This window comes from Nylanderia fulva, unplaced genomic scaffold, assembly GCF_048542155.1.
Source record: "Nylanderia fulva isolate GAGA-0341 unplaced genomic scaffold, ASM4854215v1 Scaffold82, whole genome shotgun sequence".
Classification (NCBI taxonomy): Eukaryota; Metazoa; Arthropoda; class Insecta; order Hymenoptera; family Formicidae; genus Nylanderia; species Nylanderia fulva.
The window spans coordinates 86168-147457 of NW_028190939.1; the positions used below are offsets into that span (position 1 = coordinate 86168).

Genomic DNA, 61290 nt, shown 5'->3' on the forward strand with positions numbered 1-61290 from the left:
AATTCGATAGATACTTGTCTATCTGGAAGAAAAGAATTTTCAAATTATTTACACAAAATTCAATTTCTATGAATTCTTCATATGAATCTGATTCCGTTCCTCAGATTAACTAAAACCGATGTGCAGAATTAATGTTTTGGATCACGTGAAACTAATACTGAGACATGTTTTTAAGCAAACATTAAATGAAACATATAACAGCCTAGCAGGTACTAGAATTACGCGTAAATGCTGAAAGAATTATACTGTTTTGCTCAACTGCTAGATTTTAGGTCTATACATAACAGCCGAATAGAAATTTCCGATCCGTTGATTTTTCGACAACAGGTGACCTAAATTATTAAGTCTGTTTGATTCATTATTTCGATAGATACTTGTCCATCAGGAAAAGATGTAATTTTAAAATTATTTATACAAAATTCAGTTTCCATGAATTCTTCATTCAACCCGATTTCGTTCCGCAGATTAATTAAAACCGATATGCAGGATTAACGTTTTGGATCACGTGAAACCAATATTGCGACATGTTTCGAAGCAAATATTAAATGAAACATATAACAGCTTTAGCAGATATTGGAATTACGCGTAAACGCTGAAACAATTATACTGTTTTGCTCAATTGCTAGATTTTAGGTCTATACATAACAGCCGAATGGAAATTTCCGATCCGTTGATTTTTCGACAACAGGTGACCTAAATTATTAAGTCTGTTTGATTCATTATTTCGATAGATACTTGTCCATCAGGAAAAGATGTAATTTTAAAATTATTTATACAAAATTCAGTTTCCATGAATTCTTCCTTCAACCCGATTTCGTTTCGCAGATTAACTAAAACCGATGTGCAGAATTAACGTTTTGGATCACGTGAAACTAATACTGAGACATGTTTCTAAACAAATATTAAATGAAACATATAACAGCTTTAGCAGGTATTGAAATTACGCGTAAACGCTGTAAGAATTATATTGTTTTGCTCAATTGGTAGATTTCAGGTCTATACATAACAGCCGAATAGCAGTTTCCGATCCGTCGATTTTTCGGCAATAGATGACCTAAATTTTTAAGTCTGTTTGATTCACTAGTTCGATAGATATTTGTCCATCACGAGAAAAATAATTTTTAAAATTATTAAACAAAATTCAGTTCCCATAAGTTCGTCGTTTGAATCCAATTTTGTTCCGCAGATTTATGTTTTGGATCATGTTAAACTAATACGGCGACATATTTCTAAGCAAACATTAAATTAAACATGTAATAACAATTTAACCACGTTTTGGAATACGTGTAAATGTTGAAAGTATTATATTATTCTTTTCAATTGGTAGTTTTCAAGTCTACATATGGCAATGGTAGTTTTCAGGTCTATATATGACAGTAGGTTTTTAGTCTATAATATGTGGCTGATATCAAATCATTAATTCTAGGCAAAAGATTTCGAAAATTATTAAATTTTGTTAAATAATACTCTGAGTCTTTTTAGATTGTTTATCTTCTGAGGAGAAACTATTTTATAATATTAATATTAATTTAGTAAATTTTTTATTTTCTTTTTCATAAAAATAAGTTTAATTATGATTTTTCCTAACTGTTTATTCTTGTTTTTAAACATTAGTCTGATGAATATAATGAAAATTATATTTGAAGTATTTTAGAATATATAAGACCTGAAATCTGCCTCAGCATTTAACTTAATTCTGACGAAATGGTGGATTTCAGTACCTACATCTTTTTACATGTAATTTCTATTCCCTCTTAATTAATAATACACTTTAATTATTTATAATATTTCTAATTGACATTATTTTTATGTGAGAGTAAAAAAAAATTTAATAGGATGAGTTAATCACTATTTTTTATTAAGAAAATAAAGAGTCTGAAAGTTGCCTTTTGCTTCAATAAAAATTTAATTAAATGGCAGTATTAAGAACTTATAAGAAAATTACATATATTTTATCAATTTGTTTTTCGTATAATGCAAAATTGATCAAAAACTATTAATAAATATCAAATCAATAACATGCATATGTTAAATAAAGGAAAATTTATCGTTTTAGTTAAAAATAAGATTGACCTGATAACCACCATTCCATACATATTTCAATATATTTTCAAAAATACTGATTTTTGTTGACTAAAAAGCATTCTAAACATTACTTACTACACTGTTATCTATAGAAATCATATGTCTAAGATGCGTCCTGAAAACTACCTTTTGACATACATATATATATATATATATATATATATATAACATAAATGACTTTAAATGACCTTGAAAATCGCTCTTTAGCAAACAATTTATTACCGTCATCTTCTTTTCCCCTTAAAATCCTATTTATCTTTCCTGATTTTCTTCTTTCTGATTTTCCTCTATTATCTATACTTTATTCTTTATTATCCTTGCAGGTAGTTCCTTTATACGTAGCTCTTTTTGTACGCAATACTTTTAAACATACCTAATAAAAATAAATAATCAATAAATAGAAATATTAAATATAGTATATATGTACATATATATGTATATGTTCAACACCTTTTTATACATTTTACAAGCTAACAGTGACATTCCAGATAACCAGTGAAAACACAAGTTGCTTTCATGTTGCTAATAAAAATGTTACCATCTTGCTACGCATCTATGTCGTCCATTGAGCTATTGTTTGCTAGCATTTGATGTCGGAAATGAAAGATTGCACGTTTTAAACATTATGCTGGCATTAGAATTAAATGGATGTTGACAATTAACGCTGACATAATGATAGTAGCATATTTATATCTGTTAGCAAACTGAAAACATATGCTAACATTTTGTTAATAGAATGCTTATTTGATATGTTTCTTTTTTAGCTGAGCATTTGATTACGACAAAATGTTAACGTCATGCTAGCTACTCAAATATTTAATTCATATTCCTAGCAAAGAACCAGCATTGATTGCTAGCATCTTATTTTTATACGTTGCTTGGGCATACTTGCTTATCTGGGATAACATCAATATATTATAATTTCCAATTTAACAATATAATCGCGTTACATATGAGTATGAGATATGTCACATTGCAGTTAGCTTATGTTTAATAGATTGTAATCTTTTTGTTGACAACAGTTTTGTTATTAATAGACATAATTACCTGAACAATCTATAACTGAATAATCTATAATAAATATATATTTCTTCTGCTTTTGTCCTTTCGCTTTCACTTCCTGATATATAATACTTCTAAGCGTACCTAATAAAAAATAAATCAATTAAATACAAACATTATATATAAAAATTCAATTTAATACATTCTATTAGTTCTCTCTCTCTCTCTCTCTCAACGTTTTTATTTCTTAAATAAAAAATATAGCACATAACGCATATTCTCTTAACCATTTAATATAACCTTGAAGAAACAATGTGTGTGTCTATAAATTTTTTCCTGCAATTTTATAATTTTTTTCTTTTTTTCTTCTTACACTACATTTCTTGGTATCAATTCTGTAACTTTTATTAAAGTGAAAACGTGAAAAGTGAAAAATTTTCTCCAATCACACATTAAAATAATGCTAAAAGTTTTTTTAACTAAAGTTTTTTAATTTTTTTAATTTTGTATTAATTTTTTAATTTTTGCATAAGTTTCTAATTTTCAATTTTTTTTATAAATATTTATTCATTTGGCGCAAATTTTAGATATTATTTTTTTTTAGAAATATTAATTTTACAACATAAAAGTTTTATATTTTTTATAAAACACTTTAACACATGACGCGTAAACTTGGCGCCCTTTTTTTTACTTTTTTTTAAAAAAAGGTATTTTTTTATGGTTTTGTTAACTTGACTAAACCTTTCAACTAAATTATTACAATATTTTGTTAATTAAACATATATTAATGTCTAAATCAAATAAAAACAATTTTGTTTTTAATATATGTTATATTTAATTTAAATTATTTTATATGTTCAATTAATAAAATATTATTAATTTAAAAGTTTAATTAATAAAGATAACAATATTTTTGTCAATGCACGCACATATACATACGCACGCACGCACACACACAGAGAATAGCCTATTTTAAATAATATATTATTAAACATACGTTTTTTGTTCGTCTCTTTCTTTTATCTTCTTCTCTCTCTTTTTCTCACTGTTTCTATCTTTCTCTCTTTTATATTTTTCTTCTTTTATGGTTTTTTTTCTCTAACAACTTGACAACTGGACAATTAATATAACATAATAGATTATTAATTATACATATATAATTATAACAATATAATAATACACTGAGAAAAAAATACACTGGATAGCCTAATTTAATTAATGCATTATTAAACATACTTTTAGTCTCTTCTTCCTATTTAAAAATTAAAAAATTAAAAAAAATGTATTTAAAAATTTTCTCATTGTATCAAAAAATAGTATTAGACATTTCTTCTTAAATTTTTATTTTCTACCGAATGTTGCTGAGCAAATGCGACACTTTTTTAACACCCTGTATATATATATATATATATACAGGGTGTTAAAAAAGTGTCGCATTTGCTCAGCAACATTCGGTATATATATATATATATATATATATATATATATATAATATATAATATATCAGGAGACGCGGTAGTGTCTCCGGCCATGTTCAAACCCTAAAAGACCTTAAAAAACACTACAAGTCTCCTGCACCATCAAAGTCCATTTTTTGGGGGTGTAGAACTACTAAAATATAAAAAATTTTGAATTGCACGTAATATAACCTGAAAGGCGGCATCGCCACGAGTAATTTGAGCCAAGAAAAAATAAAATCGGTCAAGCCGTTCTGGAGATACAAGCGGTCAAAAAGTGACGTTTTTCATGAAAAATGAAGTAATGTCGTCTTCTTCTTCTTCTTCTTCTTCTTCTCTGTCCGCGTCCGCTGACGTTATCAGGATTATATATATATATATATTGTTGCGTCCTCGGGACGCCTCTCGCTCAGTCACTCACACACAGTCACTCTCACTCGCGCGCGAAATAAAGACACTCGCATAATAGGGAAATGAACTTTAATATGAGGAACCAATACACGAAACCAATGAAATATAACAAATAGTGCATTCGTAATGCAAAGAAGCTCCGGTCTCGGAAAACGTCCGCACGATGCGACCGCTAGACCAAAACTGTCATGTCTCCCGAAAACAGAAGAAGACCCTTAGTTGTTTAACAACAACTCCCTTGACGACGATCTCCCGGAAGCGTAAAGAGTTGATCCCGCGAAAAGTATCACCCGATACAAAGATGTAGATCCAGGGGCGTAACACGGGGGCGCAACACTGCCCCCCTTCTTCAAAATTGTCGTCCCGACAATTCTCACGGAGATTGAAGACCTAGGACTCTGACGCTGCTATCAGGGCACCTACGATACTCCGCTCTCCCTTAGCTGCTGCTACAGGTTACCGAACGAAACGCCTGGTCCCTCTCCTTTCGCGTCTACACTGTCCGGACGAATCCTGCTCTCCCTTAGCTGCTGCTACAGGTTACCGAGCTTCGCCCTCCTCCTCTCCGTACTCGAACTGTTTTTTTGAAGAAAAATTGGCCAGATTTTTCCCATAACAGTCGAGTTGATAGAAGATATCCCTGCTGTCTTCGCGGTTTCACTATACTCGCCGTCTCCCGGAAGGATAACGAAATGGTCCATGAATCTTCAGACAAAGGGGGGGAATATCTTCCGTGGACCCAACGTTCCTCGTGAACACCCTAAGTCTCTGTCCCGGCATTTGCCCTCAGTCTCGTGGGAAAACCACGGATCAAAAACCACGAGAGGGACAGTCTTCAACGTGATGAACCAAATGACCAATCTTCTGAAGATGAGACGGTCTTCTCAATTGAAAGGAGCCAGTTGCCCTCGAGTAATGGTCGCAGGAACTTCCTCAGAGAATTCTCTCGTAACGAAAACTCAGGCAAGCCTCTTCTTAAAAATTTCCAACTAGAAAAGAAAACATTCCTTACGCAGAATAAATTCACCAATTAAAAAAAATGCACTTACAAATATACACACAAACACAACTCTCCAATTTCTAGCAATCTTTATTTGAGTTTTGTACTATTTCTAATTAACAATCAATATTTCTATCTAAAAATGGAGCTAATCTATCTGCATGCACTACTTTCTTCCGATGTCTGGGTGTCTTCTGAATGCAGTACACCACATCGTTGAATTTCTTTACAATAGAGAAAGGTCCTTCTAACACTACAATCAATGAGATCAACAAAATTGGACGTCGGGGCGTTTTCTGTAAGAATTGAATTTTCCCCGAAAAATTCAACTACCTCTAGTTTTCCTTCGCCTCAGAACATTGAAAACGCAAATGCCCAATCTTCCCGCAAGACCAACATTCTTTCTCTTTGGCCGAAAAGTTGTTCGCTTGCGCTTCCCCTTTCGAGTCAAACCGTTCGCTTTTCTTTTTTTCGGAATCGGTTCGCGCGTCGCTCCTCTCTCCTTTTTGATAATTTTGACTTATTTTGCCGTAATTTCCTTTATTACTAAAATTGTCTCTTTTTCTATCAAAACTATCCCCCTGAATTATTTTTATGGCCTTAGCTCTTTCTATAGCCAAATGTAAGGATGTAATTCCCTCCAGTTGAAGGGTTTTTTTGACAAACCCGTCTATTAATGCCGAGACAAATTGCGCGCATGCTATTTTATCGCGGACCGCATATGGACATTCGGGGTAAGCTAGACGCGACAGTCTCTCAAGTTCGGCTCCAAAGGAAGCGAAATCCTCTCCATATTTTTGTTTCCGTGTCGTAAAAAGATAGTAATAATTTTGCGTCAAGTTTCCGTCTTCAAAAAGCAACTCTAATTTTGATTTTAATTCCGCGAATGTTAATTCTTCAAAATTCTCAACATTTTCTAAAACGGACCGAGCTTTTCCCCTTAAATTTGCAGCGAGAGTAATCATTTTTGCTTTCTCATCCTAATTATTCGCGACGGCTATCAAAAGAAATTGGGAGAGGAACTCCCGCAGCGGAACCCTTCCATCGAATGTATCGGGCTTCAGTTTTAAGCCCGTTTTCGCACGAAAGTCACCGGTCGTCTCGCCCGCGTTTATCACGGCACTCGCGGCTATCGCGGCACTCGCGGTACTCGCGCAAGCTAAATTCAGTCGTGTATCCCCAGAAGCTCTTATATTAGAAGGACTTAGCTGGTTAGTTTGCTGCGAGGAGATCCTCAATTCGAGCTGGTGCAGCTGTTCGTCCTTCTCTCGGAGAAGAGCCTCAAAGCGAGCTTGTTGATGTTCTCGTTCGGCCCGCATTTCTCGTAGTTCTCGCAGTGCAGTCTGCAACGCATCAGTCTCGTCTATCTCCTTCATCGTTGTTCGGGAACGCGTCGCTTTCGGTGAATGTTGAGTTGTCATTTTGGCGTTCACTCAGGAAGATGCGATTCTTTGGTTTTATCCCGGCTGAGCCCCCAAAATGTTGCGTCCTCGGGACGCCTCTCGCTCAGTCACTCACACACAGTCACTCTCACTCGCGCGCGAAATAAAGACACTCGCATAATAGGGAAATGAACTTTAATATGAGGAACCAATACACGAAACCAATGAAATATAACAAATAGTGCATTCGTAATGCAAAGAAGCTCCGGTCTCGGAAAACGTCCGCACGATGCGACCGCTAGACCAAAACTGTCATGTCTCCCGAAAACAGAAGAAGACCCTTAGTTGTTTAACAACAACTCCCTTGACGACGATCTCCCGGAAGCGTAAAGAGTTGATCCCGCGAAAAGTATCACCCGATACAAAGATGTAGATCCAGGGGCGTAACACGGGGGCGTAACAATATATATATATAAATCTCTTCTCACCTTTCACTCACACCTCCCTCAACTTCCACCCACCCCTTTCCCTCCCACAAAAATCCCTCCCTTTTTAAATTGACGATTAATTTTAGAAAGATTAATTAGATTTCGTTACAATGACGATTGATATAAGCTAAATTAATCGAAGATCGTTTAATTAACAATTAATATGATCGAAGTCAATTAAAGATTATTTAATTGACAATTGATATAAACGAAATTAATCGGAGAACGATCGATTAAAAATTAATACAAGCTAATTTAATTAAAAGTTTTTTAATTAACGATTAATATGAGTTAATTTTAATTAGAAGTACTTTAATTGACGATCGAAAAAAACAGATTCAATCGAAGACAATTCAATTGACAATTGATTTGAGCAGAAACAATTAAAAAATATTTAATTGACGATTAAATATAGCAAATTTAATGCGAATCTCTTCCATTAATGATTGACTTAAGAAAATCGATATAATTTCTCTATTTCCATTAATTAACAATGTGTAACGATTAATACAATTTAAATTTTAATCGAAGATGTTTGATTGATGATATTAAAATGACTGAATTTAAATAATATATATCTTTTCCTTGGTTCTAGCAAAGTTATTGTACGTAATAGTTACAATATAAATAATAAATAATTTACGTTTTTTAAACCATATTTTTATTCAGAACATTTTCAATTCATTATACATTTTATTATATTTAATTTAATTATATTTAATGTTAATATATATTGCATATTTCTCAAATTTTTTTTCATTTGTTCTAAAATAATAAATGTATAATATGTTATAATAAAATGTGTTGTACATATATACAATATATATTATAATTCAAAATTATTAATCAAATGTAAATATTGCAGGAAGTTTGGTAATATAACAAAGTGTAACCATACACTTTCCTTCTGGAGAACATTTCTGCATTCAACTAAATAACCATTTCACAATGTTTTTACATATTACATTTAAATTGTGTTTATTTATTATGCAATGGGAGAGCAAGAGAGAGAGAGAGAGAGAGAGAGAGAGAGAGAGAGAGAGAGAGAGAGAGAGAGAGAGAGAGAGAGAGAGAGAGAGAGAGAGAGAGAGAGAGAGAGCTCGCTTCTCTCTTCTCTGCCTCTACTCTCTCTCTCTCTCCTCTCTCTCTTCTCCTCTTCTCTCCTCTCTCTCTCTCTCTCTCGCTCCTCTCTCTCTCTCTCTCCTTCCTCTGCTCTTCTCTTCTCTCTTTCGCTTTCTCTTTCGCTTCTCTCTTTCTCTTTCTCTTTCTTCTTCTTTCATCTCTTCTCTGCTTTCTCTTTCTCTCTCGTCTCTCCTTCGCTTTCTCTCTCTTCTTCTCTTTCCCTCCTCTCTTGCTCTCTTTCTCTCTCTCTCTCCTCTCTCTCTCTCCTCCGCTGTCTCTCCCTCTCCTCTCTCGCTCTCTCTCTCTTCTCTGCTCCTCTCCCCTCCTCGCTCTCTCTCCGTCTCCTCTATCTCTTCTCCCTCCTCTGCCTCGCTCTCTCTCTTTCTTCTCTTCCTCTACGCTCCGGTCGTTTTCTCTTGCCTCTGCATTCCCTCAAGCGCTAAAGAACAGTACAGTTTCCCAGGTTCACAGAGTAGATAGACAGTTAACATAAGATATATCAAATAAATCAGTAAAAAATATAAAACAAAGCAATAACAATTACCATACAGTAGCAACATATCCAATGCTTAAAAAATTAACAGACTCTAAGATAGTGTATAGCATAACATTAGTTTTGACAAAATGCAAAATCATTGAACAATGCTTACATATAATACCGGAGAGTATAATTAAACAAATAGGCCGGTATTAAAGAATACCGAAAAGGAGACCTAGCAAAGCATGTCAGAGAGGAACTAGAGGCATCGCCTCATGGGTACTTAAGATTGCAAGTTGGCCTGTCTAGCGAGTAAATGCGCAAAGAGCTTTTGTTTGTAATCAGCTATGGTGTTAGAATTTCGAATGATAAGAGGAAGATTGTTCCATAATGTAACTGAGGATACCGTAAACAATCTTCTATACATTTCAGTCCTGCAGTAAGGCACCACCAAAGCATCTCTCTCAGCTCTCATCGTCCGATCCACGTTTTGTGCTCTGTTTCTGTACCTTGAGTAGATTAGGCTCGGTTGTTTGGTCCTAAGTATATTATAGATCAAACATCCCACAAAATAAGACCTCCGAAAGTCAATCTTCAACCAGGAAAGCCTATCATAATAAGATGAGATGTAAACATCTACTTCGATACCGTAGATGAACCTTATACAGGCATTAAACGCTTTGTACAGTTTACGGCTTTGTTCCCCGGTCACATCCGTCAGTGCAGCACAACAGTAGTCTTTGTGAAGGAAGACCAGCGTTGCGACGAGTCTGACTCTGAGACACTCCGAGAATAAGTGTCTGCAGAGTTTCAATTGATAAAGAACTGACCGGATCTTTTTCGTCGTATCAATAACTTGTTTTTCCCAGGACAGATTATTAGAGATCGTGACTCCCAGATATTTGACGGATGTAAAAAACTCTACCTAAAACCCATCCACGTATATTTTCGGAAGAGCAGTAAAGTAGAGTGCGTTTATATATCTGGACGTCCCCATAATTATCGCCTATGTTTTGTCAGGATTCAGAACAAGTGGCGGCCCAATAAACAACGGCATCAATATCCTCATTAATCCTCTGAATGCCCTCAGACAGTTTCCCAGGTTCACAGTAGAGGTAGACCTGAAGATCGTCTGCATAGAAGCTATACTTACAGTATTGGAGTGTTTCTCCGAATCCAATGAGATATAGCGTAAAAAGCAGCGGCCCCAAAACAGAGCCCTGAGGAACTCCGATCCTAACAGGGGACAGAGATGATATTACGTTCCCCTTACAATCCCTAACTGCCTGTGTACGTCCGGTCAAATAAGAATAAATCCATCTCAATGTAGTCGGAAAAATGGAGCTTCTTCAATTTCTTAATAAGCAGACAATGATCAATTCTGTCGAAAGCTTTAGAGAAGTCAAAGAATACTGAAACAGTGACCATTCTAGCGTCAGCAGCCTGTCTAACCTCATCTAACATCCTAATGAGACATGTCTGAGTTGAGAAGTTACTGCGATACGCAGCCTGGCATGGATCCCGAAGGTCAGACTTCTCGAGATGATCACTAATCTGTTCACACACTACTTGTTCAAGAGCCTTTGACAACGTAGATAGTATCGAGATCGGCCTATAATGCTTCGGTAATGTCGGATTTTTTATTTTAGGTATAGGGCACACGAGGGCAGACTTCCATTGTGTCGGAAAGACACCGTATGTTTAAGAGAAGTTGAAAAGATGCTCAATTATAGGCAGCGTGCTATCCAAGACCAACTTCAGCAGCTTTAGAGGTAATCCATCCTGACCGATAGCATGTAACTTCGCACTGATGATCACTTTCCGGATCGTAAGAGGCCTGACGTAGTCCCAGTATAGTTTCGTATCATCAAACATTCCGGGACAAGATTCTTCCATAGTAAGGTTGATAGTACTGCTAGCTTGTAGAGTAACATCCTGCAAAAAGAACTTGTTAAGCTCTTCGACAGAGCATAAAAGTCGTCCCTCAGAGCTTCTAACTTAATTAATCCAAGGTGCCTTAGTCCGTCCCAAACCTCATTAGCTCTATTTGCCCGATCAAAGATCCGTTGATAATAATTACTTTTAGACTCCCGAACCATCCACTGCGCCGAGTTGCGTAATGTCTTAAAGCGTGAATAAAGGTCAACACTCTGATGCCTACGCCAAGTTCTCCTTGCCATATCTCTTCTCCTCGAGAGAAGAGAGAGAGAGAGAGAGAGAATTTATTTTTCGTTTGTTGCTTAAAAGGTTAAGCAGCTGAGGAAAATGTCACAATACTGGGATGGGTGGCCGTAGATAAGGTAAAGCTGCTGCGGACAAAATCACTTTTTCGGGATGGGTAACCGCGGACAAGTACGACGCCGTAGTCGGACAAAAAAGTGACACATTTTTGACCAAAAAATAACTAAAAAAATTTATATCTCCGCAACCAATAGAGCTATCAAGTTCGTTAAAGTCTCATTTTACTCGGAAAAAATTGCGCTTTCGATTGATATGGTCATCTTTTGAAAAATATGTTTTTGTTCATGAAATATTTCAAATTATTGTTTTCAAGGTTACGAAAATTGTGTTACGTCTAGTAAAGGATATACAGTAGCGTCCTACGGATAATTTTCGCTATTGTTTCGATATTTTCGTTATACTTTCGATATTTTTCGATATTTTTTTTTGTTTTTTGTAGATTGTATTTTAATTTGACGAATAAAAGATATAACTTAGCGAGACGCTACCGCATCTCCTAAAACAACGTGTGGTACATTGAAACGCCAAGATTGTACGAGTTGATCTTCAAGAGAATTTCCGATGACATCGTTTACCAGGGAGACAATTTGCAAAATACAAGAGCATATTATTGGCGACAAACGCGCATAAATGTAATTATGATGCGCAGAGCTAATTGCGAAATAACAGGGGGTACAAGTACAAACAAATAATCGCACCGTTGATGTTGATTAAACCAAAAAGACAATCTGGCAGGGAAATGCCTCGCGCTATGACGCTAACCGACAATAAGGTTGATTATGTGCATTGGGATGACCTCAACGAGCTAGTGGATTGCCTCACGACAACGAAATCCTGTCGATCATCAAGAAACTTCGGAAAGCGGGCATTATTATAAATTAAACGGGTGTCCCGACAAACTAGTCAGTCTATCGCGTGACACTTTATAAAGCATTTGAAAAAAATGTCTATCAATAAATTTGAAATATTCGAAAAGAGAAATGATCCAACCGGCGATCATTGATATATATTAATGAGAAGATGTGTGCGTAAAAACGTTCTATGTCGCGTTGCTACAGATTATGACACGAGGTCGCGCAAAATTCGCCGTATTTTAATCTGAGGCGGATACCAATGCCGTCAACAAATTGTACCTGGTACAGTACTTTAAAACATTGACGATCCAACAGAAAGAGTCAGATAAGAAGCTGGCTGCGTTAGAGAAGGATGTACAAACGTTGAAGACTGCGATAAACCTGCCTAACAATGTCTCAAAAACAGCTGTCACATTAATGTGCGACTAATTCAGAAACGTCTATCGTATAATTGTGAAACGGCTAGAAGGAATTCTCGAGTGGTTACAAACAGTTGTCGAACAGCTACAAAGGATTATCGACGTGCTGCCAAACTACAGTAAGTGGCAGTGAACGACCCAGAACCAGCAGTGAACAGTCTGAAACCAGCAGTGAACAGCTCAGCAGTGAACGACCCAGCGGTGAACGGCCTGTCAGCTGCTACAAACGAGGCTACAAACACCTCAAGAAGGGTTGCGAATGAGGCTACGAACAAGTCCTTAAAGGCTACATTTAAAGTTACCATTAACTCAGACATGGCTGTGAACGGGTTAGGGACGGCTACGAACGGATCAGAAACGTCTATGAACGGATTAGAAACGACTGTGAACAAGACTGCAAACGAGTCAGGAGTTATTTTCGAATAGATCAAAAACGGGAATAAACTGCGCTATAACTGCTAGCTAACGCAAAGAACGAGAATCTAACGCGAGCGTTAGATAAAAAACGGAACTAAAACGTGTCAAAAACGCGAAGAACGAGAATTTAACGCAAACGTTAGATAAAAAAACGAGTCAAAAAAGGGTCAAAACGGGTAGAAACGGGGTAAAAACGGGTCAAAAACGAGTGTATGACGTAGCGCTTCTTATTGTAAAGCGTTGCGAGAAGTTTATACTTCTGCTTGCCGGGCGGCTTGTCGTGTATCGGGCAAAACGGTAGGTCAATGTGTGCCTCATGAAGATGCTGCGGATACTTTATTACTATTCGTATGGAAAGTCGCCCTTTTGTATTAATAGATCGAAATTTTCACATGGTAATTTTGAAAATTCCGAATGTAAAATTTTTAATTTATTTTTATTTAACAGGTGCCATTTGTCAGGACTAGCACTGAAAATTTTGAATCAATAAAGCGTAATTTAATATAATTTTTTGAATTGTTGTCTTGCATCAATCTAACAATTTTCGAGAATGATATATATTTTTCCTTTGCTATTGGTAGTCATTCGTTTTCCCTTTCGAACGCTGTGGCTATATCCTCAATAATGAAATGTGCATCGTAGCCGGATAAATTATGAAAACCTACCGTAATACAAAGATTCTTTGTAATTTAAGTTGCAATTTGAGTGCGCGGGTACCTCTGTACCGTCCGTTGAGATGGCAATGATCGCGAACGCATATATCGTCTTGCTTAAACGAACGTTTGCATATATGTATGACAATGCGTAGCGCTGCGAAATTTTACCCACTCGTCAGATGTTAATTTTACCATGGGGACGTTTGTCTTTAAAATATTTTTTACATGTATTGCTAAATTTTTCAGTTTTTCGGCAGTTATTCAGCGACCATGCAACACAATCGACACTATGGCGGGAATTATATGCAGCTAACGAACTGTCAGACGAACATAATAAGCTAGAACATAATAAGCTAGGATAAATACTTCATGATGTTGATAGTATAAAGCGGTATCCGATATCTTCCTCAACACACACTCCAAGTTGGCGTATACCACGAACAGAAGCCTCTCTTTTCTCGTGTAGTTGTCGATGCCGAGCCACTTGTCCTTATCGCTCGGCAACCGGATAGCGCAGTCGTTCATTTTTCTGCAATCTACGGCATGAGTCTGTAATTTATCCGCCGCTCCGAAATAGTGTAAGCATTTGTAAGAAATAAAAAATTTATAATTTTTTTTATAATTTTATTTATAATACTTTTTAATTTAATTTAATAAATATATACGTACCGACCGCAGATATATCTTCTACATTTCTTTTTGTTCAATTGCAATCTTACGAGGCGAGATAATTTTTTATCCACGTGAAATGCCCGACGCTGTTTTCGTCTTCTACGTACAACAAATTTACGTGTCTGTCTTTTTTATTCTCCGAAAGACGTAGCGGGACAATATGGTTTTCGATGCTGTACACATATACAGAGATGTCGTTTGCATGTTCAAATTTTTTAATTTGATTCACAGTTACTGGAAACTCAATGTTCTGGAGATTCAACACTGTTGTGTACTACGGATAGCAGGATCCCCGTTCCACATTTCTTTCAGCGGGGTACAAAGCAGCCGCCACTGACCATGCGAAACACGCATTGTCCGCTGATTGCACATTAACCACCACTCTCTTTGTCACAATTTCTCACGGTAATTTGATATGGCATCCCACGCGCATTGGATTATACTTATTTATATATACAGTTAAATCGATTATTCGCGACAATGCCCAATCGCTATCGCGTTCCTGAAACTCTTCTAGCGATGCTAGTGTGGGCTTGATAACGCGGCGCTCGTACCACTCGCGTAAATCAGACGTACAAAAGAGTTTAAAGTTTCTCGTATTAATACTTTTATTGGTGCGCTTATCACCCGATACAAACTCGCCGTTAAATACAGTATTCACCTTTACACTGGTGTGTCTCTGCAACACAATTTGCACGTTCTCGATTACAATGTGTGTAGCATTTTCCAAAAATTGTCGCGGTTTGATATAGTCTGCGTTAATTACCGCACCGATCAGTATACGCCTCTCGCATGCCGTATCAATCTCGCGCCAAACGAATCTTTGCGCGTTATCGCCACCTCCACTGTATTCATCACCAAGACACATATATCGTTTCTGCAAGCGATTCTTTACACCCTCGAGTCGCGCTATTCTAGCCATCAAAGATTATATATCTAATCGAGAGTCGCGGACGCTTGACACGGCTGCATTCTTCGAGCTGTGTGATAAATTCTTTAAAATGTTGCAACCATCCGAAATATTTGCCCAAGGTGGTGACTTGACGGGAACGCTCCAACAGATCGCGCTTAATATGCTCTGCATTTTCCATGTTTTTAAATTTCACACACTGAGCACATAGAATTATATTACCACTACTCTTACATTCACTTCTAATAGTGTGATCACTAATCTTTTTTCTCATTCGACCGACTTGTGCGCTCTCATTGTCACCGTACTATGGTTTGACCCAGCAGCAGCAGTCTTCATTATATATCCCGTTCAACCCCTTTTTGTTCAACGTATAATGATAAAATTTTTTCTACGTTAAAAAATTGCGAGAAATATCCTCGCTGATATTTCTTAGAAATAGATAACGTATCTGTTATAAAGCAGCCGTGCTCAGTAGCAGCAGCCGCGCTCAGCAGATTTCGTTAACACCCTCGTGAAGACATGTCTTGATACGTTTGCCCCTTTCGTTTAGCGAAATTTTTTCTCAGAATCGGCATGTAACCGATATCGTTGTAATAGATATCTTTTTTATCTTTTACCTTTTACTTTTTTTATCTTATCTTCTCCTGCGAAGACATGTCTCAACGTGTTCGCCCCCTTTGTTCAACGTATGATGATAAATTTTTTTCTACGTAAAAAATTTGCGAGAAATATTTCTCCGCTAATATTTCTTAGAAATAAATAACGTATCTGTTATAAAGCAGCCGCGCTCAGCAGCCACTTTCCACTATGGAGGGAGGGGGGAGGTACCGTCAAAGAAACGCACTCCATAAATGTAGTAATAGATATGTGTTTTATCTTTTCAATTAATTGTTGATCGCTAGTGATAAAATTTTCACAAATAATAAGATGCAATTTAATTCGACCAAAAACTAGCTATTCATTTATTGAAAATAAGTACACACTACGTTTCGACCCACATTGTGCTCCTTTTCAAGTGTTGTTCTTATTCAGCAATTACATTAATTAAAAATAGAAACATGAAAGTTGTCCTGTCATATCGACAATCTGTTAGACACTGTGACAGTAGCTAACAGATTGTCAATATGACAGGACAACTTTCATGTTTCTATTTTTAATTAATGTAATTGCTGAATAAGAACAACACTTGAAAAGGACCACAATGTGGGTCGAAACATAGTGTGTACTTATTTTCAATAAATGAATAGCCAGTTTTTGGTCGATTTAAATTGCATCTTATTATTTATATTTTATCTTTTGTTCCCTTGCTGATATTTCTTAGAAATAGATTACTTAGTAATAGATAACTTAGAAAGCTTCTCTTAGCTTGGGTAATAAATATCGTTGTAATAGGTATCTGTTTAGCTTTTGTCTTATCTTCCCCCTTCTTAGAAAAATAGATACTTTAGTAATAGCTTATCTTATCTTGGGTAATATATATCGTTGTAATAGATATCTATTTATCTTATCTTATTTTGGGTAATAGATATCTGTTTATCTTTTATTTATAAATATATCATGAAACATGAGCTGATAAGCGGCCCTTATCTTATAACTTGAGCTGATGAGATAAGCTTATCTTGTAACTTGAGCTGATAAGACCCCCTTCCCCGCATGACGTTATCCTCGCCCCCCGCCCTCACCCCCCTCATTGCCCCTCATTGAGTTAGAAGCCGCCTAGTCTATCTACTAACCCGATGTGCGAAGAGCGAAAGGCAAAAATTCAATTCACGAAAGCGCGCCGAACATGAGATCGCGATAATGTATTAACGTAAGCAAAAAGTAGAGTACATAATAAAATGGACAAAATATAGATACAAGAAAAAGGTAACAAAACGAAAACTCATCAGTAACGCGTTTTTTTTCTCCTCAAGGGGAGGAATGTCGTGACTTGACCTCACAAACTCCTTTTAGATAATAATAATACAACAAGATGGAAAAAAGGAGAAACACAATTAGAAAAGACCAGCAAAACTATTAATAAGCAAAATAAAGAAAGTAGGTAAGAGCGAGCGAATAAAACGAGTAGCGCGAACGCAACATTGATAGAAAAAAGAAGAACACTACACGTTGAAGTTACAGTGCCCCAAATTAAGGAGGATAAAAAAAATATGGACAGCAATCAAAAGAGGGGTCCAATAACGTGTCACCCGTACTAGTTTACATGCTGCTAAAGCGGGGAGCACACAGTTTTGCATAGGCGCATAAGCGTAAGCATAAGAATCTTGATTGGTCTATAAACATATGCATAAAAAATTCAACCAATCAAATTTCTTATGCATATGCTTATGCGTTTATGCAAAAGTATGTACTCCCCGCTTAAGCATAAGTATCGAAGAATAAAGTGTTGTTATACTTTAAATTCGTGGGTGTTTTACTCTGTACGTGGGTCCTAATCCTTTGGGCGTAACGATCCTATGCCAACAAATCCCTACATACGTTGACGGGCACAATTTGTAAAATAAAAAACTTGGATAGTTTTTTTTGGTTAATGTATCACAAATATTTATTATAACTAAATAATTATATTTTTTATAACTTTTTTGAAACATTTCATAAATTCCAAAACAGTAATATTACTTATATACTCTAATGCAGTGCTCGGAATTAGTTGCTCTTTTCGAGCCGATTTTGCGAGCGACGGGGTAGATCCCCCCACTACCGTCGAGGCTCGACGGCGGAGTCGTCGTTACTCCGGGCAACGCTATATCTCAGGAGCGTCGCTAAACATGTCAAGTTGTACCTTCCGCCAAATCGTCATTATTATTACATAATTTATATTTTTGTTAAATAATAACTGAATATTAACTTAATATTAACTTAATATTTAGTTATTATTTAACAAAAATATAAAATATGTAATAATAATGACGATTTGGCGGAAGGTACAACTTAACATGTTTAGCGACGCTCCTGAGATATAGCGTTGCCCGGAGTAACGACGACTCCGCCGTCGAGCCTCGACGGTAGTGGGGGGATCCACCCCGTCGCTCGCGAAATCGGCTCGAAAAGAGCAACTAATTCCGAGCACTGCTCTAATGTCATAAATTTAACACATACAATCAAATATTTTTATTAATGTTTTGTTACATTTTAAGTATTATTTTAATTATTTAATCATACATGTTTTTTGATGTGATTGATATTTCGTCAGCAAGATGTTTATCAAAATCATTAAGTATTTCCAAATTAATATCAGGATTTTCGACATTTAACAACCAAGATTGCTATAAAAATAGATACAATATTTTAAGTACATTTAAAAAGAATTGTATTGTATATATCAAAATTAAAAGATTATTCAGATAGTATTAACACTTACAGTAAATTTTGTCAAAAATACAAAACTGCAAATTATAATATTCAATACATACAGAAATTAGAAAAGACCAGCAAAACTATTCAATCTCATAATGCATTTTTGAAAAAAATTTGAAATTTAATTAACAAATAAGAGCTATAGTAATGCACACACACATTAAATTTAATGTAAAATAATCATTTAATTGATTATTTTGTGTACAAAATCTTATTTGGTGCAATATTGAGTTTTTTAAAATTAAATCTCAACTTGGAATTTTTAATTCTAAACCCTATTAGAAATTATTCATTGAATCTAATGCATTACTATCAGGAGACGCGGTAGCGTTTTCTAAGTATATCTTATTTTTAATTTAATCGAAAGATATCGAAAATATAGCGAAAACATGAAGAGATATCGAAAAAACCGAAAGAACGCTATTGCGTATCCTTTATCGGAGGGAACACAATTTCGTAAATATTTGAAACAATGATTTGAAATATCTCATAAACAGGAACATATTTTTCAAAAGATGGCTATATCAATATAAAGCGTGAATTTCTCCGCGTAAAATAATACCTTGACGAAGTTGATAGCTGCACTGATTGCAAAGATATAAATTTTTTTTAGAAATATTTAGGTAAAAAATGTGTCACTTTTTTATTAATATACGTCGTCGTACTTGTCTAGCCGCCATCTTGTCCGAGATGAGTGACCGTCAAGGCACGTAGTTGCTTACCCTCACACTTTGTCTCGCTCTCTCACACTGTCACATCCTCATAAACTTTCTCCCATCTTTTCCCACCCTTCCCCACTCTCCCCATTCTCTTTTACACTCTCACCCTCTTGCAGCCTCTTCCACCCTCACTCTTCTACCTTCTCCAACCCTTTTCAACCCACACTCATCCTCCCACTAACTCTCCCCTCTTCTCTCGCTTTTTCTCACCCTTTCCCACTCTCTCCCACCCTCTCCCATTCACTCCGACCCACACCCACCTTTTTTTTGTTTTGCATTCGGTGCGAGAGGAGGAAATCCATTTATGGATACCCACGGGCCGGCCACACGGGTTATATGAGCTTCGGAAATCAACGTCAGCTCCCACTACGCACTAAAACCTCCCCCCGGGTCCAAAACCGGACCCCTTTGCTGTTGTAATGACTGGACGCACAAGAACTGTTGTACATATAACTTTTGTGCACCCAGCCTAGTGTACGGTGTTCCATACCTTCCTTCTGTCTTCTCCTTGTTTCCCATTGGGTCTCCTCAGTTGCAAGCACACGCGCAAGTATTTGTTAGTACTCACTGCACTTTCACCCTTAAATTTTATTAGTACAAACCCAATGACCATGTATTATGTTTAGGTTAAGTACGTTTAAAATCCCTCTCATCTTAGTAGATTGCTATCTTTCGTCAGCCATTCCTTTGTACAATCCAGTCATCTGCGACGACGATTAGATTGCAAAAGACCCCGCACTAAACCACGTGAAATTGGGCCCCGGCGAAAATGGTTGAATTTGAAATATGTTGTTCCTTTTGGATCACTGAACAAATGTTTTCTCAGGCAAAATATTAAAAAATGGATAGTTTTGTTGTTTCAACCCTTCAAAAGCTTGCGATCAGACCAGCAAAGATATTACTTTCGGATCAATGCGGTTATTATTATAAGAGAACGATATGGATTTTTTGTGGCTAAAATAGTTCAAGAATAATTTGAGAGTACAATATAAAATAATGTTGACTCCGGTAACTATAACATAGGCTAATTGCAGGTGTAATAAAAACACTTAATATCATTGTTTCTGTTTAAGAGTACTAATTTTTTATAATTAAAGCTAATGGAATAGATTTTACTCTCAACCATTTATTTACTGTTTATTTTAAAACAAATAATGCGGAAAACGCTATGCATTATGGTTTTTTCCACAAAATTTAAGTCAGCAATAATCAGTTCTTGTAAACAAAGACATTTTCAAATTGTTTAAACAATACTGTCATATACAAATTATTTTTTAACTATTTTGTTTACTAAAAACTCATATCGTTGCCTTATAATGATAACCGCATTGATCCGAAAGTGGTATCTTTGCTGATCTCAAGCTTTTGAAAGATTGAAACGACAAAACTGCCCATTTTTGACATTTAACCTGAAGAAACATTTGTTCATTAAGTTAAAAGATACAATATATTTCAAATTCAGCTATTTCCGCCGGGGCCCAAATTCATAGGGTTTAATGTGGGGTCTCTTCTTCCATTACGCTGCTCGCGTGAGTTTTGCACTTCAAGCGCTTGTCGCTCACGCTTGCATCTTTCTTTGGCGAGCAGAACTGTCGTTGCAAACGCCAACCAGGCTTCCTCCGTTTGGACGATGGCCCGCATCACCGATCCCAAAGACATATCACAGTTAAGCGCATTGAGCAGGGCTCCTCTACTCTTGGTCCAGGCTATGCAATCGATAAGTGTATGATCTGCCGAGTCTTCCAGGTTTTGATCACAGTGTTTGCACATTGGATCTTCTTTCTTTCCTATTCTATGTAAATAGTTGGCGAAACATCCATAACCCGTAATGAGTTGAGTCATGTGATACGAAAACCCACCATGTTGTTTTTCTAGCTATTCCTTAAGAATGGGCAGGATTGTCTCCCTGACTCTATAGCCGGTTAAATTAGGATTCCTGAAATGCAAGTTCCATTGTCGAAGCATTGGCAACGATTCCGTCTCCTTGACTTCATTAGCCGCCTCTACTGATCACTTGCCATTAGATTTGAGATCGGAAATCTTCTCATATGTTCTCTTTCTAGCACTTGAAGCGGCGGTATTCTTGCGAGCACAAAGGCTGCTTTCAAGGAGACAGTACGGTAGGCCGCGACAATTCTATTATTGGTAGCTCTCATTAATCGGTTCAGCCGCGGAACATTCTTTCTGGATGTGAGCGCATCACTTCATATGAAAGCCGCGTAAAGAATGATCGATAATACTACATTGGCATGCAAGCGCCTCTTAGTTTCTTTTGGACCTCTGAGATTTGGCATAAGTCTTCCCAGGTATCACACTACTTTCGAGACCTTGATCTCTATATATTCCAAGTGTTTCTGGAATTTGCGCTTGCTGTCCAGCATTACTCTCAAATATTTTATACAAGTACCGACCACTATCTGTTCACCACTCATTGTGAGTATCGAAAAATTCTCCGGGTTCTTGAGCTCTCGATAAAACAAGAGAGCCTCCATTTTACTCACGGAGACTGTCAGTTCCAGTCGGGCTATACGATTCAAGATAAGGGCGACTTGAAGGTTAGCTCTCCTCCTGATTCTCTCTATGGTATCCGCAAACGCCAGGATGAGGATGTCGTCAGCATAACAAATTATGCGACAGCTATCCTTCGTCCCTTATTGTAAGACCTTATCGTATACAGTGTTCCACAGGGTCGATCCTAAGATCGAACCCTGCGGGATGCCAGCGAGTATAGCTTTTCTCACCAGCTTTCCTTCTTGAACGACATACTCCATCACACGTTGGTATAAGCAGTGGTCAATAATTCTGCGCAAGTAAGTAGGGAAGTTTCTTTGTTCCAACGCCTCTCTTATCGTTACCCATGGCAACAAGTTAAAAGTGTTAGCAATGTCTATGTATTGCAATAACCACACCTTTCTCACTGTTTACTTTCTCAATGATATTTTACAATTCTGGCCAAAGCATCACATGTCGAGTGCCCCTCTCTGAACCCAAATTGATTGTCCGACAGTTGATATTGTGGGTCACTATTTAATCAACTATTGATTCTATCAACAATTATTTTCTCAAAGATTTTCCCATTTTCGTTTAGCAAACATATTGTTCTAACTTTTGGAAGATCTTCCGAGATGGGTCCTCCTTTCGGTATAGAGACTATTTTTGCACACTTCCATCCCACCACCCACACCCATCTACTCTCACTCACACTCACCCTCTTCCACTCGCTCCCACTCTCTCCCACTCACTCCTACCCACTCCTACCCTTTCCCAACCTCTCTTATCCACTCTCACTCTGTCCCATTCTTTCTCATCTTCTCCACTCTCTCACCTCTATCCCTCTCTTTCTCTCTTTTTTATATTTGTAATAATAGTACAGTTACTTGCGAGTTTTTCGATCGCGGAAAAATGTTAAAAAGCTGAATTTGATACAGATCTTCGTTTTTGCATAAGATTGAAGGAAAAAGAAGTTTATTATTATATATATATATATATATATATATATATATACAGTATTTACAGTTTATTATCATACAGTATTATTATACATTCATTATTATACAGTTAAGAATAATTAAACAATTAGGGCTCAAAATTTTATCTGTTGCAAATATGTTGTTAAATATAAATTTGATTAAAAAAACAAGTGCTAAGATTTTGCAGAGGTAATTAGAGTACAAGTAATGCACTAAAGACTGAGCAATAAGCGTTTATTTCTGAATTTTACAATGAATTTCGCACTGATACACTGACACTTATTGAAAAAAAAAATATACTGTGCAATACGGCGCGAGATAATCGATCAGACGTGTGCGCGTGAACAGTCGGTCGTCGAATATACAGAATATTAGAATATATATCAAGGCTTTCATTTGGGATTGAGAGTTGAGACGGTAAAAACGTTCTGTCTTTAGTAAACTTTTGTCTTTAGAAAAAACTGTGTCTATAAGATTTCGTATCTGATACTTGAAATTTCTATAAAATAATCACCAATTTTGTTTGAATCTCCATTTAATGTCTAACAACATTTCAATATGATGATTCAATCAAGATATCTCCCTTGACCAATAAATCAGGAGGCCTATACACATAGTGATTACACGGCACGGTCGCTCGATCTCAGTATGTTTTAACAATTTGCACTTGTCACACGCGATGACTTGTTTAGAAACACATGTAACGAGACAAAAAACTGACTTTTTATTATCTTGACATCGTTAATTGCCGTCTTTAATGTTCAATATTACATTTCAATTTATATATTAGGTCCTTGAATAAGTTCTCGCTGTTTCTTAAAAGATGGCGTAGCGGCACTCTGTGCATGGAATTTCGTACGGAAACGCATCAGCTAAGTAGTACTATATGTAACCTCAAATTCTAGTAGATACAGTTTACCACAGTGTCAACCACGTGTTTAATTACCTATTGCGAAAATGTCTACTTTTGTGCCAAATAAAGTGTTTTTGCGGGGAATTTTATTGCACTGCTTTATTCAAAAGAAATCTGCAGCTGAAGCACACAGAATTCATGTTGAAACATATGGTGACAATGCTCTGTCGAATACGACATGCAGAGACTGGTTTAGGCGCTTTAAAAATAATGACTTTGACCTTGAAGATAAAGAACGTTCTGGAGTACCGACAAAGTTTGAAGACGAAGAATTGGAGGCATTGCTGTGTGGTCTCTAATGATGGACAATACTTTGAGTAAAGTTATTGTAAGCCTTATATTTTAAATAAATGTTTTTTTTTTAACAAAAAAAACAGCGAGAACTTATTCAAGGACCTAATAATATTTGTATTGCGCTGAGGAAGGCTCGAAATGTCAGCCGAAACGTTCGCTTTAATGTGTATTTCTTATGTATTTATTATTTCGTTTAAATGCGAATAAATGATCACTTCTTATTTATTTCTCGTTCCGTTCAAATAAAGTTTTTTAATATCAACTGACAACTTTGTTATGTTTAATAGCTCTTATAGCCCTTCTTTGTTTACAATTATTAATTTAACAGAGCTAATACTATTTTTATACAAAATTAAAGTTTTGTAACAATGGCCCCCCATCGTCCCGACAAACCGTCGGAAGGCCGCGCCCAGCGAACATCAGCCGGGCAATGCAGCAGGCGCTTTGCGCCCCATAATTGCTTTTCATAAGGCCGATAAAACGGCGATATAATTATCACGTTACCGCGTGATACGGCACGAAACCGAGCGTGTCCGACGGCCGCCGAAACCAGCCGAACACCGCCGCCGCGTCGATGTATTGTTACCACGCGCGTATAAAAGATAGTTTGGATCCTAGAAAAAGACACTTCATCTCCGATTCCGAAACTATCCGGATTTTCGGAACCGGTGCCTCGAGTCAAGGTAGAAACGTACTCTGCCTCTGCTGAAAAATCTCAGTACCCGGGAGACCTCCGAACACCCTCAGAGCCATCCTGCCGTCGGCACCTGAGGTAGAAGCGTACTCTGCCTCTCCCGAGTTCGTCTCGGGGCCGATCGACACTTGCTCTCCAAATAAGCCTCTCCTAACTGCACCGGCCGCTCTCGAATGGAGATCCGCCACTTATATCGCGCCAACGCGACAGCCGGTGCATCCTACTACCTGCAGTTCGGCGGTGGCACGCCGAAATTGCATTTATGCCGAATTCGAAATTCTCCCGCGAGAGAATCCTCTCACGACTTTCGCGATGCGCCGCCCACTCTCGCGTCTACCCGACCGACCGTCCCGCGTGGGGGTACGCGCCGTACACCATCCCGCAATTTAACGCGCCCCTTACGCGTAGCCGTTACGCCTCCCGACTTCTTATACTCACGCGTTCGACGTTAACTTCGAAAATGACCCCGCGGCCATCAGTATCGGTTTCCAGACCTCCGCGATTGCAACCCGCCTTGACACCTGTCAACGATAGATTTTGTCCGTCGAGAAAAATGCGCCTACACGCCGGGATCCTATCTATTTTTCGATATCACGTGCCGGTGCATCCGCACCCCGTTTACATTGTATGTTATTCGCGCTCTGAGTATATTTTATATTATATAATATTTGCGCTTTGATTTTATGTCGTATATGCTCTATGCAATCCGCGCTCTGATTTTATTCAGTTTATATTGTATGTTATTTGCGCCCTGCGCATATTGCGTGTTATATAATCTTCGCGCTGTGATTTCATGTCTTATGCGGCCCGCGCTCTGATTCTATTCAGTTTATAGTGTATGTTACTCGCGCTTTGAATTATATGATATTCGCGTTCTGATTCTATTTTGTATACTATTGCAGTTTGATTGTTTACACGAATAAATGGCTTTATATCAGTATTAAAACCCATGAAGTTCTATCGACCCCTTTCACGAGCCCTGATTCCGACTGTGCAGTCCGACGCTCGCAACAAGCGACTGTTACAGTTTATGTAAATAAATTTTATATTAACAGTTTATATTAATAATTTTGTTTAAAAATGTTTTATAAGTTGTTTTTCATACGGGTAATATTTTTTATGTAATGTGACGTAATATTTTTTGTCCGTCACAAGGGCTGAAGGCCCGGCCGGGAAGACGGGAAGTTCGGGAACCTTTGTTCTCTCGCCAACTCTGAGAGAGAGAGAGCACCCGAAAAATAATTTTGCGTTTTCCTTCGCGTAGGAGGATGCGACTTTCGCACCCGTCCCGCGTATTACTTTTATTTATATATTTTTTGTTGTTTAGCGATTTTTGCGTTTTTGGCGAGCAATTTTGCATAGGGTTACGTGTCTCAACCGGAGAAGCAGAGAGAGAAAGAGAGAGTGAGAGAGAGAGAGAGTAAGAGGACGAAGAGGACGATTACGGACCGAGCAGAGGCCGTGGTGGCCACCGGACGTGGTGTCCGGATCACGCCCGGTAAATATTTTTCACGCACCGATTTTTTTAATGGCTCCTCAATTTAAGAACCCGGATATTGCCGTTAAATATTCCCTCTTCCACAGACATTCCGGAAAATACGGGGATGGCCACTTTCTTGCGAGGCGCGAGAGAGCCCCGGACACGAAAATCGCGGGAGATACAGTGCCTCGAGCCTCGACCTAGCCTGTTATAAAAATTTGAGATCGATCAATCAATTGATTTGGCGAATTTTGGAGGAACAGCAGAGACGGGAGGCCTCTCCCCGACGAGAAGTATAAAGAGGAACATCGGAACTCGAGGCGGGAGGACAGAGGGACGGCGAAGGAAACTATCATCAAGCGAATTCGCGGGGCCCCGCGGGACGCCCGGCGGCCCTGCTAGAATAAGGATCACCACGGGTGGAAAATGCCCAATTTATTATGGGCGTGATTCCGGCGAGCCTCTCGCTCGTGACTGTCTGGCGGAACGTGGCAGAGTTCAGAGGTTCCCGATCCCGGATGCCGAAGCAGCGACGAACTCGCAGATACCGGTGAGACGAACGGACCTCTAATTGTAAAGTCGCTAATTTTCGCGTAGATTGTTCGGGAGAGACACGTGTCGCGCCCGCGGCCGGTTAATAATTAGTAGCATTTGTCGTTTCGAGAGGTTGAGAGAAAATTTCGAAGCATTATGCGTAGAATTTTGTCCCAGCGCCCGGCCGACCGCGTGTTCTCTCCCGCGCGCACATTAAGAGAGGCTCTCTCTCCCACGGATACGCCGACAGTCGCCGCAATTTCTTTGTACCAATATCTGAAATAAATTCTTGTACTCGTAGTTATTGTGCCGTCTCTCGTCTGTTAGAGTTATAAAGCGTAGTATGTAATCGTCTCTATCGTTGCATAGGAGATATATAGCGTATTCTTTCTCGCGCCTGCAATTATTTGGGTATAATAGCTATTTTTGTGTACTTGCGCGAAGGACGTCCCGCGTAATAGATATCAGGAATAAATCGCGCGGAACATATTGTAGTTTACGGAAGATTTCTTAGTGCCGCGGTTACTAGAATTAATTACTTCGCACGGACTATATTAAGTCTTGTGCGTGAATAATTATTCGCCACGTATACGGGCAAGTTTACTCCTGGGTATCGCGTGTAACCGGATATCTCCGCGTCGGGTCATCAAAAAGTCGCGGAATCATAACACCGCGCCGCGTGTCAGCCGTACTTTCGCTATACCTTATCTTTACGAATATAACATCCGATTTCGATTGCTTTGTTTTGGCGTCCTATAAAACTCGCCACCCGCCATGAACGACTAGTGTGCGGAATTTAATTAATATCTTATCTCCAGAATAGTATTTTTTTTTGTATACCATATTACCCTAACATTTATATTTTTTCTTATTGTTATTCGCATCATGGTTAAAATATATTGAATTTATATTACAATTTGAGCATTCTAAATAGCCACTCTCAAACTCCGTTCTCTCTCCCGTCCGAACTCCCCCCTCTACCCCCTGACGCTCTGAGCGAGTCGAGTATTGCCGTTGCGGAAATTTTCGGGATGTTTTACGACTTATGAAAGTTCTCTGCCGATTTGTGAATTTTCAAAGTGGCGCAAATCTCGCGTCTGGCGCCCAAGCAAACAAAATTTTATGGTGTTTTCGCGAATCTCCCGTTTTCCGCGCCGAAGATATGCCGTCGGCTAACTCTATCGCCCCTACTTCTCGGTTAACTATCTATCCGACTGTATAAAATTAATCACGGTTACAAATTGGCGCCCAACGTGGGGCACACGAATAACAATTTTAGTATAACAGGACATTCGGTTTTGAGATTGGCTATTTTTTGATATTTATATGAGATCTATATATTTTTTGTGTGACATTGATATTATGCGATCCTGATATCTGAATTTTATATATTTTCTGAAATTTATGTTGTGTGTTGATTCCTCTATGTCCTAAGCAAAATTTTTTTTGCAATTTATCTAATTGAAACTTGTTTTTTTGATATTTATATTTTAGGAATCTCATATTGTTGTTTAAAAATTATGTTCGCGAATATCGACGTTTTCCGAGTTATACATGATTGACTTTTCCTTTCTCTAGAGTTAACGTTTTTCGGGAGAAGTTATATTTGGAGAATAATTTTTTTTGTATTTCTTTTTTTTTTTGCGAGCCGTATATCTCTCCGTGCCAAGTAACTTTTTTGTTTTTTAGTCGAACTTTAGGCTCGGAAATATGTATATTTGAATATATTAATTTATATTTTGAAAAGCCTTTCTATATTTTTTTTGAGACTTTTTAAAATTTATATGCGTGCAACATTTTCACTATTTTGAACATATGTTATGCGAAATTATTTTTCGTCAAAACTTTTATTTATATTAGACGAAGGGGAAATATTTGTTGAAATCTCAGTATTTTTCTGGAGATTTCTATTGCGAGAATCATAGTACTCCAGCATTGAGTACTGTGAGAAATTTATATTAGGTATGAAATAATTATTTGAAATACGTGCAAATTATATGCTACTGCTTTGCTTAAGCTTGAACTGCGATTGCCATGTATTGTGTTTTTTAGCATTATTTGTAATACTTTCGAGCAGAGTTTTAGTTAGCGCACACTGTTATTAATTATTATGAACTATGCACTTTACACTTACGTGGCGTTTCTTAATTTTTGAGTATGGAAATTGCGATTTTGCGCTTTTATGAGAAACATTAAGCGACGTGCCGCTGAAACCCTCTGTACAATTAATACGCTAATATTGAATATTTCTTTGAGTGTGACTTAAATGTTTACGTAACTTTTTATAGATTTACTTGAAAAGGGCTGCAATAACAGCCGAAACGTTGTATTTTAACTAATTATTTATGTTCGAAAATCGAACGTGCAAAACTTGCAGAAAAAAAATCATTAGAAATTTTATGCAGTATTAGCATGCAACATGCATCATGCGGATAATTTATTTTATATTATTTTGTAACATGCGTAATTTTACATTATATTTAAACTAGCGCTTGGCCGCAAGGGTGTACGGATACCCCGCGCCTGCGAAAAATAAGCGCTTACGTTAAATCATAATAAACAGTAAGGACCGCGGTCGCGCGAGAGGTGATAAAAAATAGTTCTGTTAATAACAAAAATGCAATGTCGATCTAGCAATAAACAATCACACTATATGTTCTTTCGCCCTCAGATCGCCGAATAATAGAATAATAGAAATTAATTTTTCGTTCTTTGGCTCTATTGTCCGACTTAGAAAACATCATATTCATATTCTTTATATTGAGAGCCGATATAAATATTTATTTCTGAATAATAGAAATGTTCGCGAACATTCTCGAAAAATAGGGACTATATAAGCCTCCTCTCAAGAGGCCGCGGCGCTCTTTCCGATTGCTTATCGTCGCGAATAGAGTGTGATTCTAATCTCCAAAAAAGATCGCTTGTCTTTTTTGTGCTTAATTACCGTTGCTTGCGGAACACTAAATACTTAATTTTTGACTCGGCTTTTCTCTCGGTTATTGTACTTTCTGATACTTTCGACTCGGCTATCTCTTGATTAATTCTGTGCGGTCTGAATAATTGTATTTTTTTTGTGTTAGTAGTGTAAATATATTTAATATTCACGATACGTGTGCGTTGACTGCAGTGCTTTTCTGTCGTCCCGCTTCCGAGCTCCCTATCCCGCTTTCCGTCGCGCACAATTTATAATAAGTGATTGCCAGTTTGGTCGACTTTTACCATTGAGGAAAAGATTTTTATTAATTATTACTGGCGAACCTTAAGGAATATTATCTGTGTTATTACACCAAGACCTTACTATAGTGGTTATACAAAGAGGCTATTTCAAGTATGTGGCGGAGAAATTCAGTATGCAAATGTCGATGATGCTTAAATCGTGGATCAAGACCAAGAAGAACATTTGTAAATCATACCAACAACTTATATTTTTACTCCGGTGTAGACGTATGGATATTTTACCTCCGCATATTAACAACAATACAGCAAGTAAATCAACTGTTTTTCATAGCAGAAGTGTTACACGTAAATGGCTACATTTTCAGCATCGTAGCAAAGTTACTTTATTAAACTTAGAAATAAATGATATTAATTATAAATTACGTGTCTTGCGTGTCAATTTGAATTATATCGAGAAACGACTGTTTGAGAATTTACCGTCTGAGTTTGTCGTCGGCTTTTTTAATTATAATAGGCATATCCTCCATAAACATAATAAGAGTGAGAAGTTGCGTCTAAAAAACAAATTTGAATATATCAGTCAAAAGTATTATGGGGTTCGGAATCCATTGAGAAAAAAAGATTATAGTAAATGGATTGTGAATATTAGTAATTGTCACATTCTTGATTCATTGATAAATTTTTTAAGTTTAGGTGATAAGTTTGATGTGCCCATATGTAGAAATGATAAAAACGATAGGAAAATCTCCGCATTGGAAAATATAAAAAATTTTGAAGTCAATCATTGAAAGTTTCCTAAGGATAATCTTGATAATGTGGGATTGTCGATAGCGTGCTCAGTACACAAGTTTTTGAGTAGACAAAAACATGTGTGTTACATGGATAGATACATTTTTAATAGGTATTCTGAATGCTCAAAATTTTTTTAATTAAACAAAAATATTTTTGTAACAAAAGCAGATAAGGGCCAGGTTACGGTGTTGATAAGTCGGACAGACTATGTGGAGAAATTGAATAATTTATTAATAGGTATACAACACGGGTTCTAACCCGGGAGCAATGAGGGGGGGTGCGGGGCGGGGGGGAATCGGGGGCGAGGGGGGTGACGTCACGCGGGGGAGAGGGTCTTATCAGCAGATAAGCTTATCTTATCAGCTCAGGTTACCTGATAAGAGGATCATGTTACCTGATATGTTTATAAACAAGATAAGATAAGCTTGAGCAATATCTAAGTTTTCATAAACAAAATAAGATAAGCTTGAGCAATATCTAAGTTTTCATAAACAAGATAAGATAAGCGGCGTCTTTGAGCGATATCTAAGTTTTCATAAACAAGATAAGATAAGCGGCGTCTTTAGCGATATCTAAGTTTTCCTAAACAAGATAAGATAAGCGGCGTCTTTAGCGATATCTAAGTTTTCTTAAACAAGATAAGATAAGCGGCGTTTTTAGCGATATCTAAGTTTTCCTAAATAAGATAAGATAAGCTTGTCATGGCTGCCGCAGAATCCAGGCTTGGATCGAGCGCGAAAATTCAGATATCTATTACAAATCCAAGATAAGATCAAAGTTTTCGTAGAAAATCCAAGATAAGGTAGAAATTCTGCGAATTATTAAGGCAAAAGTATGGGGGCGAACAAGTTGCTGCCTGCAACCTCGCCGCTTGCGACCTTGCGACATGTCAATCCGACTTGGATGAAATGAAAGGTAACGGGCGGCTTTATCTATGAATTTTTAAGAATTATCAGCGGGTAGATATCGCAAATATTTCTCGCAAATTAACAATTGCATCATCGCACGAACAAAGGGATGATCGGGATATATAATGAGGACCGATGCCGCTGCCGGGTCATAGTACCACTGGCGAGCATAGTAGGGAGCATAGTGAGTGAGTGAATTGTTTTTGCAATAAAAAATGGAGAACGCAGAACATATTGAGCGCGACCTGTTGGAGCGTTCCCGCCAAGTCGCCACCTTGGGCGAATATTTCGGATGGCTGCAAGATTGTGAAGAATTTATCACACAGCTGGAAGAACGCAGCCGTGCCAAGCGTCCGCGTCTCTCGATTGGACATAAGCAATCTCTCGTGGCGAGAATAGTGCGACTCGAGGGTGCGAAGGTGCGCTTATAGAGACAGTATGTCGGCGAATCCATGTCTGGATTCTGCGGCGGTGGCAATAACGCGCAAAGACTCGTTTGGCGCGAAATCGATACGGCGTTTGATAGCCGTATACTGACCGGTGCGGTAATTAACGCAGACTACATTGAACCGCGTCAGTTTTTGGAAAATGCCGCAGACATTGTAGTCGAGAACGTGGAGAATGTGCTGCAGAGACACATTAGTGTAAAAGTGAACACTGTTTTCAACGGCGAATTTGTGTCCGGTGACAAGCGCGCCAATAAAAGTATCAACACGAGAAACTGTGAACTCTTTTGCACGTTCGATGTACGCGAGTGGTACGAGCGCCGCGTAATCGAGCCCACGCTAGCATCGCTAGAAGAGTTCCAGGAACGCGATAGCGGCTGGGCATTGTCGCGGATAGTAGATTTGACAGTAAATATCAACAAGTATAATCCTATGCGCGCTGGATGCCATGTCAAATTACCGCGAAAAATTATGGTAAAAAGAGCGGTTGTTAATGTGCTATCAGCGGACAATGCGTGTTTTGCATGGTCAGTGGTGGCCGCTCTGTACCCCGTTGAAAGACATATGGAAGGAGAATCCTCCTATCCGCATTACACCACAGTGCTGAATCTCCAAAACATTGAGTTTCCAGTGACTGTAAATCAAATTAAAAAATTTGAACTTGCAAACGACATTTCCGTAAACGTGTACATCATCGAAAACGAGAACATCGTCCCGCTACGTCTTTCGGAAAAAAAAAGACAGACACGTCAATCTGCTGTACGTGGAGAACGAAAACGGGCATTTCGCGTGCATAAAAAATCTGTCTCGCCTCGTGAGCTTGCAACTGAGCAAACAGAAATGTAGAAGATATATCTGCAATCGGTAAGTATATATTTATTAAACTTAAATTATATTTAAAATAATTTTAAATAAAATTTTAAATAAAATTTTTTACAGATGTTTACACTATTTCGGAGCGGAGAATAAATTGCAGGCGCATACGGAAGATTGCGGGAAACTGAACGACTACGCTATTCGGTTGCCGAGCGAGAATGACAAGTGGCTCAGCTTCGACAATTACACGAGGAAGGAGCGGCTTCCGTTTGTGGTGTACGCAGACCTCGAGTGTGTTTTGGCAAAGACCGAAGATGCCAAAAATTATCACCACCATCAAGTGTTTAGCATCGCGTATTACGTACAGTGTTCGTACAACAGTTCGTTGTCAGCGTACAATTCCCGCCGTAGTGCCGATTGCGTCGCGTGGTTCGCCGCACAGCTTAAAAATTTAGCAAATCGCGTAAAAAATATTTTAACGACCAATGTCCCCATGATAAATTTAACGCTTGACGAGTGGACAAAATTTTGCAGCGCAACACATTGTCATATATGCGAAAAACCGTTTGACGAAGACGATACACGCGTTCGCGATCATTGCCACCTCACCGGGCGATACAGAGGCCCCGCGCACTCAAATTGTAACTTAAATTACAAAAAATCATTTTGTATTCCTATAGTCTTTCACAATCTGTCCGGCTACGACGCGCATTTCATTATCGAGGACATAGCCACAGCGTTCGAAGGGGAAATCGAATTATTGTCGATAACAAAGGAAAAATATATATCATTCTCGAAAACTGTTAGATTGACACAAGACAACAATGCAAAAAATTATATCAAATTACGCTTTATCGATTCGTATAAGTTTCTCAGTGCTAGTCTTGACAAATTAGCGTCATTTTTGGATAAAGATAAACTAAAAATTTTACATTCGGAATATCAAAATTTAACTAGTGAAAAATTCAATTTATTGACACGAAAGGGTGTCTTTCCATACGAATACATAGACTGCGTGGACAGATTACAAGACACACGTTTACCACCGCGCGACTCATTTTACAGTTCCCTGACCGGCGACACAGTATCCGAGAGTGATTACGCGCACGCCGAGACCGTCTGGAGCCGATTTTCCCTTCGAACGCTAGGCGAATATAGCGATTTATATTTAAAAATTGATGTCTTATTATTGGCAGACATATTTGAAAATTTTCGCGACAGTTGTATAAAAAGTTATGGACTCGATCCTGCGTATTATTATACTCTCCCCGGATATACATGGGACGCCATGTTAAAACATACAAATATAAAATTTGAATTATTAACAGACATTGACATGGTAATGTTTGTCGAACGAGGTATACGCGGCGGCCTTAGTCAATGTTCAAGTCGATACGCACAGGCAAATAACAAGTACATGCAATCGTACGACCCATCGAAACCCTCATCTTATCTCATGTATTTCGATGTAAATAATTTGTACGGATGGGCAATGTGTCAACCATTGCCATATGCCGATTTTCGGTGGGTCGACGATATATCGAATTTTGACATATCATCTATCGCGTTCGATTCACCTATAGGCTATGTTCTCGAAGTAGATTTAGAGTATCCGCGGCATCTTCATGACGCGCACATTGACCTACCGTTTTGCCCGACGTGCGATAAGCCGCCCGGCAAGCGGGAGTATAAACTCCTCGCAACGCTTTACGATAAGAAGCGCTACGTAATACACTATCGTAATCTGCAGCAGTGCACGCGCCACGAGCTACGCATAACAAAAATATATCGCATACTACAATTCACGCAGTCAGCGTGGCTTCAAAAATACATCGAACTCAACACACAGTTTAGAACACGAGTGAAAAACAATTTTGAAAAAAATTTATATAAATTGATGAATAATGCGGTATTCGGCAAGACGATGGAAAATGTGTGCAATCATGTGGATGTAAAATTATTAACAAAATGGGACGGACGGTACGGTGCGGAGGCAATGATCGCAAAACCAAATTTTCATAGTACAAGCATATTTTCGGAAAAATTAGTTGCCATAGAATTACGCAAACTCGAAGTTAAATTCTACAAACCAATCTACGTCGGCATGTGCATACTCGACGTATCAAAAGTATGTCTTTATGAATTTCACCACGAATACATGTCACCGCTCTATCGTGACAATTGTAGAGTAATGTACACCGACACGGATAGTTTAATATATCAAATTAAATGTCAGGATGTCTATAAAAATTTGAAACGCGATATCGCTCGATTCGATACCAGCGATTACGCCGCGAATAATGCGTACGGTATACTGCTCGCGAATAAAAAGGTGCCGGGTCTGATGAAAGATGAGAATAACGGCGCGATAATGACCGAATTCGTCGGGCTTAGAGCAAAAATGTATGCTTTGCGGGTGGATGGTAAAAAGAACACTAAAAAGGCAAAAGGTGTCAAAAGTAACGTCGTAGCGCGTAGTATAACATTCAACGATTATACACGCTGTCTTAATGACGAGATTGAAATGACGCGTCAACAGTCATGTATAAGATCGAAATTGCATAAAGTGTATACCATCAGCGAGACGAAAATTGCTCTAAGTCCCTACGACGACAAGCGGTATGTCGTACCTGATTCGACCGACACCTTGCCGTGGGGACATTATCGAATACCATTGTAAATAAATTATATTGTAAGGACGTATTAATGGGAATTATATATATTTTGTTATATATTTCATATATTTCATATATTTCATATATGTTATACAATATATATTATGTTATACAATGATTGAATAAAATACATTAAATAACATTGTTTTTATGTATCCAAGAGTTGTGCAAACTGTCGAATTCCAGTCATTTCACATAAACCTCGTCACCCCTCCTGCGCAGTATTTTCTCCACGAGGTACACATCCGGATAATTTGCACGATGCAGCTCATGCTCGTAAAACGCTCCAGCGATAGATGTCTTGCGATAATCCTCGAGTAGATATGTTACGGGATTAATATGCTGCACTTTAACAATCTTAAACACCTCGGTTGTGCAATTTGGCGTGTATCCCTTCTCGAAAAGTTGTTTGTACTTGCTGACGCGTACCTGATCACCTACTTTGAACTTTGCCGGGCCCGCGATTTTTACACGATTGTACACGGTAGCCAAGATTCTTTCGGCGATTGCGGGGGTAACGTCGGCAGGTCGCATACCAATCGTTCGATGCTTGCGTCCGTTGTAATCTGATACGAGACGTGGCAGCATGTCGAATCACTTGTAAGTACCATTCAGCGTAAACATCTTCCACATGTCGTTCTTTAGCGTGCGATTGAATCGCTCGACGACCGACGCCTTCAATATCGAATATGTAGAATAGTGATTAATGTCATGTCTTCGCATAAGTCGTTGCACATCGGCGTTGTAAAATTCCTTTCCGTTATCGGTTTGCATGTTTTTCGGGCATCTCTTGCTATCCCGAATTATCTTGGCGATTGCGTCAGCTGTCTCGCTTCCTCCTTTACTCTTGAGTGGTACAGCCCACGCATACTTGCTCAACACATCGATGATGGTGAGTATGTAGTGGTAACCTCTGTTGAAACGGGAGTATGGACGCATCTCGACAATGTCGGCTTGCCACAAATCATCGTATCCTCGCACTATGACGTGTCTTCGAGGGAAATTTTTTCTCGCTGACGCGTGCAACTCGTTTACCAACTGCCGTCTCTCCAAACTATGTTGCTCGTTGTTATTTTCACTATTCATTCTCGTTCTTTCGGGTTCTTTCGGGTTTGTGCCTCGTTGTTTCGGGTTTTTTCAGGTTCTTTTGCGTTCGTGCCTCGTTCTTTCGGGTTCTTTCGGGTTCGTGCCTCGTTCTTTCGGGTTTTTTCGGGTTAAATTCTCGTTGTTTCGGGTTCGTGCCTCGTTGTTTCGGGTTCTTTTGGGTTCGTTGTTTCGGGTTAAATTCTCATTCTTTCGGGTTCGTGCCTCGTTCTTTCGGGTTCTTTTGGGTTTGTTCACGTTCGTGCCTCGTTGTTTCGGGTTCGTTGTTTCGGGTTCTTTCGCGTTCGTTCACTCACGTCCTTGGCCCATTCGAAAATCGTTCCTGACTCGATCACAGCCTCGTCCCAAGTCGTTTCTGATCCGTTCGTAGCCCGCCTTGGCCCATTCGCAGCCGTCCCTGACCTGTTCGCAACCCTTACTGAGTTGTTGATAGCCTTGTATGTAACCTTTAAGGACTTGTTCGTAGCCTCGTTCGCAACCCTGTTTGACATGATCGTAACCTTGATCGTAGCGGTCGCGTTCACCACCGTTTCCAGGTCGTTCATTGCTGCTTCCGGGTCGTTCACTGCTGCTTCCAGGTCGGTCACTGATGCCACTCATTGTTGTTTGGTAGCACGCTGATAATTCTTCGTAGCTGTTCAACAACTGTTTGCAACCACTCGAGAATCCCTTCTAGACGTTTCACAACTGTTTGATAGACGTTTCTGAGCCAACCGCTCATTAGATGCCTGTGTCTGAGGTAATGTTTGGCGCACGCAGAAGCTCTTTTATCGCAGTTTCTAACGCTCGTACATCATTCTCTAACGCAGCCAGCTTCTCATCTGACTCTTTCTGTTGGATCATCAATGTTTTAAAGCACTCTTTCAGGTACAATATGTTGACGACATCGGTATCCGCCTCAGGTTGCGCTACACGGCGAATCTTGCGCGATCTTGCGTCATAATCTGTAGCGACGCGATGCAGAGCGTTTTTGCACACGCATTTTCCAATCAATCTATACCATTGATCGTTTGTGCCAGGGGTTGCATCATTTCTCCTCTCGAATAATCCAAATTTATTGATAGACATTTTTTCAATGCTTTGTAAAGTGTCACACGATGAACTGAATAGATTGTCGGGAACCTTGTTTAATTTATAATAATGCCCGCTTCCCGCAGTTCCTCGATAATCGACAAGATCTCGTTGTCATGCGCGTTGTTGCCAGCTTGGTGCGAAGCATCGAGCAATCGTAGGCGATCCACTAGCTCGTTGGGGTCGTCCCAGTGCACGTAATCAATCTTATTGTTGGTTAGCGTCATAGCGCGAGGCATTCCCATGCCAGATTTTGGGTCGTCCGATTCCACCCGCGTCAACGGTGCGATTATATATTTGTACTTGTCCCCCTTGCTACTCTTCACACGGCCTTGCACATCAAAATTGCGTTTATGCGCATTTGTCGCCAATAATATATGTTTGTATTTTTGCAAATTATCCTCCTGGTAATCAGGTTTTCTCTTGAAGATCAACTCGTACAATCCGGGCGTTCCAATGTACCGCGTGTCGCCTATGATTATATTATCATCTTTGTCAATCGCGAATCGCTTGTTTCCGATGCGCATTTCATTCTCGTCGAAATAAACTCCGTATACATTATCAATTTCTTTCTTCTCATCAGCACCGAGGAGAGCGTCCATGTACTTTTGTCCTAATGGCCCCCAATCCTTTCGCATCATTTGTCGACTTTCCAACGATCTTAACCAGTGTCGAAGGGATATTTCGGGCGGGTTACGCGTGGTTTCGAAAACATTTTCGTCTACGAGTGTTTTGGGTATCACAGGTTGTGCGTTTTTCGGTGTAGATGTTGTCGGCAATGAAGCGTCCAATGGCTTCGAAATATCATATTTTCTTTTTTTCAATGTCTCCTCCTCCTCCTTTTTATATCGCTTGATGGTTTTATGTTTTCTCTTTTTCGGTGTTTTCCCCTCATACCGTATCTCGATCTTCACACCGTCGTCGTCGTCGGTGTTAGGCTCGTTTTTCACCGAAATTGTCGCGTTGTCGACAATCTTTTGTAGCGGCTCGATAATAGGTTTAAAGTGAGTCTTGACGGCGATATCATCATCAATCTTTCCGGTCTTCAGAGCGCGGTGTTTCTTACGGATCGATTCGGCCGTCTTCGCAATCTCCTTGGCAACTTTTTCACGCTCGCGAATATTATCAGCCATGTCGGCAGCACTCTCTCTAGAGTTTCTCTCGACTGGGAGGATTGTTGGCGACGACTAATGGCTCTGCGGTATCGCGAACTCGTTAAATCCTTTTCTGTATCGCCCGTTCGAAAGCGAGCTGTCCTTGTCTATCACTAGAAATCCATACTTTTGTTGCCAACATGTACGACATAAATTACTGAAATCCTCATACGACATGTCGGTATTCACGTGATCGTTGTACACGTGCTTCAAATTGGTGGCGTCCTGTTTAAACAGAATTAGCAGGTTCGCGTTGTCGCGTATAAGATGTTTCGGTATTCTCGCGTATGTCTGACAGAGATAGAAGCAGTCGATGTTCGAGTGGCGCTTCATTGAGAAGTACTCTCTTATCGTATCTTGCTTGTCGCATGCCACGTCATCAAAGACAAAAATTGAATTTGGATAAGCCTCGCTCGGTGAAATGACGTCACTGTTATTGGAGAATGTAAAGTAGCCGATTTCGTCAATCGGCGTCAATAAATCTTCCAAATAGCGATATTTCGGCTGTTGCAGCGATTTAGAGTACACGTACACGTTCTCGAAACGCACACCGTGCGGACTTTCCAGCAGGCTTATCAACACGTTGGTTTTACCGCAGTTTGAGGGGCCGCAAACGATCGCGCGTATAGTTGTCGGTAGCATCGTACCGTGTTTGCGCACACCTTTGTTTATGCTGCAGCGTACTCTGTCGTCGTAATTCATCACTCGTATTGTCAGAGGTTGTTGCACAAATTTCATTTTCTCACTCCCGATTTGACCTCCAACGTCCGTCTATTTATAACTGCGCGGACTCGCGCTTTACTTAGTAATGTCTAGAGATTGCAACGGATGTCAACGAAAATAGGCACAGGTCTATTAAATCGTGCGATAAACGCACTTCCGGTCGAGCTTCATATCCCCGGCTATCAATTTTGCGGCCCGGGAACTCGTTTGGAAAAGCGATTGGCTAGAGGTGATCAAGGTGTCAACCCATTGGACGCGGCGTGCCGTGAACACGATATAGCGTACTCTCGGAGCAGCGAACTCACCGAGAGACACGCGGCGGATAAGGTACTCGCCGAGAAAGCGAAAACTCGCATCGTCGCGAAAAACTCGAGTCTCGGTGAGAGAGCCGCGGCCACAGTTGTCTGGACAGCGATGAAGGCCAAGACGAAGCTCGGCATGGGCTTGAAAACGAAAAAGAGGAAGACGAAGAGGAGGGTACTTTCGGCAGCGAAACGAGGCGGATTTTTGCCGATTTTACCAATGCTGGGCGCGCTCGGATCCCTGGTTGGCGGAGCGGCTGGCGTAGCAAAAGCGGTAAACGACAGAAGAGCCGCGCAACGTCAGTTGCAAGAGATACTACGCCACAATCACGCCATGGAAGGCCGCGGACTGTATCTCGCCCCTTACAAATATGGACGAGAAGCGAAGAAAAAAAAAACGTTAAAAATGCCGAAAGGTGTAACTACAAATGTGCAATTGCTACAACTTGCAAAACGTATGCACATTCCATACTTTAGAGGTGTATTTATGCGCAATAATTTACCGATAAATGGCGCGCGAGAAAATGAGAGTGGTATCGTTAATCTAGACAGTACAGACGGTCCTGGCACTCATTGGATGGCGTATGCAAAAAGAGGAAATCGCGCAATTTATTTCGACAGTTTTGGCAATCTTCGACCACCCGAGGAATTGGTGCGATATTTAAATGTACCGAAATTGGAATACAATTACACCTCTTATCAAACGTATGATCAGAGTATCTGCGGACAGTTGTGCTTGCAGTTTCTCCGAGATTTCTCGCCGCAAATTTAAAGACTGACATTGCGTTATTTAACTCAGTTTTGTCAACATGTCGCTAACACTAACATTGACTGGGAAGAGTAGCGTCCTCGCGGCGACCTACTTTCCGCCCATAGATTTGAGCGACGCGGACTACGAGCTCGGTCTGACGGATTTTGAAACTTATTACACTATATCGAATGTAAATTCCTCGAATAATAAATTTTACTACGGCACAGACGACGCGGAAATTACGATTCCCGAGGGATCGTACGAGCTGCAAGCAATACATGAATTTTTGAAACGTGCACTTTCCCGAAAACATAATGCTGTTAGCGATAAAGGTGTCGACGATGAAGATTACCCAATCGTGCTCCGCGCTAATTACAATACGATGAGAAGCGAGATCAAGTGTGCCTACAGAATAAACTTTAGCATGCCCAACAACATTGGATCGCTGCTGGGATTCTTGAATCGTATACTGCAACCGCGAAAATGGCACAAATCGAACATGGCGATTAATATTATCAACGTGAACATTATCCGCATAGAGTGTAACGTGACCGCGGGTGCGTACAGCAACGATAAACTCGTTCACACGATACACGAATTTTCACCGAGGGTACCACCAGGATATAAGATATCGGAAACGCCGGCGCAGATCATTTACCTGCCGGTCTTCGTACGGAGCATTACTGATTTAGTGTTACGCGTTACTGACCAGGAGGGACGATTGCTCGATTTTCGAGGTGAAGAGATAACAATTAGATTGCACGTACGACGGCGGGCCACCCTCGTGCGACGGGATGCTCGTGTTGAATAAAGACACGAAGAACACAATCAGACCAGCAGCAACATCATTCGCTAATATCAAATCAACTACGAAGAAGAGACTCACCTCGTCAAACGTTGCGCTTTACAATCTTTGGGATTTGCGGTGCGCGCCATCTGAACAATGACTGAGATTCTCAACATCGAGGAAGAGCCACTCTTTGACGATCGCATCGTCAAGATTGAGACTCACACATACAACCCGTTTGCCAACACAACATTTGGATACAGCGACGAGATAAGAATACCCATACAACAACAGGATTTATATACATTGCCGTATGAGAGTTTCTTCTACATCGAGGGTGAACTGCGGATAACTCATCCAGTTGAGGGATCCAATGTGATGCTGGGAAATAATTGCGTCGCATTCATGTTTGACGAAATTCGCTATGAGCTCGATGGTGTGGAAATTGATCGCAACAGGAATGTGGGAATAACAAGTCTGCTGAAAAACTATGTAACAATGTCATCCGATAGAAGCGTGATTATGCGAAATGCAGGCTGGGATAACCCGACTACTGTGAATGGATACTTTAATTTTTGTGTGCCGCTGCACATGTTGCTGGGATTTTGCGAGGATTACAAACGCGTTGTTATTAATGCGCGTCATGAGTTGATCCTAATACGAGCGCGCAACGACAATAATTGCCTGTATGGAGATTCTGCACTGGAGCCTGTGGTCAACATATTCAAGATACAATGGCGAATGCCACACGTGTTGTTGAGCGAGATTAAGAAGCTGTCGATGCTGCGCGCTCTGGAAAGCGGACGTTACCTCAGCATGGGTTTCCGCTCGTGGGATCTATACGAATTTCCGCTATTGCAGCGTACGACCAAGCATTCGTGGGCCATTAAGACCGCGACTCAACTGGAGAAGCCGCGATATGTAATTTTTGCTCTGCAGACAGGGCGTAAAAATGTCATGTCCGAGGATACGAGTCGATTCGACAACTGTAAATTAACCAACGTGAATCTCTATCTGAACTCGGAATGTTATCCGTACGACGATATGAATCTGGATTTCGATAGAAACAGATGGTCGATTCTGTATGACACGTATGCGCGTTTCTGCAAAAATTATTACGGATACGAGTATCTCAAGCCGAGCCTCACCATCACACGGTTTTTACAAAACGGTCCGTTTGTGATTATCGATTGTTCTCGAACAAAACGAATCGGTCAAGAGCGCAACGGTGGATGTGAGATTGGAATTTGAGTGTAAGGAGAATATACCTAATAATACCACTGCGTACTGCCTTATCATGCACGATCGCGTGATCCAGTACAACCCATTGACCAACGTTGTGCGCAAAATCACCTAAAAAATGTTTACACAAATACGCGTGTGAAAGAGGGGGAGGAGGATACATAATCAAGATGATGTGAGATGTCTGATGTTAGTGAAGTAATACCTCTCGACTGACTCGCATCGAAGAGATCATGTCCGCACCAACGTTCGTTGACCTGCAAGGATTTATACTAAACAAACGATTTATCGTAAAGGAAGCGGCAATCCTGAGAAGAGGATATATCCTGTCGCACTATTTCTTCGCATGCCCTGTGCCATGGAGCGTGCTTATAAAGTCGGAAAGGCGTCAGGCCTCGTGGCTAACTCAACATCATCACAGCTTACAATGGGAGGATGGAAATGTTCCATACGGCATGGCTCAGCGCTTGATTACGGCAGCTATCGTTGGCATAAATGAGCAAGAAGACGATGAAGAGTCTTCTCTCGTGTATGTAAAAGGACTCGAAAAGCGAGAATGGCTGGCCGAAATAATGGACGATGCGAGCAGCGGTTTCACCATTGAGACCTTAGATGCCATATATGAAGATGTACCTGCATTAAATAAGTTAGATCCCACATATACTCTACGGTGTAATAAACATGTAAAAAATTGCGCGTTACAAAATGTATTTAAATTATTTAATTGGTGGTCGGCCGCAAAATCCAGGCTTGGATCTGACGATCATCCGTTTTTTGAATAAACATATTGTTTACATACTATTTTCTTTGTTATTTCTCTCCCTCACCAGATATATATATTTCTAAGAATTTGTTTTACCCCTTCTCCTAATATTTTAAATATTTCTCTTTGTTCCCCTCCAGATATATATTTCTAAGAATTCCTTTTTCCTAATATTTAATTTTATCCCCACTACTTTTAAATATTTCCCTTTATTCCTCCTCCAGATATATATTTCTAAGAATCCCCTTTTCTTAATATTTTAAAAATGATCGTTACTTGATTATTAGTACTTTTTATACGGTCAGTCTCTCGTCGACCATTCTAACTAACGGTTCACTTTTTAATACCCTTGAGAAAAATATTCTGCACCAAAAAAAGCAGCAGCATGAATTACTACATGCCGAGACGTGATGAAACGTGTGAGAAGAAATGCGACGAGTAAGTATAACTTTTTCTATTTTATATATTTTATATTTTTCTATTTTTCTATTTTTTACGAGTTATAATTTCTTTTTCCTAATTTAGTTTTAATTTCTTTTTCCTAATTTTTTTACAGCGTTTCGCTGGAGTCTCGTGCGGTTCGTATACTTGGAAGACGATACGCATTGACGACCACGGAATTCAAATTCCTCGAAATCGGCATCAGAGTGGATCCGCCGAGTTACGTGGAGATTGCCATAGGAGATCATCGGGGAAAACAGCTAATACTATCTCTCGAAACGTGGAAAGGACTCTACGAGCAACGTCACGCTATTCAAAATTATTTGAACAATGACTCTCCCAACAACGATGTGTATAACTTCATAAGTGTCGGGCCGCTAACAGTACGTTTTCACAAGATAAACGACACCAAGCTCATAAGTCTCGAATCGGCGGACGTGCGCATGATGATGGTCGAATCGACGTTACGTCGTATGTTCGAGCTCGATTCATGCATCGAAATAATGAAATTCGATCGATTGACGAGGCTCATCGCAACGGTTGATATCAAACATACGCAATTCTCCAATATTGCATCCACTGTAACGAATGCGAGAGAATTGCCGAATGCGATACGCGCTAGCAACGCCTTCGACATGCACCAACTTGTCGATTGCGAGCTAGTGGCTTTAGTTTTTAATATGTAATAAAACTTTATATATAATTATGTATTAAATATAAGACAAATAAATACTTATATGTATATCATGGTGTACTTTATTTGCGCGCCACCCGTTACATACTTTGCGAGAGAGCAACCACTAGAAAAGAAAGAGACAGCGCGCGAGAGAGAAATCGGATGTGACGGCGAGAGAGAGAGATTCGGCGGCTCGCGGCGAGAGAGACGGCGAATTAAGACGCGAGAGAGAGAAAGAAGACGGGCTGCAGCGAGAGACGTACGCGAGAGAGAGAAAAAGAGACATACGAGTTTTGAGAGAGACGGCAAAATAAGACACGAGAAAGAGAGAAAGAAGACGGGCTGCAGCGAGAGACGTACGCGAGAGAGAGAAAAAGAGACATACGAGTTTTGAGAGAGACACAGCGTGAGAGTGAGAGAGACGTCGAAATAAGACGCGAGAGAAATGTGAAGGAGAGAGAGAGATAAAGAGAGAGCTTTTAAAATAATTTTTAATAATTTTTTTATAATGAAAATCTCTCCTCCAATTTTAAAGTCGACCAGACTGGCAATAATTTATTTAAAAAATTAGTTAAATTACAACGTTTCGGCTGTCATTGCAGCCCTTTTCAAGTAATCTATGAACAATTATATACATATAAATATACTCTTAATGCGCTTAATCATACAAATAATTATAAATTTACAAAAATATATATGTTTACGTACCAGATTAATACAATAAATCAAATTTACAGCAAACCCCCGACAAAATTAACCATTGTTTTGATGAACAATGTATAACTGACAGAAGTGAGCACGAAAAAATAGATGTTGACTGTTAGCAGAAAACTTAGTCACTAACGCGTTGAGAAAATAGAAAACCAGAGTACTGTGTCTTTCGCAATTTTTAAAACGTCAATACAAAGTCAAATAAATAAATAAATAAATATGTAACATATGACAATATAATATATTAAATAGCTTCAAGAACGCGATCATAAATCCCACTGAAATTCTCCGTATCTTTTTGTAAATTAATGCTCTTTCTTTGGTTTTTTATATAGAACATTTCTGCTATTTTTCTTTTTCTTGTTTGTTTTTCTTGATGCAGAATCACAGGAGAATCCCAACGGAACTCATGATCGTTGCAAGTCCGATGCAAACTAACAACTGAGTGTGATGTCGTGTCTTTTTTGATGTTATTTTTATGTTCCTTAATACGTGTTTCTAAATGTCGCTTTGTTTGTCAAAAAAGACACGACATCACACTCAGTTGTTAGTTTGCATCGGACTTGCAACGATCATGAGTTCCGTTGGGATTCTCCTGTGATTCTGCATCAAGAAAAACAAACAAGAAAAAGAAAAATAGCAGAAATGTTCTATATAAAAAACCAAAGAAAGAGCATTAATTTACAAAAAGATACGGAGAATTTCAGTGGGATTTATGATCGCGTTCTTGAAGCTATTTAATATATTATATTGTCATATGTTACATATTTATTTATTTATTTATTTGACTTTGTATTGACGTTTTAAAAATTGCGAAAGACACAGTACTCTGGTTTTCTATTTTCTCAACGCGTTAGTGACTAAGTTTCCTGCTAACAGTCAACATCTATTTTTTCGTGCTCACTTCTGTCAGTTATACATTGTTCATCAAAACAATGGTTAATTTTGTCGGGGGTTTGCTGTAAATTTGATTTATTGTATTAATCTGGTACGTAAACATATATATTTTTGTAAATTTATAATTATTTGTATGATTAAGCGCATTAAGAGTATATTTATATGTATATAATTGTTCATAGATTACTTGAAAAGGGCTGCAATGACAGCCGAAACGTTGTAATTTAACTAATTTTTTAAATAAATTATTGCCAGTCTGGTCGACTTTAAAATTGGAGGAGAGATTTTCATTATTTATTACTGGCGACTCTTAAGGATTATCATTTAATTTTTTTATATTTACTTATAATTTAAAAGGGAACAAGAGGTAAGGAAGACATTTTAATCTAAAATAAATACACTCATTTGATAATAATATTTTTTTTAATCTATAAAATATGTGTAAATTTACATTTGTGTGTGTGTGTGTGTGTAAAATTAAAAATGAAAAAATATAAAAATAAAAAATTAAAAAATATAAAAATAGAAAATAGAAAAATATAAAATATAAAATATATAAAAATAAGGATATAAATGAAAAATAAAAAAATAAAATAATTTACATTATGGACGATTGGGGTGGCGACGGTGATTGCGACGGTGATTGCGACGGTGATTGCGGCGGTGATTGCGGCGGTGATTGCGGCGGTGACGGCGGCGGTGACGGTGGCGGCGTGGCGGCGGTGTAGGCTGAGGCCTAACATCGTACGGGTCTGGTAGAGTGAAAAGCTGCACCAGACCCCAATCGAGCAGGTCAGCTTCGTCGTCGCCTCTTAAAAATGCGTCCCAATCCAACATCTCTGGAACCATTATTGGAACGTATGGTTCATCTGTAAACATAACAATTATTAATTTAAAAATATAACAATTATTAATTTAAATATATAATACAATATTATAAATTTTATTTTATTCTTATCGTCCCAATTTTTATACACAGGTACAGGATCCGGCTCGAACAGCCACACCAGACCCCAATCATATAAATCGCCGTCATCGTCTCTTAAATATGGGTCCCAATCCCAATCACACATATCTGGAACCATTATTGAAATGTAAACATAACATTATTCATTATATTAACAAAATGGAAAACGTTTTAAAAGATGTCAACACTTACACTATTGTTAAAAAAAATCCGTGCAAAAAAATAGAGAACGATTTGAATGATTTGTTGAAGAGATGGCTTAAGGAAGATTATATTTCAAAAAACGAATATTATAAATTACGTTGTAGTGATTCTCTCCTTCCAAAAGCGTATGGATTACCGAAAATCCATAAGGAAAACTATCCAGTTAGAATCATAGTTTCATCGGTTGATACAGCTCTATACTCGCTGGCTTCGTTTTTACAAAACACCTTACGAACTAGTCTACCCAAAGCGAAAAGTCATATTAATAAATAATAGTTTTGATTTGTACAGCATATTGTCTGGTAAAAAGATTGATGAGAATGATAGGATGTTTTCCTTGGATGTGGTGTCTTTGTTTACGAACGTTCCTCTGGATCTTGCGATTGACGGTATTAACGATAGATGGGATCACATTGGAATAAATACTAAAATACCGAAAAACGAATTTTTGGGGGGTATAAAATTCATATTGACTTCTACATATTTTACATTTGATGACATAATTTATAAACAGACGTTTGGGACCCCTATGGGGTCACCGTTATCACCAATTATTGCAGACCTGGTTATGCAAGATCTTGAGGATACAGTTCTCAAAGCGTTGAATTTGGAATGTTTGTTTTATTTTCGTTATGTGGATGACATAATAGTGGCCACCTCTATGACTAATATGACTCAGATTGTGAATAATTTTAACAACTATCATGAAAGACTTAAATTCACGGTCGAACAAGAGGTTAACCATAGCTTGAATAATTTCTTAGATTTATCACTTAAAATTATTAATAACAAAATATATATAGACTGGTATCAAAAAGAAACCTTCTCAGGAAGGACGTTATCATTTTATTCAAACCACCCACTATGCCACAAAATAGGAATAATATATAACCTTGTAGACAGATGTCTATTGCTATCACATCCACTATTTTTTAATAAAAATTTGGAGTTAATTATTAATATACTCAGAAGCAATGGTTACCCTCTTGATCTGATTTTTAACAAAATTAATCATCGGATAGAACACATCATATCTAAGGGGAGCATTATAGAGAGACAGGCCAACATAGAAAGAACAAAAAGTATAAGAAATGACTCGGTCAATAAAAAATTCTTTGTCATTCCGTATATAGATGGGATCTCAGAAATGATTGTTTCCTCGGTAAAAAATAAAAATTGTATGGTAGGGTATAGATGTCTCAACAAACTGGACAATATTATTAAAGCGCAGAAAGATAAAACTAAACATCTAATTCGAATGTGGTTTATAAGATCAGTTGCAATAATTGTAATGCATCTTATGTAGGCCAAACAAAGAGGCAATTGCAGACGCGAATAAAAGAACATAAAAATAATATTAGGTTGGACTCAACGAAACATTCAGTAATTTCTGAACACATAATAAATGAACATCATACTTTTAATTGGGACAATGTTAAGATCATGGACAACGAAAATAATTATTATAAAAGACTCATTTCTGAGATGCTACATATCAAGGAACAAAAAAATGGACTAAATTTAAACAAAGATACTGAGTTACTTAGCGAGTCGTATTTTGATATTTTGGATATATTAGCGAACAAGAAATAATAATAGGACAAATAGGACATTAACGAGTAAAACATAGATATTAGATCATATATAAACACGCACGCTCTCCGATCAAGTAGAGTTTAAAATGAGCTGTCTTTCTGTATTGTTGGTTTGTTATGTGTCATCCTTAATAACTGTTAATAAGTAGCAAAATTAGAAGAACGATGATAGGTAAGCATACTACCAATTGTAGGGGATACATATTATAATTTGGACATGCGTTGATCGGTAATTTTTTATAAATCGCAGCGCCTACGGAACGGGTTAATTTCTCGCATATTAACGATGAAACTATCCGAGATCTGAACAAAATCAGGGATCATATCGAGGCGAACATTGTTGGACAGGACGGATTGAAACACGCGTTAATTACTCAAAAACTCTTGATTCTGAATAACTATAATTAAATTTCGATATTATGTGAATTGTAAGAATTTATATTTCAATAATTATACTGAAGAAGACCGCGTGCGGTCGAAACGTTTATAGAATGATTGTAATTTGCGTTAGTTTTAATATAATGACTGTAGTTTTATAATTTATACATGTAATAAATGGTAGTTGACTGAACATCTCGAATATTCAGCTCGATAAGTTGGCCTTATATTTATCACTTTGTTTTCAATATACGAGCGACAATTGTATTAATTTATTTTTAATATACGCTGGCCTTACAATGCGTCAATTTAACACAAAACGGACTGATTACTATTTTAATTTTAATTTTATTCATAGAGTTTTTGGAAGAATAACCGCAGATTATTTTAAACAATGGATTAATGCGAATTACTTGTTAATAAGAGCGAGAGCAAAATTGGAATTTTTAAGAAATTGTAAAAATGGCGATATTTTTCCTACACATTTAGAAGGTTTTTGCCGCATTAAATTTAACGTTTTTCATCACAGATCGATCAGAAGACTAGATAGTATGTTGTACAAATTCAAAACAAATGCGATGAGCATTGAAATCTTTGATTTGCATAGACAGGTAGAGTCATTACAAAATAGGATTTTTCATCTCACCAGCGGGTTATTTAATCGTTTACCTGTACTCGCGTGGAATAGAATTTTCGAACATCATAACATTGCTTTTAAAAATTGCCACAACAGATTGGTTACTGCACACGAAAAGAAATTCAATTGGCTTAAGAGAAAACTATAAGTATATCAACAGCATCAAACCTATAGATATACATTGTTCTTTACATTTTGAAACTTCACAACCGACGAAAATATCACAAAATTCTCTCAGGGCAATCACTAATGATGCCAAGGAGATCAATATACACATAGAAGCCAATAAATTTCTCAATGATACAATTAACCCTTTGGAAAATACTAATAAAAAATGGTTTGTTAATCTTTCCAACACAGACATTCCGCCTAACGTTTCTAATCTGTTGCAAATGGGTGATAAATTCTGTCTTCCGAATATTAGTAAAAAAACAGCGATACATGAATTCATCAAGGACATAGAGAGTAATAGCAAACGAAATAATATTAATAATCTCACAACAATCAGAAATATCGCGGTTCCAAAATTTGCACAACTTCTGAACACGAAGGATAAAAATGACGTAAGTCAACAAAAATTACTTGGTGCACACAGAGATTTAATAAAATTTTGTAAAGACAATCCGAATGTTCTATTCACACACGCGCGGACAAGGGTAATGCTACGGTGGCAATGGAAAGATCTCATTATATTAACAAAATGGAAAACGTTTTAAAAGATGTCAACACTTACACTATTGTTAAAAAAATCCGTGCAAAAAAATAGAGAACGATTTGAATGATTTGTTGAAGAGATGGCTTAAGGAAGATTATATTTCAAAAAACGAATATTATAAATTACGTTGTAGTGATTCTCTCCTTCCAAAAGCGTATGGATTACCGAAAATCCATAAGGAAAACTATCCAGTTAGAATCATAGTTTCATCGGTTGATACAGCTCTATACTCGCTGGCTTCGTTTTTACAAAACACCTTACGAACTAGTCTACCCAAAGCGAAAAGTCATATTAATAATAGTTTTGATTTGTACAGCATATTGTCTGGTAAAAAGATTGATGAGAATGATAGGATGTTTTCCTTGGATGTGGTGTCTTTGTTTACGAACGTTCCTCTGGATCTTGCGATTGACGGTATAACGATAGATGGGATCACATTGGAATAAATACTAAAATACCGAAAAACGAATTTTTGGGGGGTATAAAATTCATATTGACTTCTACATATTTTACATTTGATGACATAATTTATAAACAGACGTTTGGGACCCTTATGGGGTCACCGTTATCACCAATTATTGCAGACCTGGTTATGCAAGATCTTGAGGATACAGTTCTCAAAGCGTTGAATTTGGAATGTTTGTTTTATTTTCGTTATGTGGATGACATAATAGTGGCCACCTCTATGACTAATATGACTCAGATTGTGAATAATTTTAACAACTATCATGAAAGACTTAAATTCACGGTCGAACAAGAGGTTAACCATAGCTTGAATTTCTTAGATTTATCACTTAAAATTATTAATAACAAAATATATATAGACTGGTATCAAAAAGAAACCTTCTCAGGAAGGACGTTATCATTTTATTCAAACCACCCACTATGCCAATAATATATAACCTTGTAGACAGATGTCTATTGCTATCACATCCACTATTTTTTAATAAAAATTTGGAGTTAATTATTAATATACTCAGAAGCAATGGTTACCCTCTTGATCTGATTTTTAACAAAATTAATCATCGGATAGAACACATCATATCTAAGGGGAGCATTATAGAGAGACAGGCCAACATAGAAAGAACAAAAAGTATAAGAAATGACTCGGTCAATAAAAAATTCTTTGTCATTCCGTATATAGATGGGATCTCAGAAATGATTGTTTCCTCGGTAAAAAATAAAAATTGTATGGTAGGGTATAGATGTCTCAACAAACTGGACAATATTATTAAAGCGCAGAAAGATAAAACTAAACATCCATGCAATTCGAATGTGGTTTATAAGATCAGTTGCAATAATTGTAATGCATCTTATGTAGGCCAAACAAAGAGGCAATTGCAGACGCGAATAAAAGAACATAAAAATAATATTAGGTTGGACTCAACGAACGAAACATTCAGTAATTTCTGAACACATAATAAATGAACATCATACTTTTAATTGGGACAATGTTAAGATCATGGACAACGAAAATAATTATTATAAAAGACTCATTTCTGAGATGCTACATATCAAGGAACAAAAAAATGGACTAAATTTAAACAAAGATACTGAGTTACTTAGCGAGTCGTATTTTGATATTTTGGATATATTAGCGAACAAGAAATAATAATAGGACAAATAGGACATTAACGAGTAAAACATAGATATTAGATCATATATAAACACGCACGCTCTCCGATCAAGTAGAGTTTAAAATGAGCTGTCTTTCTGTATTGTTGGTTTGTTATGTGTCATCCTTAATAACTGTTAATAAGTAGCAAAATTATCAAGAAGAACGATGATAGGTAAGCATACTACCAATTGTAGGGGATACATATTATAATTTGGACATGCGTTGATCGGTAATTTTTTATAAATCGCAGCGCCTACGGAACGGGTTAATTTCATTAACGATGAAACTATCCGAGATCTGAACAAAATCAGGGATCATATCGAGGCGAACATTGTTGGACAGGACGGATTGAAACACGCGTTAATTACTCAAAAACTCTTGATTCTGAATAACTATAATTAAATTTCGATATTATGTGAATTGTAAGAATTTATATTTCAATAATTATACTGAAGAAGACCGCGTGCGGTCGAAACGTTTATAGAATGATTGTAATTTGCGTTAGTTTTAATATAATGACTGTAGTTTTATAATTTATACATGTAATAAATGGTAGTTGACTGAACATCTCGAATATTCAGCTCGATAAGTTGGCCTTATATTTATCACTTTGTTTTCAATATACGAGCGACAATTGTATTAATTTATTTTTAATATACGCTGGCCTTACAATGCGTCAATTTAACACAAAACGGACTGATTACTATTTTAATTTTAATTTTATTCATAGAGTTTTTGGAAGAATAACCGCAGATTATTTTAAACAATGGATTTGGATTAATGCGAATTACTTGTTAATAAGAGCGAGAGCAAAATTGGAATTTTTAAGAAATTGTAAAAATGGCGATATTTTTCCTACACATTTAGAAGGTTTTTGCCGCATTAAATTTAACGTTTTTCATCACAGATCGATCAGAAGACTAGATAGTATGTTGTACAAATTCAAAACAAATGCGATGAGCATTGAAATCTTTGATTTGCATAGACAGGTAGAGTCATTACAAAATAGGATTTTTCATCTCACCAGCGGGTTATTTAATCGTTTACCTGTACTCGCGTGGAATAGAATTTTCGAACATCATAACATTGCTTTTAAAAATTGCCACAACAGATTGGTTACTGCACACGAAAAGAAATTCAATTGGCTTAAGAGAAAACAACACTATAAGTATATCAACAGCATCAAACCTATAGATATACATTGTTCTTTACATTTTGAAACTTCACAACCGACGAAAATATCACAAAATTCTCTCAGGGCAATCCACTAATGATGCCAAGGAGATCAATATACACATAGAAGCCAATAAATTTCTCAATGATACAATTAACCCTTTGGAAAATACTAATAAAAAATGGTTTGTTAATCTTTCCAACACAGACATTCCGCCTAACGTTTCTAATCTGTTGCAAATGTGTGATAAATTCTGTCTTCCGAATATTAGTAAAAAAACAGCGATACATGAATTCATCAAGGACATAGAGAGTAATAGCAAACGAAATAATATTAATAATCTCACAACAATCAGAAATATCGCGGTTCCAAAATTTGCACAGCTTCTGAACACGAAGGATAAAAATGACGTAAGTCAACAAAAATTACTTGGTGCACACAGAGATTTAATAAAATTTTGTAAAGACAATCCGAATGTTCTATTCACACGCGCGGACAAGGGTAATGCTACGGTGGCAATGGAAAGATCTCATTATATTAACAAAATGGAAAACGTTTTAAAAGATGTCAACACTTACACTATTGTTAAAAATCCGTGCAAAAAAATAGAGAACGATTTGAATGATTTGTTGAAGAGATGGCTTAAGGAAGATTATATTTCAAAAACCGAATATTATAAATTACGTTGTAGTGATTCTCTCCTTCCAAAAGCGTATGGATTACCGAAAATCCATAAGGAAAACTATCCAGTTAGAATCATAGTTTCATCGGTTGATACAGCTCTATACTCGCTGGCTTCGTTTTTACAAAACACCTTACGAACTAGTCTACCCAAAGCGAAAAGTCATATTAATAATAGTTTTGATTTGTACAGCATATTGTCTGGTAAAAAGATTGATGAGAATGATAGGATGTTTTCCTTGGATGTGGTGTCTTTGTTTACGAACGTTCCTCTGGATCTTGCGATTGACGGTATTAACGATAGATGGGATCACATTGGAATAAATACTAAAATACCGAAAAACGAATTTTTGGGGGGTATAAAATTCATATTGACTTCTACATATTTTACATTTGATGACATAATTTATTAAACAGACGTTTGGGACCCCTATGGGGTCACCGTTATCACCAATTATTGCAGACCTGGTTATGCAAGATCTTGAGGATACAGTTCTCAAAGCGTTGAATTTGGAATGTTTGTTTTATTTTCGTTATGTGGATGACATAATAGTGGCCACCTCTATGACTAATATGACTCAGATTGTGAATAATTTTAACAACTATCATGAAAGACTTAAATTCACGGTCGAACAAGAGGTTAACCATAGCTTGAATTTCTTAGATTTATCACTTAAAATTATTAATAACAAAATATATATAGACTGGTATCAAAAAGAAACCTTCTCAGGAAGGACGTTATCATTTTATTCAAACCACCCACTATGCCACAAAATAGGAATAATATATAACCTTGTAGACAGATGTCTATTGCTATCACATCCACTATTTTTTAATAAAAATTTGGAGTTAATTATTAATATACTCAGAAGCAATGGTTACCCTCTTGATCTGATTTTTAACAAAATTAATCGGATAGAACACATCATATCTAAGGGGAGCATTATAGAGAGACAGGCCAACATAGAAAGAACAAAAAGTATAAGAAATGACTCGGTCAATAAAAAATTCTTTGTCATTCCGTATATAGATGGGATCTCAGAAATGATTGTTTCCTCGGTAAAAAATAAAAATTGTATGGTAGGGTATAGATGTCTCAACAAACTGGACAATATTATTAAAGCGCAGAAAGATAAAACTAAACATCCATGCAATTCGAATGTGGTTTATAAGATCAGTTGCAATAATTGTAATGCATCTTATGTAGGCCAAACAAAGAGGCAATTGCAGACGCGAATAAAAGAACATAAAAATAATATTAGGTTGGACTCAACGAAACATTCAGTAATTTCTGAACACATAATAAATGAACATCATACTTTTAATTGGGACAATGTTAAGATCATGGACAACGAAAATAATTATTATAAAAGACTCATTTCTGAGATGCTACATATCAAGGAACAAAAACAAAAAAATGGACTAAATTTAAACAAAGATACTGAGTTACTTAGCGAGTCGTATTTTGATATTTTGGATATATTAGCGAACAAGAAATAATAATAGGACAAATAGGACATTAACGAGTAAAACATAGATATTAGATCATATATAAACACGCACGCTCTCCGATCAAGTAGAGTTTAAAATGAGCTGTCTTTCTGTATTGTTGGTTTGTTATGTGTCATCCTTAATAACTGTTAATAAGTAGCAAAATTATCAAGAAGAACGATGATAGGTAAGCATACTACCAATTGTAGGGGATACATATTATAATTTGGACATGCGTTGATCGGTAATTTTTTATAAATCGCAGCGCCTACGGAACGGGTTAATTTCTCGCATATTAACGATGAAACTATCCGAGATCTGAACAAAATCAGGGATCATATCGAGGCGAACATTGTTGGACAGGACGGATTGAAACACGCGTTAATTACTCAAAAACTCTTGATTCTTTCTGAATAACTATAATTAAATTTCGATATTATGTGAATTGTAAGAATTTATATTTCAATAATTATACTGAAGAAGACCGCGTGCGGTCGAAACGTTTATAGAATGATTGTAATTTGCGTTAGTTTTAATATAATGACTGTAGTTTTATAATTTATACATGTAATAAATGGTAGTTGACTGAACATCTCGAATATTCAGCTCGATAAGTTGGCCTTATATTTATCACTTTGTTTTCAATATACGAGCGACAATTGTATTAATTTATTTATAACATTATTCATTTAAAAATATAATACAATATTATAAATTTTATTCTTACCGTCCCATTCGTCATCCCCTATCCATTCTTCAAAGTCATCATCTGAATAATTTTCCCATTCTGCATCCCTTAATATATCATAAACCAGGTCCTTGATCATCCAACAACAACAAATAATACAGAGGGCAAACTACAAAAAAAATATTAATATTAATATATTTTTTCCTCCACTTATTAATTAATATTTTTGCACTTAAAAAGCACTACCATTTTCGTTGCAATGTCCCGACACTTCGTTGATGACCGTTCGAAACTTTATGATTGCAGAGACAGCCCTGCTCTTCACAGGCTGTACCCCACTTAAAAAATCTTCACAAAGAACTATATCTATTTCAAAAAACATTCCAAGTGTCGAATGTTTACATCTCACGAGAGAGCCGGCGGGTCGCATCCATGCGAGAGACGTGGAGAGGCGCGCGCTCTTCCATGCATATGCGAGAGAGAAAACGAGCCGCAGCGGCGGCAGCGCGAGAGAGAGACGGTGAGAGAAGATGCAAAAGAGAGAGACAGCGCGTGAGAGAGAAAAAGAGACATACGAGTTTTGAGAGAGACGGCGAAATAAGATGCGAGAGAGAAGATGTGAAGGAGAAAGACGCGAAGGAGAGAGAGCTTTTAAAGATAATTTTTAATAATTTCTTTATATTTTCCTAATATTTAAAAGGGAACAAGAGGTAAGGAGGACATTTTAATCTAAAATAAATACACTTATTTGATAATAATATTTTTTTTAATCTATAAAATATGTGTAAATTTACAAAATTTGTATGTGTGTGTGTGTGTGCGTGAATGTGTAATTATTTATAATATAAAATTTATAAAATTATAAAAAGATACAAATATAAAAAAGATATATGAAATCAAAATTATATAAAATAAACATATAAATAATATATAAAATTATATAAAATATATATATATAAAAAAGGCCGTCGGAGGCGAAAGAGGTACGGCGGCTTGGGATTCACGCCTGGATTCAGCGGCGAGAGAGAGCCGGCGGCTCGAGGTAGCGGCGAGAGAGAGAGCCAGCGGGCCTGCTGCGACTGCGAGAGAGGGGGTCGCGTTAACCATCGCTGTCAGACTGTGCCTCGGCATCTGCACATAGAAATATAATAAATTATTATACTATTTTATAGATTTTTTTGGTATTTTAATATATATACTTACAGCCTTGACAGATTGTGCACAAGTTGGCCAGGAAGAGTACGAACACTCTTTCCAAACAATCGATGCAATAAAGATGCGGTACATCCCTGTACCGCATCGTCACGTGCCTGTGCGTTAGTGTAGTTGCCGCGAATTTTTCCCTGTTTCTCATGAAACAGGGAATGCAGATTTTCACTGACCCTCCTGGTGAGACGTATGCTGTTATAACGCATACCCATGTTTCTTCGTCGAGGGATGCAACTGCTCGTACATCTAACGTACGCGAGTGGCACGACTCCCGAACAGCGTTTTCGCTTTCGTACCCATCGTCATGCAAATCTTCTTCCTCCTCTTCTTCTTCTGCTTCTTCTTGCTCAACAATGGGTATGACATCACCCTCCATTTCTTCTATATCATCTAAAATGATATTCACCTCCCTGTCGTACACAAGGTCGTACATCTCGGCGTCGCTGTCGCTGTCGCTGTCGGAGATTGTGATGACCTCCATCTCGTCATCAGAAACGTCGATCACAATGTCTTTTTCCATTTTTTTTTTCAACACGCGTTTGCACAATTATGATACAAGTCAATGAATTTTTTCCGCACTTTCGTAAATAAGTATAGCCACTAGACTTTTTTCACGGACTGGTCAGGGTGCTGTCAAATCCTGGACTGGATGATTTTTGAGAGCGCATAGGTCCTCAATATATATCTCGTTCAGCCCTTTGTGCTTCACATGCGATCGAATTTATCTCAGAAAGAAAGATGATCGGTCATAAAAGAGCAGCCGCTGCAGCAGTTGATTATTGTTTTGTTTACACCTCGTGAAAATATGTCTTGACACATTTACTACAATCCTCTCTTTCACGCGTGATAAAACTTATCTCATAAACACTGCTATACTCTTCGCATATATTGTACACCTATTTAATCAGACAAATAAATAGGCTGCGAGTAGTAATCTGACGATGACGACGATGGCGGTGGTGACGGTTCTCTCATATCTGACTCCTCTATTTCTTGGTCCGAATCATAATCAGATGATTGTGTTTTGCATGACACCGATGGTGAAGGCATATCCATGTCGGCAAAATAAAGGTTGTCCACAGTAAAATATTCTGCGCAATTTTTGTAGCGACGCTGATAACATGCGAATCGCTTGTGTCGTTTAGACGATCTGGTGCATTTGGATAACTCACCAGTCACTCTTAAAATGTCTTCGTGAATTTCTAGGAAATAGGCAACATCTCTTGTATACGGTTTTTGCACACCAAGTTCGCGATTTCTTACGAATTGCACAACCGAAGTCACCGCTTCACGTTTAAAATGAAACGGGTCATCTTTTTTTTCATCATAATAGCATTCATCGAGATGTCTATACCATCTCTCAACATTCTCAAAACACCTCGAATGATCTTCTACCGAGTTCTCCATTTTTGTAAAAAATTCACTTGTACTGCACAGAAATAACTACTTTAATTGCACACTAAACTTTTTTTCTCACAGTTATTTTTCCTTGAGGAAAGCGTGCGCTCGCCAGTGGTACTATGGCCCGGCAGCGGCATCGGTCCTCGTTATATATCCCGATCAACTCTTTGTTCGTCAACGTACGAACGAGAAAAATTTAGATGACGTAAATTTTCGGCGCTTGTTTTGTTTATAAATTTCTGCAGCCGCTGGTTATCGGCGCTGGTATTTTTTCCTAAGATAAATAATAAAGAACCGCCGCTTATTGGGGAGGTACCGCGAGGGTGATATACAATCCCATGCAAAAACATGTCGCAGGCCGCAAGCGGTGAGGTTGCAGGCAGCAACTTGTTCGCCCTGAAACTTTACCCGCTGATATTTCTTAGAAATATACGTATAGATCATGTATCAACCCCCTTGATTGTCGGCGTATGCCAAGCGGTGGCCCTTCTTAAAATTTGATTATCTTAGATTTTCAGAGAACTGATTGTCGGCGCTCGGATCCAAGCGGCAGCCCTTCTTAGAATTTAATTATATTTCTTAGAAATATACAGATAACGTATGGGGGAAGAAACGCAACCCCCTTGATTGTCGGCGTATGCCAAGCGGTGGCCCTTCTTAGAATTTGATTATATTTCTTAGAAATATACAGATAACGTATGAGGAGAAGAAACGCACCCCCCCCCCCCCCGATTGTCGGCAGCCCTTTTGTAATAGATATTGTTTATCTTTTGTTTATAAACATAAACGTATGAGGAGAAGAAACGCAACCCCCCCCTCTGATTGTCGGCAGCCCTTTTGTAATAGATATTGTTTATTTTTTGTTTATAAACATATAAGGTAACATGAGCTGATAAGATAAGCTTATCTGCTGATAAGACCCCCCCGCCCGCGTGACGTCATACCCCCTCACCCCCGAATACCCCCCCGCCCCGCACCCCCCTCAGAGGACCTGGTCTAGAACCGGCCTAGTATTACTACTGAGATCATATTTTTATCCTTTTTTTTCCTATCTTCATTGCCGGAAATCACTCTGGATTCCCCACGTTAGTGAAGCAATCCGTCGTTTCTGCCCTTTCCCTCTCTCTTTCGAAAATCACTCTGGATTCCTCGCAACAGCGGAGAAACATCGTGAATTCCTCTCTTTCTTTCAAATTGTTAGTGAAATATAACTAAGCGAATTAAAAAATAAAAAAGGGAAATACTTTCGATAGTACTTTCATAATCGGCCCCGTAGAACATGAGGCCCTGCACCGGTTTTTAATGTACACCTCATTAAACGCTATCGTTCCCTGGTATGTTCCCGAATTCAGGTATCTCTTAACCGTTCTTGTCCATGTCCTCTTAAAGCTGTATTCTCAGTCAACAATCCAGTTCCACAAAAATTTCATGACTTCCCACACGTTTACATAAAATAATTTATTTGTTATAATAATATTTATATTGATATTATAATAGCTAATCAGAAAATAGATAATATTTAAACAATAACTTTCTTGTTATCCCGATTGAAGATCTCCAAACTAATACAATACCCGCAAAACACGCCAATATTTTTTGTACAGAACGTAAACGTATTATAATGTATAAATATTTTCTTTTTAATTTAAATTTGATAAAATGAATTAGTTACCTACCTATGTGTGTATCTACAATTATTTATTTAACTAAATTCATTTTCATTACTTTCCAAAGTCAAGAGTCGCACAAGGTCCCATCCTGCGCAAAAGAGATTAAATTTTCTTGTTAAAAAGGGTCCACCGATCGAACGGCCTTTAAATAGCGTAAAAGCGACCCTTCCGTTCATTGACCTATTTGGGCCCTAGCACGTTAGTTCGGCTCAAACAAACGCACCGATTAGCGTTGTGATTAGTTATGTTCTTCCTTTTGACTTTTCCATTTCTAGTGAGTCTAGATGTAACAGCATAATTTGTGAAATATTTAATCATTTTTAGACTTTTGGCACATCCTGTATGTGTTGTGACGTGACATTTTTTCC

The 61290-nt window shown here is 37.8% G+C and overlaps 4 protein-coding genes across 4 annotated transcripts; 2 read left to right on the plus strand and 2 right to left on the minus strand.

Moving 5' to 3' along the window:
- Positions 1 to 21131: 21131 nt before the first annotated feature.
- Positions 21132 to 21515, minus strand: LOC114928110 (uncharacterized). The gene has a single exon (XM_029299194.1). It carries the CDS (start codon positions 21513 to 21515, stop codon positions 21132 to 21134), a length of 384 nt encoding a protein of 127 aa, XP_029155027.1.
- A 16472-nt stretch (positions 21516 to 37987) lies between these two features.
- LOC146719904 (uncharacterized) lies at positions 37988 to 39180 on the minus strand. The gene has a single exon (XM_085489394.1). It carries the CDS (start codon positions 39178 to 39180, stop codon positions 38104 to 38106), a length of 1077 nt encoding a protein of 358 aa, XP_085345520.1. The 3' UTR covers positions 37988 to 38103.
- Positions 39181 to 40012: 832 nt separating this feature from the next.
- Positions 40013 to 41146, plus strand: LOC146719905 (uncharacterized). The gene has a single exon (XM_085489401.1). It carries the CDS (start codon positions 40030 to 40032, stop codon positions 40996 to 40998), a length of 969 nt encoding a protein of 322 aa, XP_085345527.1. The 5' UTR covers positions 40013 to 40029; the 3' UTR covers positions 40999 to 41146.
- Positions 41147 to 41476: 330 nt separating this feature from the next.
- LOC146719906 (uncharacterized) lies at positions 41477 to 43015 on the plus strand. The gene is made up of 3 exons (XM_085489403.1): positions 41477 to 41740; positions 42059 to 42478; positions 42704 to 43015. The coding sequence occupies exons 1-3, from the start codon at positions 41477 to 41479 to the stop codon at positions 43013 to 43015; spliced, it is 996 nt and encodes a 331-aa protein (XP_085345529.1).
- Positions 43016 to 61290: the final 18275 nt, after the last annotated feature.

Coding starts and splice junctions, on each gene's coding strand:
- LOC114928110 (XM_029299194.1), bottom strand. CDS start 21,515: ATGACTCAACTCATTACGGGTTATGGATGTTTCGCCAACTATTTACAT.
- LOC146719904 (XM_085489394.1), bottom strand. CDS start 39,180: ATGGCTGATAATATTCGCGAGCGTGAAAAAGTTGCCAAGGAGATTGCG.
- LOC146719905 (XM_085489401.1), top strand. CDS start 40,030: ATGTCAACGAAAATAGGCACAGGTCTATTAAATCGTGCGATAAACGCA.
- LOC146719906 (XM_085489403.1), top strand. CDS start 41,477: ATGGCGATTAATATTATCAACGTGAACATTATCCGCATAGAGTGTAAC. Junction 41,741..42,058: donor AGATAACAATTAGATTGCAC/GTACGACGGCGG, acceptor ATACAACAACAG/GATTTATATACATTGCCGTA. Junction 42,479..42,703: donor ATTCTGCACTGGAGCCTGTG/GTCAACATATTC, acceptor TTTGCTCTGCAG/ACAGGGCGTAAAAATGTCAT.